The sequence below is a fragment of the Helianthus annuus genome, chromosome 12, assembly GCF_002127325.2.
Source record: "Helianthus annuus cultivar XRQ/B chromosome 12, HanXRQr2.0-SUNRISE, whole genome shotgun sequence".
NCBI lineage: Eukaryota > Viridiplantae > Streptophyta > Magnoliopsida > Asterales > Asteraceae > Helianthus > Helianthus annuus.
The window spans coordinates 146764592-146836680 of NC_035444.2; the positions used below are offsets into that span (position 1 = coordinate 146764592).

At 38.5% G+C, this 72089-nt stretch overlaps 2 protein-coding genes and 1 non-coding gene across 5 annotated transcripts; all 3 read right to left on the reverse strand.

The window, feature by feature from the left end:
- Nucleotides 1–28257: 28257 nt before the first annotated feature.
- LOC110884194 (protein trichome birefringence-like 19) lies at nucleotides 28258–31050 on the reverse strand. The gene is made up of 2 exons (XM_022131878.2): nucleotides 30399–31050; nucleotides 28258–29400 (listed from the first exon to the last, which is right to left on the reverse strand). The coding sequence occupies exons 1-2, from the start codon at nucleotides 31008–31010 to the stop codon at nucleotides 28630–28632; spliced, it is 1383 nt and encodes a 460-aa protein (XP_021987570.1). The 5' UTR covers nucleotides 31011–31050; the 3' UTR covers nucleotides 28258–28629.
- Nucleotides 31051–37053: 6003 nt separating this feature from the next.
- On the reverse strand, nucleotides 37054–37125 carry TRNAH-GUG. The gene has a single exon. It is a non-coding gene; the product is annotated as a tRNA-His (tRNA).
- A 1213-nt stretch (nucleotides 37126–38338) lies between these two features.
- LOC110884193 (valine--tRNA ligase, chloroplastic/mitochondrial 2) lies at nucleotides 38339–51696 on the reverse strand. Of its 3 annotated transcripts, none has more exons than XM_022131874.2 (27): nucleotides 51438–51696; nucleotides 51090–51177; nucleotides 50898–51024; nucleotides 50711–50794; nucleotides 50485–50579; nucleotides 50282–50373; nucleotides 49994–50047; nucleotides 49859–49911; nucleotides 49701–49768; nucleotides 49529–49604; nucleotides 49332–49415; nucleotides 48334–48482; nucleotides 48133–48250; nucleotides 47367–47483; nucleotides 47057–47277; nucleotides 41378–41467; nucleotides 41197–41308; nucleotides 41005–41115; nucleotides 40794–40931; nucleotides 40303–40353; nucleotides 40110–40222; nucleotides 39886–40033; nucleotides 39689–39793; nucleotides 39151–39252; nucleotides 38975–39047; nucleotides 38709–38875; nucleotides 38339–38621 (listed from the first exon to the last, which is right to left on the reverse strand). In XM_022131874.2, the coding sequence occupies exons 1-27, from the start codon at nucleotides 51571–51573 to the stop codon at nucleotides 38493–38495; spliced, it is 2901 nt and encodes a 966-aa protein (XP_021987566.1). In that variant the 5' UTR covers nucleotides 51574–51696; the 3' UTR covers nucleotides 38339–38492. The 3 variants fall into 3 exon arrangements, with proteins under 3 accessions (XP_021987566.1, XP_021987567.1, XP_021987568.1); XM_022131875.2 differs by having other exon boundaries at nucleotides 50711–50820; nucleotides 51438–51635; XM_022131876.2 differs by lacking the exons at nucleotides 38339–38621; nucleotides 38709–38875; nucleotides 38975–39047 and having other exon boundaries at nucleotides 39658–39793.
- Between the last annotated feature and the right edge of the window lie 20393 nt (nucleotides 51697–72089).

The following is a 72089-nucleotide window of genomic DNA, read 5'->3' on the forward strand; positions in this document are numbered from 1 at the left end:
ATTAGGTGTGAAAGCCGCAAACTCTTGACTGAATTGTTTGATCGATGCTGATTTTATCGATTTATCGATGATTTTCTCTTTATTTTCGATAACAAATGAGGAGAATCATACCAAATCAGGAGTGAAATCCATATTTTGATGAATAATCTCCTCATATTTTACTAAAACAAGGAAGAAGTTGCTAAGCTAGAGGTGAAACCTTAACCTTGACAACTTGTTCCGGATTTTATTTATCTCACCAAAGCCTCGACGGACTCCAACGACCTGAACTCACAAGTATGACCTAGGGAATACGTGCTGAATGCCCAAGAATCAAGGCAGAAACGCGGTCCCGAAGGTCGAAACGTGACGACAAGTCTATTATGAATAGTCGAATCGCTTTGGGTAGTCGACGTCTATTAGCCGCAGACAATCTATTTCTCGATTTTACGTGTTTCAATTCTAAGCCCGCAACCGCAGACTCTGATGATTCGTCGATTTTATATGTTTTAAGTGTGTTTACCTGTTTTATGTGATTAATCTTGATGTTCACTCGATTTTTGCTATCACTTCGATCAACACACACGACCCACATTACTTTCCTATCTCAAGACGCTAACAAGTCGCTGCAAATCTAGACGACATTATGCTATACTATTCGACACACTATACGACTATATGATGCTACTCGATATGCTATACGCGACAAATATATACGAATGACACGCGAGCTTTGAATGATAGGTTTCTGTATTCTAGTTGCCTCTGTGACTAAATGCATACGTACTTGTGTGTCTACATGCTTATGTGCTTCTGTGTTTCTGTGTCTCTGTGCTCTACGTGTCCTACGTGCTTATGTGCTTTTGTGACTACGTGAATCTGTGAATATGTGCTTATGTGTTTATGCAATACGTGTTTCAACATGTTCCCGAGCTTTAGTAAGTAGTAAGACGTGTGAGGTGAGATTCGATTTGTTGTGTCTGAGACCTACGACGATGTCTGTTGCAGACCATGTCGTCATCTGGACACCGAACCCCTCTTACCCGCCAAGAAAAGAGAGACAAGCATCTCGCTACTATCATCGCCAAGCAAGTGGCAAAAGCTGTGAGCGAGGTGTATGAAAACGTCAGCAAATCGTCTGAAGAGTCGTGAACCGATGCTCCTAAAGATGCCAACAAGACCGTTTTCAGCTTCAAACAGTTTAAGGCATGCGGAACAAAAGAGTTTACCGGAGAAGATGGCCCTACCGACATGTTTCAATGGTTTGATTCAGTTGAAGTCACTCTGCGCCAAAGCGGCTGTCCTGAAAATCTCCGTACCCTAAATGCAACCGGCGTTTTCCAGTCCCGAGCTCTCGACTGGTGGACGGCCGAACGAAACAAACATGGAAATAATGCAGCTTATGAGCTGACTTGGGAAGAGTTGAAGGCCATCATGATGGACGAATTCTACCCTCCCCATGAACGCCAAAAGCTGGAGGACGAGTTTTGGAACATTAAGCAGAAGGACGGAGACAACGCTGCTTTAACTGCTCGCTTCAAGCAGCTTAGCATTATCTGTCCCGATCAAGTCAAGACTCCAAACATGGCCATCAAGAAGTACATCCGAGCTCAACCCGATTGTGTAGCCGACTTTGTTCACGCTGCCAAGACAACATCAATTGAGGAGACCTACTTGCTTGTCACCGAAATCAATGACAAGCGGGTAAAGTCTGGTTTCTGGGATAAGCCATCCAAGTCTCTGCATCAAGCTACTACTGCACCAACTACCGACTCCACTGCTCAACCCTCCAAGTCATCACGCCGAAAGAAGAAGCACAACAACAGCAGCTCCAACAAGAACTGTGCTGTCGCAACAACTGTTGCCCCTCTGCAAGCCGTACAGGCTCAGCAGCAGTCTCATCACCGACCAGCTCCATTGACCAATGCACCGCCAGCAAAGCGTGCATACACAGGTCCCCACCCGCTCTGCCCGACATGCTCGTATCATCATCCGGTGGGAATCGCCTGTCGTTTCTGCGCTCACTGGAATCTCTACGGTCATTTCACTATGAACTGTCGCTATGGTCCCCGTAACACCGCAGCTCCTGCCGCCGCTCATCAAGCTCTACTCCCATCCCCTCAAGGCCAACCCGCAGCTCAAGCACCCGCGATCAATGCTCGTGTCTGCTTTGCATGTGGTGATCCTAACGATTTTGCAAACATGTGCCCGAACAGGGTAGTGAAACAAGAGCCCCAACAGCAACAGCAGCAGCCTCAGCAGCAGCAACAGGCAGCCCGTGCCAGAACCTTCAACATCAACGCCCGTCAAGCCCAGGCTGACAACAACGTGGTTAATGGTACGTTCCTTGTGAATGGTATTTATGCATCATGTTTGTTTGATACTGGAGCCGATAACTGCTTTGTGTCGTTTGAATTCGAGAAGCTCCTTAGTCGTAAGCGCTCTTATCTCCCCTCGTCATTCGAAGTTGAAGTCACTACTGGAAGAACTGTTGCCGTTAACTCTGTTCTCCGTGATTGTACCCTCGAGCTCAACAATGACATCTTCCCAATCGACCTTATTCCTATGCAACTCGGAAGTTTCGACATCATAGTAGGCATGGACTTTCTTCACGAAAACCATGCTGAAGTTGTGTGTTTTGATAAGATGATTCGATTCTCGCTCGCGAATGGTGATCTTTTATGTGTATACGGTGAAACTGCTTCAAAAGGTCTCAAGCTCATGTCATGTATCCAAGCTAGCAGGTATCTCCGCAAGGAATACAGAGTTTTCTTAGCCAACATTGTAGTAGCGGAGAAGGAAAAGAAAAGGAAGATTGAAGTCAAAGACGTTCCAATGGTTCGTGAATTTCCTCAGGTGTTCCCAGATGATCTTCCCGGACTACCGCCAAGTCGTGATATCGACTTTCGTATCGACCTCATTCCTGGAGCTAATCCTGTTGCCAAAGCCCCTTATCGACTCGCGCCATCTGAAATGAGGGAACTCTCGAACTAACTCCAGGAGTTACTTGAAAAAAGCTTTATTCGCCCGAGCACCTCTCCTTTGGGCGCACCAGTCCTTTTCGTTAAAAAGAAGGATGGGTCGTTCAGGATGTGCATCGACTATCGGGAGTTGAATAAACTGACCATCAAGAACCGTTACCCTTTGCCTCGAATCGATGACTTATTTGATCAGCTGCAAGGTGCCAAGTGTTTTTCGAAAATCGATCGAAGATCAGGTTATCATTAATTGCGCATTCAAGAGGAAGACATCCCCAAAACTGCTTTCCGAACTCGATACGACCACTATGAATTCGTTGTTATGCCTTTTGGTTTAACTAACGCACCCGCGGTTTTCATGGATCTGATGAATCGCGTGTGTAAACCATTTCTAGACCGTTTCGTCATCGTGTTCATCGATGATGTCTTGATCTATTCTAAGTCGAAAGCCGAACACGCGCAACATCTACGTTTGGTTCTCGAGCTACTCCAGGGGAATCAACTCTATGCCAAGTTCTCCAAGTGCGAATTCTGGTTGGAGGAGGTTCAGTTTCTGGGTCACATCGTTAATAGTCAAGGTATTCATATCGATCCCGCGATGATTGAAGCAATTAAGAGTTGGATTTCGCCTAAGAACCCGTCTGAAGTTCGCTCTTTTCTCGGACTAGCGGGCTATTATCAACGATTTATCGAAGGATTCTCTAAGATCGTTGTGCCGCTTACCGCCCTTACCCATAAAGACAAGTCTTTTGTTTGGGGAACTGAACAAGAGTCTGCCTTTCAAACCCTCAAACATATGCTTTGCAATGCTCCCATTCTCACATTGCCCGACGGAAACAACGATTTTATTGTCTATTGCGATACTTCCAACCTTGGTCTTGGCTGTGTTCTCATGCAACGGGACAAAGTTATAGCTTACGCATCTCGTCTGCTCAAAATCCACGAGAAGAACTATACAACCCATGATCTCGAGCTAGGCGCAGTTGTTTTTGCATTGAAGATTTGGCGACACTACCTGTATGGTACCAAGTGTACGATCTTCACCGATCACAGGAGTTTACAACACATCTTTAATCAGAAGGAACTTAACATGCGTCAACGCCGATGGGTAGAACTTCTTAACGATTACGACTGTGAGATTCGTTACCACCCAGGCAAGGCAAATGTTGTTGCCAACGCGCTCAGCAGACGGAGTTATTTGCTCAGTATTCGCAATACCCAAGCCCAGCATAATCTCGAAACCCTCATCCACGAAGCCCAGCATGCTTGTTTTAACGAGCGCACTTTGAAGAAGGAGAGGATTTATCACGATGGAGCTCAGCTTGTAAGTAAAGCAGATGGGATTTTCTATTATCTAGACCGAATTTGGATCCCTAAGCAGACCGATTTGCGAAAGACTATAATGAACGAAGCCCACAAATCCCGATACTCTATTCATCCTGGTGCCGATAAAATGTACCAGGATTTTCGTTACAAGTACTGGTGGCCGGGCATGAAACGGGATATCGCCCTCTATGTTGGAAGTTGCCTGACTTGTGCGAGAGTTAAGGCTGAACATCAACGACCTTCCGGCTTACTCGAACAACCTCTAATCCCTATATGGAAGTGGGAGAGTATAGCTATGGATTTCATAACCAAACTTCCGCCCACGCCATCAGGTCACGACAGCATTTGGGTTATAGTTGATCGTCTGACCAAATCAGCCCACTTTTTGCCAATACGGGAAGACTACAAGGGAGAGCGACTAGCCCGAATCTACACCGACGAGATCATTTGTAATCATGGTACGCCTCGTGACATCATTTCAAACCGTGATGCTCGGTTTACCTCGCGTTTGTGGGAAACGTTTCAAGCAGCTCTTGGTACGACGCTTAACCTGAGTACCGCATTTCATCCTCAAACCGACGGACAAAGTGAAAGAATGATCCGTACTCTTGAAGACATGCTCCGTGCGTGTGTCATAGACTTCGGTGGTAGTTGGAACAAATACCTACCATTAGTCGAATTCTCGTATAACAACAGCTATCATGCCAGCATACAAATGGCACCATTCGAGGCCTTATATGGAAGAAGATGTCGTTCGACTATTGTGTGGCACGAGATCGGTCACTCGCAATTAACCGGTCCCGAGTTACTACAAGAAACGACTGACAAAATCCTCCAGATTCGAGACAACTTGTTGAAAGCCAGGGATAGACAGAAAAGTTACGCCGATAGAAGACGCAAGCCCCTTGAATTTGACGTTGGCAACTACGTACTCCTAAAGGTATCACCTTGGAAGGGTGTGGTCAGATTCGACAAGAAAGGGAAACTGGGGCCTCGATATGTTGGACCTTTTAAGATTCTGGAAAGGGTCGGAAAAGTCGCCTACAGACTCGAACTACCGGAGGAACTTAGTAACATCCACCCAACTTTCCATGTGTCAAACCTCTGAAAATGCCTAGGTGATCATGATCTGATTGTACCTCTTGACGACCTTCAAGTCAACGAAACGCTGCATTTCGTGGAAAAGCCTGTCGAAATCATGGATTGCCAAACCAAGCAACTCAGACGCTAACGCATCCCTATCGTGAAAGTCCGATGGGAAGGCAAACGAGGCGCAGAGTTCACTTGGGAACTCGAAAGCGACATGAAGGCTAAGTACCCGCAGTTGTTTAAATGAAGATCTGAAGCGTGAAATTGTTAATGTCATGCACGATGCTGTGCAGCTTCGAGCCTAATTTCGGGACGAAATTCCCTAAACAAGGGGAGGCTGTAACACCCCGTGTTTTCGAATGTCAAAGTCAAAGTCAAAGTCCAAGTCAACTTTGACTTCTTTGACTGTAATTAGTCTATTTTATGTTTTGTACTATGTGAAGTAAGTGTTTTCAATCCAAGGAATCGAAGTAATCGAATGTTTAATCGACGCGAAGCGATTTACGACTGTGAATAGTAGGAAGTAACAATGCGATAAAGTTAACCAATCAATAATCAAACTAATCGAATCATCAATCAAACTCGAAACTCGAATTATGCGAATTTGATATTATATTATGTGCGTGTGTGCCTTATGTGCCTTATGTGTTACCTGTGCGCGTTTACTTTATGTTATGTGTGGTGACCAATCGAATATGGAATGTAGATGCTTGTATGTAGATATAGTGGTTGGGATTAAAAGTAATTTGAATAGGAAACTCTATCGTACTCGTATCGTCTTCAATCGAAAACGAAATATCAGAAATCGTCGCACCAAACACTCGAAACAGGCTGTGGATCGATCAGGCTCTTAGCCGATCGAACAGCCCAGCCGATCGGACAGACTGTCCGATCGAGCAGGCTGTCCGATCGGGATGCCTGGCCGATCGGCCAGCCCTTTCCTCTTTGGGAAGCCTATAAATAGGCCTGTCATTGTCATTCTTTCCACTTTTGGGAACCTCTGACCGACCAGCTCGTGCTCCCCTTCTTTTCTCAGATTTCTTCTGATTTCGGTAAGTTTTCATCCTAAATCTTGTACTTTCTTGATCAATACATGCTCCTACACCTTTCTATCTTCCATATCTTGATTTCTAGCCGTGAAATCATCAAGATCTAAGCATTCTAGGATGATGTCATCATGGTTTTCTTCAAGAACTTCATGTTTTGGCCTCAATCCACCAAGAATCACTTGGGTCTAGCCGATTTCCACATAAACAAACTAAGATCTTTCACAGATCTAAACACTTCCATGATGTGAAGGAATGAAAGAATGAATTTCAACTTTCTTTCAACTCTTTTACACCCAATACTTTCAAACCGGTAGAAACGAAACTTGAGCCAACTCACTAATCATTCTAATGTTTGTGTGGTTCAAGATTCGGATTCTATCTACAAGGTTCACCGACTTCGGGTTAAACGTTAACTACAGTTCCGAACCATTCACCGGCCGGACTTGGGTGATTCCTGTCCGAGCAGGAGAAACAAGTAAGAGCGAAGGTTCCATGTTCAGCTCGTCGTTAAAATACCTCGATATAACGTCAAACAATCAGAACAACCAAGTGTTAGACGAACAGGCCGACCAGGTCAGGATGCTGACCGATCGAACAGGCTGTTCGAACGAACAGCCCAACCGATCGGACATGTCAGCCGATCGACCAGGCCAGCCGATCGGCAAGCACATAGCCCCACACTTTGACAATTTCATGATGTATAGTATTGAACGAAGTGATGTTCGATCGAACGAACTGTTTGATAACATTACTCATCGGATCATAAGATACTATGCTTCAACACTTAATCGATTTTTAATTCGTTCAACGTATTGGAGTGCCACCCGATCAAACATGCTGTCCGATCAGGTGACATTCTGCTGAGGACCATCTTTGAAGTACCTAACCGATCGGTTAAGCCGGCCGATCAAACGAACTGTTCGATCGATCGACCTGAAAGGTAAGGACACTTCAATGTTCTCAAATACTACAACGAAAACTTCAAAAGGACAAGCCATCATACACAAACACATCCTACTCAAAGGAAGAAACAATCCACTCGAACAGACCAACCGATCGAGCCTACCGGCCAATCGAATAGGCTGTCCGAACGGACTGTCTAACCGAACGAACAACCCGTTCGATCAAACCTGCTGTCCGATCGACCAGACTGTTCGACCCACTTACACTTGTTTACATTTAACACGTTACTCATCATTATGCTATCGAACCATTCAGGCTAACCCTACTCTCAAGCGCTCCCTTCAATCCATCAATCAATCGCTGTGAGTATACTCGAACCCTTTTTGCTTTAGCACTTTTGGGTGTTACATACGTTACTTATCTAAAACACAATCGAACACACTACTCAATTTATTTGAACGCTAACCGATTCGCATGTATTACGTGACTAAATGAATTGTTGTTGATTGTGTTTACACGTGGAATGCTGTCTACCTGCCTTAACGACGTAGTACTATAGTTTGGACTCAGCACTCGTTCACACGGGGGTTGTTAAGGACAATTACTTGCATGGATTACGGTGGTAATCATGTATTGCGAACTGTCTCGGACAGTCAACCTGCAGTCATTGGTATCGATAGATCCATGTCGATAATTAACATGCTTCGTTTTCTTCTGTGTACGTGCAGGTTACGCGTAAACAATTTCGAACTCTATATGCTATTATCAAACTTGTATGCTCACCTTTATATTTCATGTATTGACTTTATTTTAACGTATGTGACAGGCAATTAGGATGCTTATCTGCTAGGAAGGCGAGCCAGGAATAAGCGTCTAGAGCATAGTTGTCTGTAGATCTTGCAGATCGAGTCTCTAGAAGCGATTAAACAATATTTATTTTATTTTATTTAAATCTGAGCTGTCGGAACGGAATTACTTGACTAGTTGTTATCTGTAATAATTTATTGTATTATTTGGGATACGGTATGGGACGTATCATTTAACTGAATAGTATTAATAGTTGTTGTGGAAACTTCTGGACAATCTGTTTCACTCAGTGCCATGCCCCGATGATTCCGCCATCGGTTGGGGTGTGACACCAGACATGGCCATCAAGAAGTACATTCGAGCTCTACCTGATTGTGTTGCCGACTTTGTTCACGCCGCCAAGACATCATCAATTGAAGAGACCTACTTGCTTGCCGCCGAGATCAATGACAAGCGGGTAAAGTCTGGTTTCTGGGATAAGCCATCCAAGTCTTTGCATCAAGCTACCACTGCAGCAACCGCCGACTCCACTGCTCAGCCATCCAAGTCATCACGCCGAAAGAAGAAGCACAACAATAGCAGCTCCAGCAACAAGAACTGTGCTGTCACAACAACTGCTGCCCCTCTGCAAGCTGTACCGGCTCAGCAGCAGTCTCATCACCGACCAGCTCCAGTGACCAATGCACCGCCAGCAAAGCGTGCTTACACAGGACCCCACCCGCTCTGCCCAACATGCTCATATCATCATCCAGTGGGAATCGCCTGTCGTTTCTGCGCTCACTGCAATCTCTACCGTCATTTCACTGTGAACTGTCGCTATGGTCCCCGAAACACCGCAGCTCCTGCCGCCGCTCATCAAGCTCTACTCCCAGCCCCTCAAGGCCAACCTGAAGCTCAAGCACCCGCGGTCAATGCTCGAGTCTGCTTTGCATGTGGTGATCCTAACCACTTTGCCAACATGTGCCCGAACAGGGTTGTGAAACAAGAGCCTCAACATCAGCAGCAGCAGCAGCAAGCAGCCCGTGCCAGAACCTTCAACATCAACGCCCGTCAAGCCTAGGCTGACAACAACGTGGTTAATGGTACGTTCCTTGTGAATGGTATTTATGCATCGTGTGTGTTTGATACTGGAGCCGATAACTGCTTTGTGTCGTTTGAATTCGAGAAGCTCCTTAGTCGTAAGCGCTCTTATCTCCCCTCGTCATTCGAAGTTGAAGTTGCTACAGTAAGAACTATTGCCGTTAACTCTGTTCTCCGTGATTGTACTCTCGAGCTCAACAATCACATCTTTCCAATCGACCTTATTCCCATGCAACTCGGAAGTTTCGACATCATAGTAGGCATGGACTTTCTTCGCGAAAATCATGCTGAAGTTGTGTGTTTTGATAAGATGATTCGATTCTCGCTCGCGAATGGTGATCTCTTATGTGTGTACGGTGAAACTGCTTCGAAGGGTCTCAAGCTCATGTCATGCATCCAAGCTAGCAAGTATCTCCGCAAGGAATACAGAGCTTTCTTGGCCAACATTGTAGTAGCGGCGAAGGAAAAGAAAAATAAGGCAGAAGTCAAAGACGTTCCAGTGGTCTGTGAATTTCCTCAAGTATTCCCTGATGATCTTCCCGGACTACCGCCAAGTCGTGATATCGACTTTCGTATCGACCTTATTCCTGGAGCTAACCCTGTAGCCAAAGCCCCTTATCGACTCGCGCCATCCGAAATGCGGGAACTCTCGAACCAACTTCAGGAATTGCTTGAAAAAAGGCTTTATTCGCCCGAGCACCTCTCCTTGGGGCGCGCCAGTCCTCTTCGTTAAAAAGAAGGATGGGTCGTACAGGATGTACATCGACTATCGGGAGTTGAATAAGTTAACCATCAAGAACCGTTACCCTTTGCCTCGAATCGATGACTTATTTGATCAACTGCAAGGTGCCAAGTGTTTTTCGAAGATCGACCTATGTTCAGGCTATCATCAATTGCGCATTCAAGAGGAAGACATCCCCAAAACCGCTTTTTGAACTCGATACGGCCATTATGAATTCGTTGTTATGCCTTTTGGTTTAACCAACGCACCCGCGGTTTTCATGGATCTGATGAATCGCGTGTGTAAGCCATTTCTAGAACGTTTCGTCATCATGTTCATCGACGATGTCTTGATCTATTCCAAATCGAAAGCCGAACACGCGCAACATCTACGTTTGGTTCTCGAGCTACTTCAGGGGAATCAACTCTAAGCCAAGTTCTCCAAGTGTGAATTCTGGCTAGAGGAGGTTCAGTTTCTGGGTCACATCGTTAATAGTCAAGGTATTCATGTCGATCCCGCGAAGATTGAAGCAGTTAAGAGCTGGATTACGCCTAAGAACCCGTCCGAAGTTCATTCTTTTCTCGGACTAGCTGGCTATTATCGACGATTTATCGAAGGATTCTCTAAGATCGTTGTGCCGCTTACCGCCCTTACCCATAAAGACAAGTCTTTTGTTTGGGGAACAGAACAAGAGTCTGCTTTTCAAACCCTCAAGCATATGCTTTGCAATGCTCCTGTTCTCACGTTTCCCGACGAAAACGACGATTTCATTGTCTATTGTGATGCTTCCAACCTTGGTCTTGGCTGTGTCCTCATGCAACGAGACAATGTTATAGCTTACGCATCTCGTCAGCTCAAAATCCACGAGAAGAACTATACAACCCATGATCTCGAGCTAGGCGCAGTTGTTTTTGCATTGAAGATTTGGCGACACTACCTGTATGGTACCAAGTGTACGATCTTCACCGATCATAGGAGTTTACAACACATCTTTAATCAGAAAGAACTTAACATGTGTCAACGCCGATGGGTAGAACTCCTTAACGATTACGACTGTGAGATTCGTTATCACCCAGGCAAGGCAAATGTTGTTGCCGACGCGCTCAGCAGACGGAGTTATTTGCTCAGCATTCGCAATACCCAAGCCCAGCATGATCTCGAAACCCTCATCTGGGAAGCCCAGCTTGCTTGTTTTAACGAACGCACTTTGAAGAAAGAGAGGATCTATCACGATGGAGCTCAGCTTGTAAGCAAAGCAAATGGGATTTTCTATTATCTGGACCGAATTTGGATCCCTAAGCGGACCGATTTGCGAAAGATTATAATGAACGAAGCCCACAAATCCCGATATTCCATTCATCCCGGTGTCGACAAAATGTACCAGCACCTTCGATACAAGTACTGGTGGCCGGGAATGAAAAGAGATATCGCCCTCTATGTTGGAAGTTGCCTGACTTGTGCGAGACTTAAGGCTGAACATCAACGACCTTCTGGCTTACTCGAACAACCTCCAATCCCCATATGGAAGTGGGAGAGTATAGCTATGGACTTCATAACCAAACTTCCGCCCACGCCATCAGGTCACGACAACATTTGGGTTATAGTTGATCGTTTGACCAAATCAGCCCACTTTTTGCCAATACGGGAAGACTACAAGGTAGAACGACTAGCCCGAATTTACACCAACGAGATCATTTGTAATCATGGTACGCCTCGTGACATCATTTCAAATCGGGACGCTCGGTTTACTTCGCGATTGTGGGAAACGTTTCAAGCAGCTCTTGGTACGACGCTTAACCTGAGTACCACATTCCACCCTCAAACCGACGGACAGACTGAAAGAACGATCCGTACTCTTGAAGACATGCTCCGCGCGTGTGTCATAGACTTCGGTGGTAGTTGGAACAAATACCTACCGTTAGTCGAATTCTCGTACAACAACAGCTATCATGCCAGCATACAAATGGCACCTTTCGAGGCCTTATATGGAAGAAGATGTCGTTCACCTATTGTGTGGCACGAGATCGGTCACTCGCAATTAACCGGTCCCGAGTTACTACAAGAGACGACTGACAAAATCCTCCAGATTCGTGACAACTTGTCAAAAGCCAGGGATAGACAGAAAAGTTACGCCGATAGAAGATGCAAGCCCCTTGAATTTGACGTTGGCGACTACGTACTCCTAAAGGTGTCACCTTGGAAGGATGTGGTCAGATTCGGCAAGAAAAGGGAAACTAGCGCTTCGATATGTTGGACCTTTTAAGATTCTGGAAAGGATCGGCAAAGTCGCCTACAGACTCGAACTACCGGAGGAACTTAGTAATGTCCACCCGACTTTCGACGTGTCAAACCTCCGAAAATGCCTAGCTGATCATGATCAGATTGTACCTCTCGACGACCTTCAAGTCAATGAAACGCTGCATTTCGTAGAAAAGCCTGTCGAAATCATGGATCGCCAAACCAAGCAACTCAGAAGCTCGCGCATCCCTATCGTGAAAGTCCGATGGGAAGGCAAATGAGGCGCGGAGTTTACTTGGGAACTCGAAAGCGACATAAAGGCTAAGTACCCGCAATTGTTTAAATGAAGATCTGAAGCGAGAAATTGGTAAATCATTCACGGTGCTGTACAGCTTTCAGCCTAATTTCGAGACGAAATTCCCTAAACAAGGGGGGGCTGTAACACCCCGTGTTTTTGAATGTCAAAGTCAAAGTCCAAGTCAAGTTTGACTTCTTTGACTGTAAAAAGTCTATTTTATGTTTTGTATTATGTGGAGTAAGTGTTGTCAATCCAAGGAATCGAAGTAACCGAATGTTTGATCGACGCGAACGCTTTACGACTGTGAATAGTAGGAAGTAACAATGCGATAAAGTTAATCAATCAATAATCAAGCTAATCGAACCATCAATCAAACTCAAAACTCGAATTATGCGAATTTGGTGTTATATTATGTGTGTGTACCTTATGTGTTACCTGTGCGTGCTTTCTTTATGCTATGTGTGGTGATCAATCGAATCGAAACTCGAAACTCAATCGAACTCAATCGAAATCGAATATGGAATGTAGATGCCTGTATGTAGATATAGTGGTTGGGATTAAAAGTAATTTGAATAGGAAACTCTATCATATTCGTATTGTCTTCAATCGAAATCGAAATATCAGAAATCGTCGCACCGAACGCTCAAAACAGGCTGTGGATCGATCAGGCTCCTAGCCGATCGTACAGCCCAGCCGATCGGACGGACTGTCCGATTGAGCAGGCTGTCCGATCGGGATGCCTGGCCGATCGGCCAGCCCTTTCCCCTTTTGGAAGCCTATAAATAGGCCTGTCATTGTCATTCTTTCCACTTTTGGAAACCCTCTGACCGACCAGCTCGTGTTCTTCACTATTTCTCAGATTTCTCTCAATCCCGGTAAGATTTTATCCTAGATCTTGTACTTTCTTGAACAATACATGCTCCTACACCTTTCTATCTTTCAAATCTTGATTTCTAACCATGAAATCATCAAGATCTAAGCATTCTAGGATGATGTCATCATGGTGTTCTTCAAGAACTTCATGTTTTGGCCTCAATCCACCAAGAATCACTTGGATCTAGCCGATTTCCACATAAACAAACTAAGATCTATCACAGATCTGAACATTTACATGATGTGAAGGATTGAAAGAAAGATTTCCAACTTTCTTTCAACTCTTTTACACTCAATGCCTTCAAACCGGTAGAAACGGAGCTTGAGCCAACTCACTAATCATTCTAATGGTTGTGTGGTTCAAGATTCGGATTCTATCTACGAGGTTCACCGATTTCGGGTTAAACGTTAAACTACTGTCCCGTAGCGTTCACTAGCCGGACTTGGGTGATTCCTGTCCGAGCAGGGGAAACAAGTAAGAACGAAGGCGCCATGGTTCAGCTCATTGCCAAAATACCTCGATATAACGTCAAACAATCAGAACAGCCAAGTGTTAGACTAACAGGTCGACAGGTCAGAATACTGACCGATCGAACAGGCTGTTCGAACGAACAGCCCAACCGATCGGACATGTCAGCCGATCGGCTAGCACATGGCCCCACACTTTGATAATTTCATGATGTATAGTATGGAACGAAGTGATGTTCGATCGAACGAGCTGTTCGATAACATTACTCATCGGATCATGAGATACTATGCTTCAACCCTTAATCGATTTTGCAACTCGTTCGACGTATTGAAGTGCTGCCTGATCGAACATGTTGTTCGATCAGGTGACATCCTGCTAAGGACTACTACTACTGAAGTGTCTAACCGATCGGTTAAGCCGGCCGATCGAACGGCCCGTTCGATCGATCAACCTGAAAGGTAAGAACACTTCAATGTTCTCAAATACTACAACGAAAACTTCAAAAGGACAAGCCATCATACACAAACACATCCTACTCAAAGGAAGAAACAATCCACTCGAACAGTCCAACTGACCGAGCCTACCGGCCGATCTAACAGGCTGTCCGAACGGACTGTCTAACCGAACGAACAACCCATTCGATCGAACCTACAGTTCGATCGACCAGGCTGTTCGACCCATCATCACTTGTTGCCATTTCACGCGTTACTCATCATTATGCTATCGGACTATTCAGGCTTACCCTACTCTCAAGCGCTCCCTTCAATCCATCAATCAATAGCTGTGAGTATACTCGAACCCTTTTTGCTTTAGCACTTTTGGGTGTTACATACGTTACTTATCTAAAATCACATTCGAACACACTACTCAATTATTTAAACGCTAACCGTTCTGCATGTATTACGTGACTAAATGAATGTTTGTTGTTATGTTTACACGTAGAATGCTGTCTACCTGCCTTAACGACGTAGTACTATAGTTTAGACTCAGTACCCGTTCACACGGGGGTTGTTAAGGACAATTACTTGCATGGATTACGGTGGTAATCATGTGTTGCGAACTGTCTCGGACAGTCAACCCGTAGTCATTGGTATCGGTAGATCCATGTCGATAATTAACATGCTTCGTTTTCCTCTGTGTACGTGCTGGTTATGCGTAAACTATTTTGAACTCTATATGCTATATCAAACTTGTATGTTCACCTTTACATTTTATGTATTGACTTTATTTTAACGTATGTGACAGGCAATTAGGATGCTTATCTGCTAGGAAGGCGAGCTAGGAATAAGCGTCTAGAGCATAGTTGTCTGTAGATCTTGCAGATCGAGTCTCTAGAGCATTTGAACAATATTTATATTTTTATTTAAATCTGAGTTGTCGGAACAGTATATTTGACTAGATGCTTATCTGTAATAACTTGTTTTATTATTTGGGATACGGTATGGGACGTATTATTTAAACTAAATAGTAATGATAGTTGTTGTGGAAACTTCTGGACAATCTGTTTCGCTCAGTGCCATGCCCCGATGATTCCGCCATCGGTTGGGGTGTGACATGACATGCGACTGTCATTGGTGCCACTTGCCCTGTGGTGTCAGTCCCACTTGCCTCGTAGGTAGGATGCGGTGTCGCGCCGCATCGCTGCCTGCGGTAACTGCTGTTGTTTCCGCGTTCTCACTCTGGCGAAGATTGCGGGATGCGGTGCCAGGCCGCATCGCCACTTGTGGTGACTGTTGCTGTTATCCAGCTCCCTTGTCGTTACGAAAATGTTCATAGGATGCGGTGCCAGGCCGCATCGCTATGTGTACACCCATTTTCACACACAAGGTAGGTCTTCTCATCACTTGACCGACTGGATTCGACCGCTGTATTCGCGCGTGTCCGCACGGAATGGTCACTCGCAGCCATGCTGACGCGAGATCTGGGACCATACCCCTTTAGTGAGGTTTATAATTTATGGCCAAACTATGCACCGTAGGGGCATTTTGGTCATTTCACATATGCTTTTAAGGTCAAATTTGGAATTCTGAGTTCAAGACTTATACTTACTATTAAAGTATAAAAATTTATTTAAAATCAGTAGGTAACAAGTCTTAGGTGTTAAATATGGTTTTAAACCATACTATGCGCCTAATTAGCGTAAAAGTCGGTAATTGACGGTATTCAAGATGTTTACAAAATTCTGAAGTTTTGATTAGTCTCTACTGCTTAAAATATTTTATTTAACATATGATATCATTAGGAAAAGGTTTGGTATGCAAATCATATGTTAAACTCATTTTATTAACAAAAAGGGCATTATCGTCAATTACCGAATTTATGCTAGAACTCTATGTTATGGTCAGTATAAAATTTGACAAAAATTTCCAAAAATCCCTAAATATTATATCATAACAGTGGGTAGCGAGTTTGGTGCCAAAAATTGGGTTTAAATATGATTTATGCCAAAAATGCAATTTAATTAACGAAAAGTTTTGTTTTACGATATCTTGCATAACTCTTATTTTAGACCAGAAACGGATGTCAAATTTTTAGGACATACTTATATATCAGTAATAAAGCTTTTTGTCCTCTCACATTTTCAAAAATCTCGTTTTTATAACATAAGGGCATAATGGTCAATTTTTAAGCATTTAACGGAAACATGCAAATGATCTCTGATTTCTAAGGACCATGTAGTATGACCTCAGAGGGTTATACTAACATATAATATGGTCACAAAGGAACCCTAGGGCATAACTAAACTAAGCTAATTCGGGTCAGAACTGAAAGTCAAAGCAAAAGTCTACTTTTGCGACTTTCGGTTGCGAACCGAGCCTAATACTCAGAATTGTCGGGTTGAACATGCCTAAACATGTTCTTATATTATTTACCAAGTTATTTAAATGATAAAAGGTATTTTATAGCTTCTACATTATCTGTTATGAATTATTTTATAAAAACTGACTCATTTGACTTTTCTGTTCATTACTTTGACCCGACAATTGACTGAGTAAACGTGATAATTAGTAGGTGCCCTTTTGAGGGATTATCACCTACTTAATTACCAACACATAGCCACTTTCAATTCGAATAATGGCTCGACCGTTAGTGATTAATCACAAAGTCAAAGTATCATTACGATATCTTTGACTTTCGGTCATTAAGCTAATAAAAACTTAACTACAGGAGCTAAGAACGCTTACAAGAGACCTTAGCACGAAGATTAGACTTAAGAGAGCTTCCTTAATGCTTAGGATGCTCCAGAGAACGCTCCAAAGCTTTATAAGTTGAGAGAGTATGAAAATTTGAATTTGTGCAATGAATAAAGCAACACTAAGCCCCTATTTATACTACAAGAGGCCATCACCAGATCTTCCCAGGTGTTCTATGTTGTTTCCAGATGTTAACATGTGTCCCAAGTGGTTTTAGATACCATCAAACAGTCCCTAGTTTCCAAATATTGTGAGTGTAAAGCTGAATTGAAGAGGAGATGTGCAGAACCTGCACCTGTGCATGTTGGCTGTGAAAAACAAGCCGTCGCGTAGCGCGACGGCGTATGTGGTCAGGGGTCGCGCGGCGCGACGCTGCAAGTGTCCAGCCAACAAGTTTGAAACTTGTCAAGTTTGGCCCCTAAACCTTCTAATTCCTTGAAACTTTCATTTTAAGCACAATTAACCCATAAAGTTTATATTTGGATGATCTTTAGGATATAACCAAACACCGATAGGTCCGGTTTCGTTAAATGATAACCGAAAACACAAGTTTCATCAAGTTGACGCTTTTAACCCTTTATTTACGAAAGTTAACGTATTTAATATCAAATGATATCGAAACCTCGTGAATTTTTTGTCACTTATTCTTGAGAGTATAATCAATCGTTACAAAGCCCCGGGTTCGTTAAAAGGTCACTCAGAGGTAGTAATTTAACATGTTGACACGTTTAACCCCCGCGTCTTGTAAACTTTCACTTTCTTTCTCAAACGGCTTTATACGTTTCACAATTCATTCGTTTAAGAGTATAAACATCATGTAGGGTTGTTGAAAGGCATGGTTTTCATATGTTGACACTTTGGATCCTTTCACACATATCTTTTCCTTGTTTATCAACTTTAGTCCCTCGAAATCAATTCATTACACGTTTAAAGTTCATGGCACATGTCTTTATAATATTGGACATGATTTTGCGAGGTGTTACAACAACTGACGTGGCTTAACAAGTTTTCAACTTTTTTATATATTCTGACAAGAAATAAATGCAACTAGGTAGTTTGCAACATAATCTATTTATATGATAAAAGCTATCAAATCATGCGATGGACATTTAAAACTGAACCACTTCAGGAAGCCGACCAATTACATTTGTCGTGTATCCTTAACTTGACTAAGATGGTTTAGTTATTTATGCCAAACCCATTTGAATTTAACAACTTAAGTATGTGTCGAGTGCTTTAGGTTTTTGTTAGAGATGTATTGAATTGTTCTTCACTGTAGCATCAATTAATACATAATATATACTAAACATTATATTTGCATCTATTCTTTGTCTGAGTGTGTAATGGGTTTGATCTCTCATTTGCACAAATTGTTTGTCATTTATTGAGATCATTAGCCGTCAAATCCATCACCCGTGAAAAACAACTAGTATTCATGGAAGTTAGATAAATTATTATCTAGATCTTCTCAGTTACCCTATTTCATGAAACAAATCTCTTTGTTTTCCACAAATCGATTTTACGTTTGATTTTGCATGTGAACTTTTCATCAAAAGACTTTGTTTCAAAATGGCGAACTATCAACCATGGAACATATCAATGAACATTATCTTAAAGACCAAGCCTCTAGCATAATTCGGAGAAGTATATCCATGAAAATTTTGTATAGTCAACTTTTTTAATGGAATTGAATAAGCAATGTACAAATCTATCCAGAACGAACTTCTCATCCCCACAATAATTGCGCTAGAAGTTCCAGAAATAGACGACTCTCAAGCCACACATGCTTCAACAAAGGTCAAACCCATAAAATTCCAGGAGCGCCGATGAGCTCAAAGAAGCAGAGGTTTATTAGTATGCCAAATCTCCCCACATTATGGCTGCTACTCTTAATCACATTTATTAGTATATAGGTTCATGTGAATATATATTAAAGAAATCTAGGATGAGTTTGAGAAACTCTTTAAAGGTGGTGTACTAATGAGAAAGAATAGAATAATCAAGAGCTTAAATGATTATGATTCGTTCAAAGAACAAAAGAAGAATCCATGGATCAACTCTACAACCAGTTTTGGTTTCTTGTTAACTCCTTAAAACAGAATAACATAATGAAAAAATGAAGAGAAGAACATCAAGTTTCTTCATAACTTACCAAAGGAATAAAGGTCTCTAATGATGATATTACAAGAAACACAAGATCTCAAAGAAACGCCTCTTCATGACTTGTTTGGCATTTTCCACAAATAAGAAAATGAAATCGTAGGAGAATTATCAGCAAAGCAAATGGGGGACCCATCAAACTTGCTCGGATATTTTTATAGAAAAAGATGGATCATGAAGGCTAAGAAGAAGTTGGTGAATTCAACCACAAAGTCTAATAGGTAATGAAAGCATAGAAAGTGGTTGTGTTATTGAAACAAGGTTGCCATTAGGAATGAGGGAGGGTGAAGAAGAGAGGAAAGTTCATTATTATTTATTGTTTTTTATTTATAAGGGTATATATAATGATTATTATACGTCTACTATACATTTATATTCACAACTTATTTGTGTTAGGGAGAAAACATGTTACAAATGTAGCAAAAGGTTAAGACAAAATCCACGATTGCTTAAAAGTAATAACCAAATCTATAATACAAACAAGTGGCATACACCATCTATATAATGAACTATTGCTTAAATTATTACAAAAAAAAAAACTAAAAAAATATAGTTTTATATTTTCACTGTTTTTTTACATATCAAAATGGTATGATAAACTTAAAAGCATCAACTAATATTTGAAATAACATATAAACTAGTTGTATTATGCAAACATAAAATACACACTGTTGCTACCAAAATATATATTATGAACTAAGATTCTTGATAGCGGTGATTGAGTATTAATATTAGGTTGATATGGTTTATTGTAAATGTTTAGACCTGCACAAGTAGCAACTATTAGCCTCTTCATAAGTAAGATCGGGGTTCTCTTTGTACCGGACTTTGAGTGATAATAATTATTTGTTCTGTTGGTGGGAGCAGATTTCCTAGCAGCCTTGGTGGCGAGTTGTTTTCTGGGAGCTTTATCGCCGGTGGATTTACGAGTGGTTTGCTTTGTACGGGCCATTGCAGATCAGAAACAAACACTGAAAATTAGACAAAAAGATTAGGATTAGAACTGAATTTGTTAAATTCAATCATATAAAAGAATCAACAAGAAGGATAAGAAAAGATTATTACCTAACTATCGGTTGATTGATTGAAGATATTTTGGAGGCTAGGGTTTTAATTCTTTACTCTCCCAACTCAACAAACCAATCTTCATGATCTGATCAATCAAAACCCTTTTTCTAAAATACAAGCCCTACCAAAAAAAAACCCTAAATTCCCAATTGAGGGCTTGGATTTATACATATATGAGTATTTACAAAAATTTTCCTTTATATGTATAAAGACTAAACTACCCTCATGTGACTTGCATGTGACCAGATTTAACAAGAAAATCTAATTAGGTTAGGGCAAAGGACAAAACATGCAACAAAATTCCCTGTAAAGGGCAAAACATGTCAAAATTCGTTAAAAATGACACCGCCTGAAATATGGTATAAAGATAAAGGACAAAACTTGTAATTTTTCCTTTTATTAATACACCTTATATCTTGTGATAATATATGATATTCAATATCTAAGCACCTCAAAAGAAATAAACCGAGCTAGACATCAACACAACAAATAAATAGGAAAGAGTAAATTACAAAAAAAAAAAATGTTCTTTATGTTTACACCAGATTGCAAAGTATGTCATTTACCTTCAAAAATTACAGAAACCCTACTTTATGTTTACAAACTCTAACACGTTATGTCCTTTAGCCCTAACTTAGTTAATTTTCATGGTTAAATTTGACCAAATGGACCCCACATGAGGGTATTTTTGTCATTTTAAGTTATTTACTCAAATAAATAAACATAAAAATTATACATATAAAAATAAACTCTTGACAAATAGTACTTTGAAATTTTTTATTATTTGTTTTTATTTGTGGTAATAAATTTTATTATATAATTTGTTTTTAGTGATAAATAATAGTTGCTAATATTTAAGTATTTGTTTCTTTACCTTTTATTATTCAATTTTTTTAGCAATAACTTGCATTCATTAACTTTTTAAATATATAAATCCGTATCTATGCTTATTTATTTTTTTAACATTCCAACTTATTTGGTTGCGTGTTGTGACGATGCGTTACTGCGGGTATTGTATCGATTGGTCCGTTACAATACCAATATGATACATGTACTCTGTATAGAAATCAACACGTGATTTACATTAGTCGGAAACTTTAAAGAAGAATATGGGTACTGACACTGATGGATCAATCCCTTCAGATTATCACGATACTTGTACCGATATTCATTTATTGTTGCAGACAGAGTTGTATAAATCATATTTTTTTAAATCTGAGAACCATAAAAATGAATACAAGTACTGGCATGCATGTTGTTCAGTACGGTTGCAATACGGTGTCATTTTATTGAAAGAAAAATGATAAAAAAAAGTTTAGTGGTACCTAAACCAATGTTGTTCACTTAGTTCACTACGGTAAAAAGAATACATACAAGTACCAATGTTGTTCAGTTTGGTCCGGTATGGTATGATAGTGATACGGTGTCAGTTTATCGAAAGCAAAAGCAATAAAATAAATACAGATACTGATATAGATGATGTTCAGTCGGTTTCAGTACGGTTTGATACAATAGTGGCACCCGCCGCGAAGCACGTTAGAATCTCGCTAGTTAATATTATTAAAAGCTTAATGAATATCTAAAACACATACAACACCACAACCTGCCATCTCTTTCAACCATCTCTTTCAACCTTCACCATCAACCACCGCCTACCCACCACCACCATAACCTGCCACCGCACCATCCACCACACACAACCCAAAACCCCTAAAAAAAAATTACCGCCTGACAAGGGCATAGAGTTAGGGTTCAAAGTCACAACGAATCCGGTCAAATTAATGTTCCGGCGAGGTTAAACGAAGAAGATAATGGAATATATTCTCTCGGTTCAAGTGAATGAGGGTTCGTTGGGGTGAAGGAAGCCTAGTTTCCGGATCTGCATCTGCATCTTTACCATCGCCGCCAGCGGCGAAATAAAACGAAGAAGATAAGTCGTCACATAGCATCTTCACTCTCGCCAGCAGTGACACTCGTATAGCTCTGATAACAATCTTTAGATTTCGCTCTCTCAATCTATCAAATCCCTCTCTCAAGTAACATTTTTTTTATTTCATTCACTTTTATAGATCTGATAAAAGTTATGTTATGGATCTGATAACAATTATTTGAATGATATTTGGGCAACCCAGTTGTTCAAATGGATATGATAACAATTCAGTTTTGTTGAAGAAATAAGCTAAAAAAGATACAATTTTTATTGTTGGAACCCACATTTTACCCACCAAGATCAGATTCTTTACAACAATTGTATTTTTTTATGAATTTTTGATAAAATGCACCAAAATTCTTTTTGTGTCAAGGAAGATAGGTGATTTTTAATGGACTAGGGCAGGTGGTGGGTTTTGGCCGGACTCGAGTGGTTGTAGTGGTGGTGTTGGTGGTATATGGTTGTGGTGGTGGCAACAACATATGGTGGTGGCACTGGATAGTGGTGGCATATGATGATGGTGAGGAAGATGGGGCTTTAATAAAGGGAAATCAAAAGGGGAAGGGAAAAGACAATAATGCCCTCACGCGGGCCCCATGTGACCAGATTTAACTGTAAAAATAAACTGAGTTTTGGGTAAATGACATAACGTGTTAGAGTTTGTAAACATACAGTAGACTTTCTGTAATTATTGAAGGTAAAGAACATAATTTGTTTTTGATATAAACATAAAAGACGATTTTTGTAATTTACTCAATAGGAAAAGATAAATAGTGATTACTGTTAGGGGAGGATTTTCCAATGATCAGTGATCCTCAATTGTTGTTGGGTTTAAGGATCCTTAATTATGTTTGAGTTTAGGATCCTCAGAGAGTATTGAAGGATCATGATCCAGGATCATCATAGTGATCCTTACACTAACGATTGTCTGATTTGAATATGGAATTGTTTTGCAGGAATACATGCTTGGACTTGGTCATGGCGATATTCCTAGAGCATATTCTCTTTTATTCCGCACGTGCTTGACCATGGTGAACGTTATGGAGATCGTGGGGAGAGTGCACAAATTGCGGATAGTTAGTTATTTTAGATATTTGCTAAATTTAAAAGGGGATAGCGAGCTTGATTAGAACACTTGGCTATTTTCGGCATACACACACATTCTTAACAGCTCTCACTCAGCTCTCAAACACTACTTGGCGATTACACACTTTCTTTTGCGCATTTCACTCTAGTGATCCTTGTAACAAGCTTGCTATCATCCGAAGTTGTAACACATTTTGTTTAATCTAAGTTGGTGATCGGTAGTTTCCATCACCCGAGGTTTTTTATGCCGGAGATCAACTCTTGATCAAGGGCTTTTTCCTCGTATAAATCATTGTGTCACTTGTTCATTACATTTCTGAGTGATCCTTAGTATTGTTCATTAATTCAAGCATCACACCTCACATCTAAAGATTTGGTTGCATTATCTTGGCTTGATTTTTGACCAAAACAATTACAATGAGCACATCAAGGTTGTTTAGGGGTTGTGCTAGCAAGGCACATGCACGGTTTGATCGTGCAAATGTTGCTAGATGTGCAAAATATGTTGAATATAAATAATCGAGCCAAAATAAAATAAAGAAAAGAGTAAATTTCCGTTTTGCTCCCTGTGGTTTGGTCGTTTTAACGGTTTTGCCCCAATCATTTAAAAATAGTCATTTTCCTTCAATAGTTTACTATGTTTTTCCCACTTTGCTCACCGCCTCTAACTCCATCCAAATTGTTTGTTAAGTGAAAGGGTATTTTGGTAACTTCAAGTATAAAACTAAGGGTATTTTAGTAAAACAACAAATAAAGATTATATTATATTATGTTATATAATATTATATATAGCAAAACCCACACCCTCTCCCTCTGCTAATCGTTATCACCCCGACCCTACTTCGTTTTCTCCGACGAGAATTCCGGCTACCACCGCCCACTTCTGCCCAAATCAACTTCATCAATCCAGATATAAGAGACCATTAATTTTGTGTCGACATGATTCTGAGCCGATGGAGCCAAACCGGTCTGGAAACTATCATAAGATGAATTACCAGAATTACCCCTACCAACAAAACGATTGTTGAGGGATGATAACAGGTGGATGATCAGGGATGATTTGCTTGTGGTACCCAAAATGCCCCAAGTTATTATCAATCGTGTCATGACGGGGAAACTCAGGTGTTCGTGGCAGAACGTGTTTCACTTGTTAAGATTCAAAAAATGGATACTCTGGAAGCTCAGGTTGTTCATGAGGAACAACCAGATTCCTCTTCGATTTCTTCGCACTGTGATAATCCAACGCATCTTCAGGCAAATCCCATTCGTCTTCATCATCATATAATCATATAACAGGCCTTCATGGCCGAGAGAGAGAGAGAGGGACGGTTTGGGGGTTTCGGGACGGAAGTTTGGGGGTTTCGAGACGGAGGTTTTGGGCAACGATTTGGAGGATTTGGGACGGAAGTTTGGGGCGGCGTTTTAGGTTAACGTAGGGCGGTGGAGTGGTGGTTTGCTGTATCCGTCAGGTGACAGCGACGGCGTTAGGGTTCCGGCGAAGTTAGCAGAAAGGAGAGGAGATGAGGGTGAGATGAGAGAGAGATTAATAGGTTTTTTAATAAAAAGATATAAAAAGCCTAGTATATATATAATATTACCAAAATACCCTCCAAATTAACATAGACTTTGGATGGAGTTAAACCCGTGGAGCAAATTAGAGAAACACTAGTAATATTAGGTAGTAAAATGGCTATTTTTAAAGTATTTGAGCAAAACCGTTAAAACAACCAAACCACAGGGAGCAAAACAGAAGTTTACTCTAAAGAAAATTCATATGTTACACATGTCAATATAAGTGTTGTAATCGTACGGTGCTAGTATTGGTTCTCAACTGTCCAACGATACCCATACAATGTAAAATACATTATCTAGGCACTGTAGCCTTATCTTGCCATAACCGTGGGTTTATTGTGACTATGTGGGTGTTTGGGATTCCTTTTCAAAAGTCCTTTTAGCCCCAAAAGTCCTTTTGAGAAGGAGAAGGAATCCCAAACATGTACTGAGAAGTCCTTTTGAAGAGAAAAGGAATCTCAAACACCATGAAATAAGTTCTTCTAGCTCCAATTATGCCTTCAATAAGTCAAAATGGAGAAGTAAGAATTTCTTACTTATTGTTTTAAAAAGGACTTTTGAAGAAGGAGAAGTGGAAAAGGAATCCCAAACACAATATTGTGATAAACTTTTGAATATTGTGTTTAACTTTTGAATATTTTCAGAATGTTTTTGGTTACTTCTTTTGGTATAAAACCTCCATATATTTAATGTTAGGTGATTTGAGGTTGTTTGACACTATGTTAGGTGATTTGAAGTTGTTTGACACTTGTTAGTTGATTGAAAATGTATTGAATTGTGTTAGGTAACAAACTAACATAGAGATTTATCAAAAAAAAGTTCACTTTGCTAATAACCTCTAGATCAAGTGGTAGAGGGGTTGCATTTCTTTTGAGAGATGCAGATTTAACTTCCACTTGGTGCAGAATGAGACACTGGTGGGCAATGATAGGAGACCCAGGGAAACCTGGGTTCGATCTTTGAAACAAACAGGTTTTACCAGTAATTTCATCGTCGTGCCTACGGGCGTGTGGGTTACCGGGTTTTCCCCGGAATTGGTTGTGGACTCAGGTTACTCTCGAAGTACTCCGTTTGGTCCAGTAGGTGTCCCGAGAGTGCTCAGGATTGATTATATTTACCGTTAAAAAAAAAAAAAGTTGACCTTGAGTCTTCATCTTTAAAACTTATTTCCGAGAAAATTGAATTGTAATATCTTCCATGAAATCTTCCCCAACAGAAATTAACTAATTCTTATCACCTTGATTAAAAAGATGAAATTAGACGATGATGTTTAATAATATGTCCATCTCAACCAACAACTTTTGCATTTGTTACATGGAAAAAGAACTTGTAAATTTGTTTCGGTCAAAGATGTAATGAACGATTTTCAAAAGATGAAATTCGTAAAAAAGAAAACCATAAAATGTATTTTTTTTTCCATTATCTAGTGACGTTAGAATAAATTACATACCCACTCCAACATATTATACTTTTCATATAGATGATTTGCATCATCACACTGTAAAAAATAATTGTTTATTTGATATTTTGGATTTATCACATATCTTTTAAGGGACGATCATCTTGTAAGTTATAAAATTAATTACTGCATAACGAATAAACCACCACACAAATTTAGCATCAAAAAAGAATATTTTATTCACAAGAAACGTTTTTTACATTATTTTAAAATAATTTTACTTTGATCAATAAATATGAGGAACAAAGACTTTATAAATACAAGGAAAGTTTTCCTTGTCACATTTTGTATGTCATGTATGAATATATTTCGCCTAGGTTGGCCACTATGGTTGACTGAAGATACAATGAATAAATCAATCATGGGCGTGATTTCTGGAGACCCATAGGTCAAGACTCAAGAAACCATGAAGCACTCAAAAATAACAAACCATGTAGATGTTTTAAACTCAAATTAATCATAAACATCTATTAAAAATTATTTTTTATCATATTTAATAAAACATATCACATATCTTAATTTTATTTCTAAAGATATTTTTAGACCTTATATATTATACAACATGATATCCTTATTCACTTACCTGAGAAGTCCTAATACAAATACTTATTGGGGAAAAGTTTTAGATATTAGAAGTATTTGTATAATATTAATCTATTAAAGGTAGCGAATTTTACCATTTTGTATATTTTCCGTATCAATTTGGCTGAAATTGTATAAATAAAATAAGGGTGTTAATGTGATGCAACTTGCGTGTGTGGTTCAACGTTTTTATGTCGACTATTTTTTTTCACGTTTGAAATGTTCATCGCAACACGCGAGTCCTAGATCGACTTGCTTATTATTTTTTAGAGTAAACTGTCATTTTGGTCCCTGTGGTTTGGTCACTTTTGCCACTTTAGTCCAAAACTCAAACTTTTTGCATCTGGGTCCCTGTGGTTTCAGTTTTATTGCCATTTTGGTCTAAAAATGAAATCAAATCATATTTGTCTTATAAAAACCTGTAATTTTGTCATTTTCTTCAGGGGGCAAATCAGGTCATATTTGTCTTATAAAATATGGTATTTATTTATGAAAAAAATGATCATTTTGCCCCTGCGAAAAATGACAAAATAGCAGGATTTTATAAGACAAATATGACATGATTTCATTTTTGGACCAAAATGGCAATAAAACTGAAACCACAGGGATCCAGATGCAAAAAGTTTGAGTTTTGGACTAAAGTGGCAAAAGTGACCAAACCACAGAGACCAAAATGGCAGTTTACTCTATTTTTTATGTTTTACATTTGGTCTAATTTATATGCATTAACACGTCATAACTTCAATATTGATGGTCATTGGCGGTGATGTGGCATTGCTATTTATCACGGTTGGGATGGGGGGTTAATACTAAAATATTTACTTTTTCTACAAACATTAGTTGCAACTTGCAAAGAGTAAAAGACCCAAGTCGATATAGGGAAGAACCCATAGAACAAAGCCCAGACTAAAACCCAATCCATTTAATAATACATGTGAGGCAGCCTGAAACTGAAAGCTTTGTTGAGCCCAATGAGATACTTGAATCAGATAAAACAAATCAAAAACTAAACTAAAAAACTCTATGTCGTCCGGAAGCAATTTGATGCTTGAGATTTGTTATATTTAATTATGTGGCCATTAAAATAATGTATATAATTGGATCAAAATATTAAATTATCTATACTATCATAAAAAGGAGAAGTAATGTACACACATGTAATTTTACATGGCGTTCATCATTTTATGCAATATGTACAACTAATGAATGCTTGATTTGTAAGGATAAAATTGTAAAGAGTACAAAATTTTAAGACACTGCAGGGGTATAATAGTAAATTCAACCTACACCCCATACTCACAACCCCCCAAATCCATTACTTCTCTGCCCTCAGGAAACCTAATAGACGTCCCTCAATCAAACGGAAGAGTGAATGTCAAGCACACAAAACGTCCAATTTCATTCAATACGTGATGGACCGTATTATTGTTATTAACTAATAAAGGGTTTCCCCTTGAGTGTATATAAGATGTTAAATAGAGAGATTAAAGATTACATATTTCCTAACATCACACATCAATTCCGTCCCCCCTTTCTCTCCATTCACGAGTTCATCAATAAGATTAATTCCATCATTAACTGTACATCCTAAACGGGAACTCGACCAATCTAACAATCATGTCGTCTATTTCCCTGTCTGTTGCCGTTGCTAGCTTACTAGGTACACAAATATACTTGTTTTCCATTACTTACATGTAGAACTAATCAATATGATGTTCTAATTTGTAAATGTATATGCATATCGTACAACTTCTCGATACATTCGAGACTATCTACGACACTCTTCCCTGATCATCAACTCCATCAAGAAATCATTCCAAGAGTCAATGGGACCAGGCAAGCACCAATGGACACAGTCATTAGCCATGGTCACATTTTGCAATGGCAAATGACCATATTTGCTAGGGTGACCGTCTGGTCTCAATTGCATAATTTGGGTCATGTCCATAAGAGTAATTTTAACCCCCTTTTTCCTCCCTTCACGCTCCCCATACTTGTACTCTTGCAATTGAGTCTTGTACATTTCTACATTATAATCTTCCATCACACTCTCATTACTCTTGAGAGGCTTTGTTCTTACACAATCCCCACCTTTATCCCATGGCCCACCTTCAAAATGTGAAGGTACAAAAGATCTCAAGAAAACAATACCTTTGAAGTTCTTTAAGCTATAAATTGCCCGGAAAGCAGTCCGCCACGCCCTCCTATAGCTAAAGGTGGAGGAGCGGTGGCGGATGCTGGTTTCCGGGCAATAGAGACAACCAATTACATGGCGGTCTGAGTAGAATATTGTGGGTCGGAAAAACCATTGGCCCGCTGAGATGATGACATAGTTGAAATTTTCGATTTGGGACGTCCAAGATTCGTCGAATTCATCGAGGTAGAGTTTGAATGGTTGTGTTATATCTTGCCCATCGGTTCTTTCGGTGTTCACTAAGTAAGGTGACCAAAAGATTGAAATGGTGAAGTTGTATTCTGGGTACTCGTATCGCTTGAAATTCAGGTCACTTGAGTTTGAAACATCATTTGGATATGCAACCTGATCAATATTGATCTATAAATTATGACATTTTTAATTATAAAGACTCAATAAATCTAAAACCATGAAACCAAGTCAAAGTCAAATAGTTAGCAAGAGTTTTGTTCGGTTCAGTTCTAACTTCTAATCTCAACGGTTTAATTTTGGTTAATGATAAAAAGCGTTAGTACCAGTTTGACCTAAAAACCATCAAACCGGACCATAAACGCCTATGTTACTTTAAAAATCATAATTCCAACGTTTAGCCGACCCCTTACTGACCGTAGATATAATCCAAAAAAGTAGATATACAAGAAGCACCTAATGTAAATTCTTTTCCAAAAGTAAGGTCAGTAACATCTTGAATTCTCAATCTCTATATATCTATTTTCATTTCTCACATTAAATGTACATAAGTTAATTTTCGTTTTGCTCCCTGTGGTTTAGTTATTTTAACTGTTTTGCTTCAATAATTTAAAAATAGTCATTTTCCTCCCTGATCTTTCGAGTTTGTCGTTAGTTTGTTTCCTGTTCCTCCCTGATCTTTCGAGTTTGTCGTCAGTTTGTTTCCTGGCTCTAACTCAGTTAAAACGTTCGATTAAAAGTAGAGGTATTTCGGTAGTTTACTCCCTGGCTCTAACTTAATTAAAACGTTTAGTTAAAAATCGCGGTAGTGGTGGTGGATGGTGGTGACCGGTAGAAAGAGTGGTTGGAAAGATGGGGGACCAGAAAAGAATTACTTATATACATGTAAATAAACAAGTTATAAGTTTATTTAGGTGAAAAGACTTACATTCCCTTGCTTTTATCTATAAAATTACCAAAATACCCTTCTAGTTAATGGATTTTTTGGATGGAGTTAGAGGCGGGGAGCAAAATGACGATAAGTTAGAAAAATCAGGAAGGAAAATGGCTATTTTTAAACTATTGGGACAAAATCGTTAAAATGACCAAATCACAGGGAGCAAAATGGAAGTTAACTCTATAAACATATAGAAGTAGTGAAAAGACGAGCATACCCTTGATAAGAGGCAAACAAGAGATTGCATATGATTTCTTGCTACAGAATCACCTACAAATGCAAGAGACTTCCCCCTCACCATCTCCAAAAACTCCACAGGATCAAACACAGGCAATTCACAACTATAAGGCTTCCATCTCCATTTCAAGAAACCTCGATCCGGCCGCCCAAATTTCAAACAGTTTTGATGCTCTTGTATAGCCCAACATGTCTCATTTGTGTAATAACTCCCTTCCAAGCTCTCCACCCATTCTCCAGAAAACAAGTCACAAGACTTGTTACCACTACCACCCGACCGCCTCAACACCCCCTCCCGCCGCCCCCTCCCTTCATGCATCACCACCTTTTGATCATTCTCCTTTTCAAGGGTGGTGGGTCGGTAGAGAGGGTGGTGGTGGGAGAGAGTTGTGGCGGTCTGAACATGTACGCGATCGGAAGGTGAAGTTATTGAAGTTGTCTTTTCAAGGATGTAATGTATGTAAGGGTAGTAGATAGGGAGAATGGTGATGATGAGTGTTAGGGCTATAAGATGGACTAATATTTTTGAATATGTGGTTGATCTTCTTGTTAAGATTTGAGTTTTACTTTCATTAATGGCATGAAACTTCATGGATGGTTATGGTTATGGTGTTACAAAGGATAACAAGGTAGATGGTTACCTCTTGCTTTGTATTTATAGTAAACTAAATGTGTTTGGTCAATTTCTGTTTTAGCCCTTATGCTTTTGATTTTTTTCCCTACAACAAAAACTTGGTTCTCTAACATAAACACGAATGGTGAAATTATAAGTGGAAACAAAAAGTGCATATCGCTAGGGGTGTCCAGGGGTTCGGCTTGACAGACTTTAATGAAAATTGCGGGTTGAAAGTTATCTACGGTTTTGAAAAATGAAGACCAAACTAGTCGGGTTGGTTGTGCAGCCATACCAGCCAAAACGGTTTGGTCTGGTTTGGTTTGGTTTGGTTTGGCTTACTCAATATTGTTAGTTTGTATAATTACATATTTCTTAAATGAAAACTAAAAAAAGTTAAACACTGAGTTCCAGGCTTCAAACTTTGAAAATAATTGCGCAACTGTTAAAATTGGTTTTTCAACTTGTGTAAATAACAAGCATATCAAACCGACCAATTTGCTTCGGTTTGGAGTATTGATCGATTCTAACGCGATATAAACACTTACATAATATAGTTTACATGTGAATGGATGTTTTAGATAAATTGAAAGGGGCCAAAGTGCTAATAACTAAAAACAGCCACAAGTGTAGGTTTCCTAAAAGGTTCATAAAAGTCCAAAGCCGGCCATCATAGGTTGTTTTTGACATGTGTGTAGACTTTAGTTGCATTGTTTTTGACACATTCTACCCTTAATACTTATTTCTTCATATACCCTCTTTATAAACTATGCGAACTTAGAGTGGTATTGAAAATGTTATCATTAGTTCTGCTAATCGCGCTAGTTTAAAAACCGAATAGCGTTATAAAAAGTTTAAAAATTCAATATAAATAACTAGTTAAAAATAAAATATGAAACTATTTTATATTTTGATTAAATAAACAAAATATGAAGCCTGAAGAAATAATGAACTTTTTTTAAAGAAAAATAATTGAAATCCAGTCCATTTCATCGCTCCGACTCGTAATCATATGTTACAAATAGACTCGATCCAAACGCTTGTGTAGCCGATTCCCGTTCCGCCACTCTAAAAATAGTTATGCCATACCAACAAGTTAAAAAATTGTACATGGTACAAAAAAGAAAAATATGTAAGATTGGGGGTGGAATGCAAATGGAATAGAATTAGTAATAGCTAACTTGTCACGCAAAGCTAACACTTACTTTTTGCTTCTATAAGGAACCTACACACTCCCTTTTTGTTTATTATTTAGTTCTACTTTTAATTTTTATTTTCTACGTTGTATAAGATTTTACTATTTAAAAAACAAAAATAAAAACACAAAAACTATATGATTATGACGTGTTATTTTCTTTTCATTTTAGGCCCAGTAGCCCACGACAATTCGTCAATGCCGTTAAAAAAAAAAGGAGGTCTTTTTCTATTTAATGGAATAATAATTAATAATGAATGGGTCGTGAAAGATAGCCCATTCCGCCATTAGGCCCAGCAAATGTGTATTTGTTATTTTCGTTCCGTTTTTTTTCATTTGTCTCATCCGTTCGATCTATCTAAATACTAGTGGCGGATCTAAAAAATCCGCATAGAGGTAACGTTTCTAAAAAAGGGGTAACGAATTTGTAAAAACATCAATTTTTTTTCCAAAATTTACACTATCGTCGGAGCGTCAAGGGGCAACGGGAGTTACCCCGTTGTAACACTATAGGTCCGCCCCTGCTAAATACGTCAAACAAATCACATCTACTGTCTATCCTTTTAACAAAAATGTTTTGAATCCGGACTGAACCGGTATGTCGGATCTAAAACCGACTATCACAATAGTCGGTTAGAAAGCTATAGGTTATTGCGGATGAATTGGTAGGCGAAGACTCAAAAGTTTCCCGGTAATCCGAGTCCCCTATTAGAACAATGTAGGAGATGATCATAATTCCTTGGGATAAATCACCTGCAAAAGGGCACCGGTTGCCTCGTCATAGAGAGAGGGATCTTTTTGTGAGTACCCTCTAGTGTAAGAATACATAACTTAGATTTTGCATGACGTAAGCTCGTGGTCCTAGTTGGACCAGTGACTCTCTTAGTTAGCTACTAAGTGGTCAACTGAAAATATACCTAGCTAGCTGTGTGATGACTTGGTTTCGCAATATTTTCTTAGTACATCTATGCGTGAAACATATTTGCACCCGAGTGACATAAAAATAATCAAAAACCGAACTACAGTCAACTTTTTTTTGACACCGACCCCCATGAATAATTCTTTTTTTTTTTTTGCCAACAGCAAAAAATATATTAATTATTTTAAAATATACAGAATTTTATTTTTTAAAGTTAAATAAAAAATATATATTCATTTAATTTAAAAAAAAAATTCTTTTAATTGCTAAAACCGCTATCCACATAAACCACCACCCATTTTGTGTTTTATTTACAATTGATGATGTATAGTTTAGACTTTAGATGTCACATATATATTTCCAAATGTTCCAAGAGTTTGATATGCCACTAGCTTCAACATAGTGTTTGATATGCAATTCCAAGAGTTTGAAAATGGTTTTAACGGGATAACATCTAAATTACTTATTTGTATGAGTTCTTTGAGTTCATGTCATAGTTTTGATGAGTTTGTTATATACTAAGGTTACCAGTGATGTATCATATGATTTTGATGATTGTGAAAGAAGACTTAAGATAAAGGACAGCGCCTGAAATTTGAGAATTTGAAAGTAGGTAAAAAATTTCTCAACTTGAATGGTTTATCTCGTCTACTAAGGTAAAGGACAGCGCCTGAAATTTGAGACAAACATAAAGGACAAAACTTGTAATTTTTTACCTGCTTTCAAATTCTCATTGGTTTTACCGGTCGCAACAAAAGTTGATAGACATTTTTCTGCAATGAAGTATATGATGTCCGATTTATGTAATTTGATGGTGATGAATATATAAACGATAACTATATTTCTTATATTGAAAAACAATTGATTAGGAATGCTTGTCCCGAAAATGTAATAGATTATATCTCATTGTGCATCTTCTAATCTTGAATCTTATGATAAATTTGATAATCAATTTTTAAAATGTGATTGACCCAACCTAACCGAACTAGACGGAAAATCTATAATTGAGCGATAGACATCCGACCATTGAAAGTTACCTCATGAAAAAAATTTCTATGTCCACCATTGGACCAGACAAAGGACGCCAGCTACGTCCTTCGAGAAATTTTATGTGTGTGCGTCCCACCCTAGTAAATATAGCTTTTATGTTTGATTCATGTGCTCCTATTTCTAATACGAAAAAAAAAAACTCTTCTAATGCTAAACACAGATTAGGGATGGCAATGGGTTGGTTTTGGGACGTGTTTAGGTATTCTCAACCTCATACCCAATTATTAAAGCCCATCCCAAACCGGTCGGGTATTTGTCGAGTATCGGGTTTACCCACGAGTTTTGGGTATACCCGTTAGTTTATTAAAAATGTTCGCCAGGTATACCCGGCCTAAAACCCGCCGGGCATCATCATTCAAGAACAAACATAAAACATAGCATGAAGCAATGGCGTGGCTAAGTTAACTAAATAGAACATTCATAAGTTTACATTTATTACTTGTTTATTAGTTGATTCTATAGTTATAAATTTGTTTGAAAATTGTAAGATTCATTAAATCATTTAGAAGTGGATTCATTGCAAAACAAAAAATGAAATGATAATTGAAAAATATAAAAACAAGTAAAACTTGACCTGGATGGTTCATGTGCAACTAAGAAATACAAATTCTAACACGCATAAAATTCGACATATCTATAGAATTATTGATGTCAACTAGGGATGGATGAGTTAAATTTTGATTTTCAAATTGAATTTGAAAACTAAAAGTTAGAATGGGATGCATAATACTTTTATATCCTATTTTAACTTATATTTCAAATAAATAAATAAAGAAAAAAATTATGCCTGGTTACTCGGGTATATAATCAGGTAAATGGGGCTATGTTATCGGATAATCGGGCATATTAGAAATCTCAGACCTGTCCCAAACCCACAACAGATTTCAAAAGTCATCCCAAACCCGTCCCATATACCCTAATGCCCCTTCATGATTTCAAGTGGATTGTTTCTAAAATATGTCATTAGCTAGTCTTGGGTCCCACTTGATACGGAATCCAAGACGAAAATGCCAAATCGTTGAGTGAAATAGCGACACTCGTGGACGTCCTTCTCGCTCTAATTAGTCCACAAACAGACCTTCTTTCCATGTCATTACTTGGCCTACGTCCTCCCACTTGTTAATATTATAACCTATCAAACTTAATCAAAACAAAATTTATATGCTTTATATTATATGTTTGTTTTAAACACTTACATGTATTCTTTCTTCAAGATGATCATTTAGGTTTTGTAAAAGAAATAAAAAATATTAAGACGAGTCATACCATACAAATGAGATATTAAAAATAGTACATTACATAATAGAAACAAATAATACCTAACCTTTTTTTTCTTATCAAACTAGTGTTGCGTGTCCAATTTGGAAAGGAAGTTAGATTAGTTGATATAAGAATACTTTTGTTACAATGAATGTATGCTTTTTTGTATCTATCATTTGTTGTTTTTGAAAAAATTAAGGTTCTTTTTTTTATTTTTATTATTATTATTATGTGACTTTATACAATGGAATAATTAACCTTATGGTTGGTTTGGTGTACTAAGACACTTTCTACTGTTTTATATATATAGAAGGGTTCTCATCAAATAATTATATTTTAAAAAGGGATTTGATTATGTATTTTTGTAACAGGGAAACATCTTTAACTTGTAAAACATATAAAATGGCACCATGTGGTTTAATTTTTGTGACGTTACCTAAGATGTTGAGATAAAAGCTTAAAAAACTGAAGTTACACCATTTAGACCAATCTAAAATAGGAAAATATGACATGTTCTTTACCCAAAGGAATGAACTCGCTTTTGTTCTAGATCGCCATACACACAGACAAGTGGATCGTCTACAATGCATTTCTATGCGAAGAAGAAAACGGTATATGATTTGAAGAGTCCAACATTTCCTCAACTGACCGTGGGAGATGGGAATGCATTTGGCTCCAAATGTATGACACAAAATCGCAAGAAATCAGTAAATAGTAAACACTCTAGAGATTGCCAATAGATGTCATATTGTTAGTTTTTTTTTACAACCGTATTTTTCAAATGCAAAACTATATTAATTAGAACACTTGAGATATATAACTATGTAACAAGAATTAGTTATATAAATCATCACACTTGTGAAAGCCATGTGACTAGTAAATGTCACTTTATCATTTAAAGTTAAAATAATCATGTTTCAAAACACAACCACGTAAAATGTTGCTATAATAAAACCTTTTTTCTATATAAATATAAAAACATATACCTAACTAAAAACCATAAATTATCCCGTCTCTTTTCCTCACCATATAAAAACACACCCACACACTCATGATTACCATCTCCAATCCAGGTATTTGCTCTTTCAACCTAATATATTTTTAGTTTTTGTATATATACGTTCATGTTCATATTTTTTGTGTTTACAAAAAGGTAAACTTTGGGATCAATCCGTAAGTGTTGGTAAAATGGTTTTGGGGAAGTTGATGGCAACGCTGAAGACGAAACTAAGGACTTTGAAGATGAAGACGTCGGCTGTTGATGATGGAAATTCTTCGCATAGTTATGACAAGATTGAGAAAAGCGAAAGTATGAGAGTCGAAATAAGAAGCAAGAAAGCACGTAAACTCATTGAAGAAACCCTCAGGGTTGCTGATTCTCCCAAAACCACAAAAAGTTACTCTTTTTGAGACTAGTCATATGTTATCACACTCATGTACTTGTAATTTATTTGCAAAACAGTATAAACTGAACATATTTTTATTTCTAGTTTTTATGCATAACAAAGTGCAGCGTCCTGGGTATGGAAATTAACAAAGAAGGACCCTTGATTATTTTTTGCACCAAAAAAACAAGTGATAAATAAGTAATAAAAATGTGTGGCTGCTGGGATTCGAGCCCAGGTCTCCACGGCCACAACGTGGAATTCTTACCACTAAACTACAGCCACTTTGTGTTATAACACTCAATATAAACCTATGTATCTATAAATCTTTACAAAATTGGGAATCAGTAATCTTCTTATCACATGTATTGTATTTTAATGACCTACTTATATTATATTTATTTTCATTCTTCTTTATAACTAAAAAATACAAAATAAGACGTGTATTACATCTTTATTATTTTGTTTTTAGTATTTAGTATCATTTCTTTAATTCATGTAACTGGGAAAATGGTATAGCGTGGATTTGGTTAGTAACATTTTTTTAATACAATCTAAGAAATTTGATTTGGAAGTATAATTTGCAAAGGGTTTGAATTTGAAGAATTTGGAATCTAATAAGTCATCCGAACTTCATATGCATTGGGTGACAACTAGGGGTGCAAAAGAGCCGAGCAGCTCGCGAGCTACTCGAGATCGGCTCGATAAAAAGCTCGAATGAGCCGAGCCTTATCGAGCCCGAGCCCGAGCTTGAAATTAGGATCGATTAGATATCGAGCCCAAGCTCGAGCCTTGTAAGTGTAGCTCGTTTAGACTCGTCAAGCCTTATCAAGCTTAGTGTACTTTAGAATTTAAACTATGTATTACTTTTTGAGGAACTAGATGTTTTTTTAAATGAGTTCTCAAACTGTCCGAGCCTTGGCTCAATAACAGCCAAAAACGTCCTCGAGTCGAGCTTTAGCTTGTTTTAACTCATGCCATACATATTTAGATCAAGCTTTCGAGCCGAGCTCGAGCCCAAAATCCAAGGCTCAAATCGAGTCGAGCTCGAGCTTCAGGAAGTTGTAACAAGCCTAGCTCGATTAAGGTAAGGCTCGGGCTCGGCTCATTTGCACCCCCTAGTGACAACAATTACGAAGGCTTTAGAACCATCATTGTTCCGACTAACTACAATCACTGCCGCTCCGGCAACCATCGGACTGTTATTGCGATCGCCCACCCCAAGACTGTGTGCGCGCGTGTGCGGGTGGGGGGGGGGGGGGGCTCTAATTGAGCTTTAAGATGAAAAAGTGTTGCCACATAGACCCAAGTAGGCTTTTGGGTTGAGATGGCTAGATATTACTGGTTGTAAATTAAAAAAAACACAAAACCACTCCCTTTGAAACCCTTCAGGCTACCCGAGCGAGTTGCTTAACTGGATCGGTTATGTACCCCGGACCGGTCCAAGCATTGTTAATAAATGTTTATTCTAGATCCTCTTAGATCATAAGCACAAAAAAATAAGAAAACATTTTTAGGTAAATAAATTAATTAATTAAACTTTCATGCTTTAACAGCCTTAATGGGAGGAATGGTTACAGCTAGTACAAAACTGGCCAAGGCATTACCAGGACAGATCTAAACCGGTAACCCTAAGATGCCAAGAATCACATCTACTCCGAGACCAAAATCGTCGATTGAAGAAAAGACAGACGGGTTTTCGTAAGATTCAATTTTTCTTCTGCTTCCGATGCCTTCTCACGGACCCCACGAACAACGTCCTCCGGAGCTTTCTCAACAAACTGTATACAGAAAACAAGATTCATGAGGATAATACATGCAAAGGTGATTGTTGATGGACTGATGATATAGAATAGTGAGATAATTACATTGGGAGAACTCAAACGCGCCACGAGTGCATTGTATTCGTTTTGCATCTTTGTAAGGCGTTTGGATAACCGTTGAACTTCTGCGGAAATGTCTACCATATCTGCAAGAGGAAGATATGCCTCTAGACCTTCCCCGGCCACAAGATGAACACTTTGATTTGCATCCACTAACCCAACGTAAAAAGACGTAATTAAATTCTATAACAATGTATTTGAAAAAAATACTACGCATGCGCGCGCTTATATAGATTAATGTGAGGGTGAACCTGGGGGCGAATCTGTAAAATGGATGCTTTGCAAATCGAGTCTGGACAGAAGAGCCAATACATCCTTTTCTCTCTGTCACACAAAAGAAAAGATTAAAGGTAAATTTTAAAACGAAAGTGCGACACGACATGAAACTAACAAAAAATCTGCATGAACAAGGATTGCAGGTACTTACAGAAATATACTGGATGACTTCAGAATTAGCAACGATAGATGCGGATATTCGTTTTGCAGGCTCAACAAAATATTCAGCCCTCACATTTCTTATTCCTCGCGTCTATATCAAGAAGCAAAACGAATGATAAATATCTAATTTCTATATCATATAAGTTGTCACAAATAAAAACAAGAGTAAAATGTCATTTTTGTCCCTGAGGTTTGGTCACTTTTGAGACTTTTGTCCAAAGGTTTGTTTTTTCGCATCTGGATCCAAAAGGTTTGAATTAACTTCATCCATTTTTAAACGTTAAGTCAAGGGTATTTTCGTCATTTTAGACATTTTATTTGAAATCAACCTTCTTTATTAGGAAGTACATCTAACTAAATGTTAAAAAATGGATAGAGTTAACGAGTCAGATGCAAATGGCAAGATTCCAAACCTTTTGGATCCAGATGCGAAAAACAAACCTTTGGACAAAAGTCGCAAAAGCGGCAAACCTCAGGGACGAAAATGACAATTTACCTTAAAAACGATACCAAATCGATGAGCTCACCAAAGCTTGCAAATTTTCAAATCTTTTTATGGCGGTGAGATTACGTGGAAGTGAAGTAAGAGGCCATGGAGACACTATTAAAGCTTCTTTCCTATTAGGAAGTGCCTTGCAAACAGTAAGTTTAAAAAAAATTATAATTAAGCCAGTACAAATTCTAGTTCATTTCTGAAGTTAATAATTATCAACTAGTTAATTACCTGCCATAATTCTTCGGTAACAAAAGGCATAAATGGATGGAGCATCTTTAATATATTTTCGTAAACATATAAAAGAACAGCTTGGGATATAGAGGCAATTTCTTTATCTTCTGATTGGTAAAGATGTGCTTTACTTGCTTCAATGTACCTACACAGAAGCAATAATCAGTTTCAACGGTTTATGAACACCCATAAAAATACAAATGTAGAAATGAAAATATTACCAATCAGCAAAATCACCCCAAAAGAAGTCATATAATTCCCGTGCAATATCGTTAAAGAAAAACTTGTCATAACTAGTTGTGACTGCATCAACGAGTGTATGCAATTTTGAAACCTACATATAGAATGTTAACAAAAAAAAATAATGATAAAAGTAATAACAAATGTAATAAGTTATCAGAAAATCTGACTTACCACCCAATACTCTGGTAAAGGCAGCCCAATCAGATGCTCCTCCTTATCAAACTTTATGAAAGATGAAGAAAAAAAACAATAACTGTATCAGTCAGTCTATATATATATATAGGGGAAGGTTCAAATGAAAATCACTAGTTATTGTGAAAATTTGAAAACTAATTAAAAAAGCCAAAAAAACATACCAATTTTTTTTTTTTTTTTTGCATACCAATTTTCGCAACTTTATATATATAAAAAAAATCAAAAAAAAAAATTTGTAGTGCACATGTGTATGTGTACTACACATGTGTACTACAAAAAAAAATTGAAAAAAAGTTTTTTTATATATATAAAAACCTGCGATTTTTATAAAAAAATATTGAAAAAAAAAATTGGTGTGTTTTTTAGGCTTTTTTTAGTTAGTTTTCGAGTTTTCACAATAAAAGTGGTTTTCATTTGAACCATCCCCTATATATATATATATGTGTGTGTGTATACATAGAGTAAACCTTATGGGCCAGTAAACTTTCCCAAGCTGATGTGTCATTTGGGCTAGGTAAATTTTGCAGAACGAACTTTCCAGCATTCCATAATTTGTTGGTAAACGCTTTATTAGATGTCAGCCTCTCTGTTGATAAATTTAGATCCTGAAATTAAAGAGAAATTAATATACACTAAAAATTAATATAAAACTAAACAGAAAAGGCACATGTGACAAACCTGACCCACGGTTCCTAAAGCAAGTGTAAAACGCAAAGCATCGGTACCAAACTCTTTGATTGTATCTAAAGGATCTATGACGTTTCCTAATGATTTAGACATTTTTCTTCCCTGAAACAGTTGCATTAATTTAAAATATACAGTTAGAAATGCATTTATACAAATAAATATGTATCACGGTATCATACTCACTTGAGAATCCCGAATAAGTCCATGAAGGTAGACATGTGTAAACGGGACAGTCCCAGTAAACTCAATCCCCATCATCACCATACGTGCCACCCAGAAAAACAATATGTCATGCCTGTTTGGATATGCGTTCAAATGAATAAATCAATATATTATTTTATTCAACGCATCGATAGATACTTACCCTGTTTCAAGTACTGATGTTGGGTAAAACCGCTTATAATCTTCAGCAGACACATCGGGCCAGCCCAAAGTACTAAAGGGCCATAAAGAACTACATAAAAAGCAAATAATCAATTCTTATAAAACATTTCAAAATGCCATTTTCATACCTGAGGTTTGGCCAGTTTTGCGACTTTCGTCCAAAGGTTTGTTTATCCGCATCCGGGTCCAAAAGGTTTGAAATCTTGCCCGTTAACTCCATCCATTTTTCCCGTTAAGTCAGGGGTATTTCTATCTTTTTTTGTTAACTTAAAGGTACAAGCATTTGGCATAATGTACAAGTATTCAAAATACCCTTACTAACTAAAAAATAATATAGGTAAAAAGACGAAAATGCCCCTGATTTAACAGGAAAAAATGGATGGAGTTAACGAGCTGGATGAAAATGGCAAGATTTCAAACATTTTGGATCCAAATGCGGAAAAACAAACCTTTGAACGAAAGTCGCAAAACCGGCCAAACCTCAAGGGAAGAAAATGGCATTTTACTCTTTCAAAATGAACAAAATATTGCATAAAACTGCATATATAGATGATAAAACCCAGAAATCAAATTGACAAATTTAGAAGATAATTGGCCTGATTCGAGATAGGCTAGTCTCCATAAACAAAATACCACTTTTGATTAATAATAACTGAACTGAAATTACAATGAAAAAAACAAAGAAATTAATACTAATCCTAAGGCAGTTACTAGCTAAAACTGATTAAAAACTTCCCCACTACTTTCCCTCCATTAATTTCTCTTGATTTAAATAATTTAAGCGGGAACTTGAATATGTGACTTGACCCGTTTACCCTTACGGATATAGACTCGAACCGGGTTCCTATCAATAGACATTAAATTTACACAATGAATTCAAATCTCTCAACGTATATCATATATCTTAGCCAGCCGATTATCATCAGAAAATTAGGAATAGATTGTATTGTTAGTTAGAGATAATCTTTTGTATTTATTTGTATATATCCTTTCCTTATTTCTTGGTTGTATCATTCCCTATATATAGGGCCCTTTGTTTATCAATAAGATCATTCAGATTTACAGCCTAATTACTTTTATGGTATCAGAGCCATAACCGGCGCCATAACCGGCTTCTGATTACCCTCTTTCTTTCCTCGTTTTTTTTCCGATTAACCCACAACCGGATTCGTTCGGTCCTGCCACCATGCCGCCTAAGGAAGATACCGCTGAACCATCGACCAAACCCAACTCCCTCCACCCCGCATACTCCGTATCCAATATTCAGTCCAAAATCCGTACTTTGGACGAATCGAAGGTTACATATTCAGCCTGGGTCAAGTTGTTTCGTCTTCATGCTATTGCATACAAAGTGTCTAACCACATTGATGATTCAGCCGCCCCAGCCACTACCTCACCCGAGTATGATGAATGGAGAGAACTGGATGCTTTGGTCCTTCAGTGGATCTACAGCACCGTTTCGGATGACCTTCTGAAACGGCTCATGGATACGACTGTAGCCAGAGCGGCATGGACAAAGCTCGAAAAGATTTTTTTGAGCAATAAAAAGGCTCGCGCTGCGGCGCTCGAGACAAGGTTTTGCAACCTCACACTCACAGCTTGTTAGTCGGTTGATGACTACTGTCAACAACTGTCTGATTTAGCCAGCCAACTGGCTGACGTTGATCAGCCCGTTTCTGAGTCACGACTCGTTCTTCAGCTGGTTCGCGGACTCCCAGCCGAATACAACACCACTGCTTCGTTAATCAACCAGCAGGGTGTTGATTGGGATCAAGCTATTGTGATGCTTAACGATGAAGTAATCAGGATTGACGCTCAAAAGGGCTCCCAGAATACCGTTCTTGCTGCCACTACAGCGCCGCCCCCTGGCGGCTCTTCCACCAATCAGAATCAGCAATCGGATCAGCAGTCGTATTCCTCCGCCAATCGACGAGGCAGCCGCGGCAGAGGTTCGAATCGCCGGGGCAGGGGTAGAGGCAGGTCTCAGCAATCGTCCCCTTGGACCTCTTACCAGGGCCAGCCAACACCTTATCCAAACTGGGCATGGTGGACGCCTCCACCTTGCCCTTACCCGACACAGCAACAGTGGACAGCAAACAAGCAATCGGATCAGCAGTCGGCTCCCTCGGTTCAATTCACCGGCTTTCCTCAGCAGCCCGGGTTTTCTCCTGCACAGTATCCCCCACCGGGTTTCACTCAGCCGATGTACAACCCTCTCTGTCCAACCGATTTAAGTGCTGCCATGTCTAACTTACAGGTCAATTCTCCAAATATGGCTTGGAACTCAGATGTTATGGATACGGGAGCCGAGTCACACGTCACTAAAGACCAAGGTAAAATCATAATCCCTGATTCTACTCCTGTGTGTCGTAATATTTTGGTAGGTAATGGCATGTATTTACCAATTAAAGGATCAGGTACGGGGTTTCACCCTTTACCAAACCGAACCTACATACTCCCACACATCCTTTATAGCCCTCAAATAATTAAAAATCTGATTTCCGTTAGACGTTTTACTCGTGATAATCAAGTGTCTGTCGAATTTGACCCGTTTGGTTTTTCTTTGAAGGACCTCAAAACTAAGAAGACACTATCTCGCCACAATAGTACCGGGACTCTTTACACGTTCACGCCGCCTCAACTGCCGCCTCAAGCCACCTTTATTGCTTCCCACCACCTACCTTGGCATGATCGTCTAGGACATCCCGGGGCGCAAGTTCTAGATATTTTGAATCGTAATTTTAATTTTCAATGTAATAAGGACAAAAGTCACAATCTTTGCAATTCTTGTCAACTTTCGAATAGTAAAAGATTACCGTTTTATTCATCTAATACTTTTACTTTTGCTCCTTTTGATATTATTCATTGCGATTTATGGACTTCGCCAATCACGAGTAAAACAGGATATAAGTATTACATGGTGCTAATTGACAACTTCTCACACTTCGTGTGGGTTTACCCCCTAAAATACAAATCTGAAACCTTTCCTACTTTTGCCAAATTCCATCAATTAATCCTTACCCAGTTTCACCGAAAAATAAAAACCTTTCAATGTGACTTAGGGGGTGAATTTGACAATTTAGCATTTAAAAATTTTGCACAACAAAATGGTTTGCTTTTTCGATTTTCGTGCCCTCAAACATCCTCTCAAAACGGACGGGCAGAACGTATGATTCGCCGCCTGAATGACATTATCCGGGCTCTCTTAATTCATGCGAATCTACCTCCTTCGTTTTGGGTTGAAGCCCTACACACGGCCACTTACCTACACAATATCTTACCAACCAAACGCCTAAACTTTTACACCCCTACCTTTGCCCTTTACCTTCGTCACCCTGATTACGAACACTTACGAGTGTTCGGATGTGCGTGTTACCCTAACACATCCGCTACCTAGCCTCACAAACTTCACCATCGGTCCATGCGTTGTATCTTTCTCGGGTATCCACCCGACTTCCGTGGCTACCGTTGCTTGGACCCCACCACAGGTAAGGTTCATATTTCTCGTCATGTGACTTTTGACGAGGCCGTGTTCCCGTACACACGTCCTACTCATCCTATCACCTATGATTTTTTGGACGACCCCACCCCACCGGGCTTCACTTTTCATCGGCCCGTAACCCAGCCCGTTACCCAGCCCGTAACCCAGCCCGTTACCCGGCCTGTTACCCAGCCTGTAACCCCATACCCGTTTACTTACTCACGTCGTCCCCGTACCAATTTGCCCACCCAAACCGGCCCACCTCACACTTCCGCTGCCATCCCAGCCCAGACCCAAACCGGCCCATCTAATCCTACTCCCTCAACAGCCCAAGCCCAGACTCAACCCACCGGTCCGATTACAAACCAACACCCGATGACAACTCGTTCCAAATCCCGGTCCAACCCTTCGGCCATACACCACACCCTTAACCTTTCACCGGTTCCTACCTCCTATTCCAAAGCCCTAACTGATCCTAATTGGTTACATGCTATGCAAACCGAGTTTACGGCATTACAGGATAATGAAACATGGGAGCTTGTTCCCCGCCCACTTGACCGTCCCGTCATTCGTTGCATGTGGTTATTTAGGCATAAATTCAAATCGGACGGATCATTGGAACGTTATAAGGCTAGGTTGGTGGTTAATGGAAATTCCCAAACGGTCGGTATTGATTGTGATGAGACATTTAGTCCTGTGGTCAAACCGGCCACTATTCGCACAGTTTTGTCTCTTGCGGTATCTCGGGCTTGGCCTATTCATCAACTTGATGTTAAAAATGCGTTTTTACACGGGGAACTACATGAGACGGTCTTTATGCATCAGCCACCGGGTTTTTATGATAGACGATTTCCTAATCACGTTTGTCGGTTGAAGAAATCACTTTATGGTCTTAAACAGGCACCAAGGGCTTGGTACACCCGGTTTGCTAATTTTATCACTTCCAAAGGGTTTCGTAGCAGCACTTGCGATCAGTCCTTATTTGTTTATCAACAGGACCCGTCTAACATTGCATATTTATTGTTATATGTGGATGATATAGTTCTCACAGCTTCTAATGATCGTCTCTTGAACAACATCATTAGCACACTCTCTCGGGAGTTTGCCATGACTGATCTGGGCAGGTTACATCATTTTTTGGGGATCAAGGTTACACAGCAAAAGAATGGTCTTTTCTTGTCTCAGGCTCAATATGCAAAGGACATAATCGCCCGTGCTTCGATGTCCTCCTGTAAACCGTGCTCAACACCGGTTGATCTTTCGTCTAAATTGAGTGCTACTGATGGGGCTTTGTTCTCGGATCCGACACTGTATCGGAGTCTGGCAGGTGCATTGCAATATTTAACTTTTACTCGTCCGGATTTGTCTTATGCGGTTCAGCAGGTGTGTCTCTTCATGCATGAGCCTCGCGATCCTCACTTCGCGTTTATGAAACGTATCATCCGTTATCTACAAGGTACAATTGACTATGGCATACGGATCCTGCGATCAGCTTCTTCTGATTTGGTCGCCTATTCTGACGCTGATTGGGGTGGCTGCCCAGATTCGAGACGCTCCACATCGGGTTATTGTGTTTTTCTTGGTGACAACCTCATCTCATGGTCAGCTAAACGTCAGCCTACTGTATCCCGATCCAGTGCGGAAGCTGAGTATAGGGGGGTTGCCAATGCCGTCGCTGAAGCGACGTGGATTCGAAATTTGCTGTTCGAACTTCACAATCCTTTAACGCGCGCATCAGTGGTCTTTTGTGACAATGTCTTCGCGGTGTATTTGTCCAATAATCCAGTTCAACATCAACGGACAAAACACATCGAGATTGACATACATTTTGTACGCGAGAAGGTTCGTCTTGGGCACATTAAAGTTCTTCATGTCCCCTCCTCTATGCAGTACGCGGATATATTTACCAAGGGATTATCTCGTGAGCTATTCCAATCGTTTCGGTCCAGCTTGAGCGTTTGTCCTCCGCCCGCTCAAACTGAGGGGGTGTCTTAGCCAGCCGATTATCATCAGAAAATTAGGAATAGATTGTATTGTTAGTTAGAGATAATCTTTTGTATTTATTTGTATATATCCTTTCCTTATTTCTTGGTTGTATCATTCCCTATATATAGGGCCCTTTGTTTATCAATAAGATCATTCAGATTTACAGCCTAATTACTTTTAATATAAACAAACCTTGAAAACCAAGTGTCGAGAACATCTGGATCTTGATATATCTCCACATCTTTTCCGTACTTCTGTTGCGCTTTTCTAAGAGCGTCATCGTTACTCCTAGCAACTATATAATCTTCTTCGCAGTCTTTACCTACGATATACCAAACGGGAATCCTGTGTCCCCACCATAGTTGTCTGCTTATACACCAATCCTTAATATTCGATAGCCAGTGATTATATATCTGAATTACCCAAAAAATACTCCGATTAAGCTATTAAGAAAAAAACAAATATAACTTTCTTTTGAATATTGATTGGATATTATACATACCTTTTCAAACCTTTCGGGCATGATTGTTAATTCACCTTTTTGCACTGCCTCGAGAGCCTTCTCAGCCAAAGGCTCCATAGTTACGAACCATTGTTTGCTCACTAGAGGCTCTATGATCTGATTGCATAAAAGATTAGTAAAAAAAAAACCCTAGATTATTTTACATTTTTATAAATGGATAAACTGATTTGTCTACCGATTATCTCAAATAATCTTGTTTCATACGGGCTCCACCATAAATTGGTTATCAAAGAGTGATAAGTATAACTTATTAACCCTTTGTTTTAACCTAATTTGAGACTTTATTTATGTTTCATGATACACAAGCAGTCTTTTTTTCAAAAAAAGAGATTTAACTAACATTTTTGTCCCTATGGTTCATCCAATTATGCCAGTCCAGGTCAAATTTCAAATTTGTACCATTTCCATCCCCGACTTGAAACATGCCAGTTCCGTCCAAAAAACTAACGTCTGTTAAAATCTGTTGTTTAATGAAGGGTAAAAACGTCATTTTCCTTTTTTCTATTTCCTTTTTCCTAAAGGGGTGGGCTTTTAATAGGGTTTTAAAAAGGAGGAAATAAAGAAAATGACGTTTTTACCCTTCATTCAACAAGTTTTAATAGACTTTAGTTTTTTTGGACGAAACTAGCATGTGTCAAGAATGTCAGGGACGGAAATAGTACAAATTTGAAATTTGGCCTGGACTGGCATAGTTGGACAAAGCACAGGGACAAAATGACAGTTAACTTAAAAAAATATAACTTACTTCTCCACCCCTTTGAGATCGAGGAACTCGCGACGTGTGTGCTTCTTTCTTGACAGCTAAGCCTGTTTCTTCAAGTTCTGCCCACAATTTCTTTCTTGCCTCAAAACGATCAAGGCCGCTGAATTAACCAACCACCGAAAGAAAAGATGAAATGTTATGGTTCTTTAATTAAGAATCTTGAAAGTACATTTTACAACCCACCTATATAAACCAGCAACCTCGTTAAGTGTCCCATCTTTGTTCATAACATTGAGTATAGGAAGACCAAGTTTTCTAGCAAGAAGGTAATCATTATGATCATGCCCCGGGCTTATCTTTAAAACTCCAGTTCCAAAGTCTTTATCTACGTACTGTCATCAAGACCAAAACCATTTTATCAATAATACTTCAAAAAGGGGGGCAGTCAATAGGGCTGTAACGAACTCAACATTCAGCGAACAGTTCATGAACCGTTCGGTGGGAAGTTCGTTTACGTTCATTCATTTAATAAATGAACGAACACGAACAAGAAATTTCGTTCGTTAAGTTAAACGAATGAACGAACATGAACAGAGGGTGCGTTTGTTCGTTTATGTTCTCATTCATTTAATAAATGAACGAACAAGAAATTTCGTTCGAACGAACGAACATGAACAGAGGTTGCGTTCGTTCGGTTATGTTCATTTGTGTTCATTCGTTTAAAGGTTTTCTTATGTTATATTTCTATTTCATTGGTTTTAGTTTTTAAAAATTTGAAACCACAATTATACTATATGCCTCCGCCAACATCCATCATTTGATCATTTCAATTTCTGTTTTGTGTTAAAGCTTTCACAAACTTCTTAATATTTGTGTTAATATGTTTATGATAATTATGTCAACTATGTTCAGATAGTTAAGTTAAGTACTTATTTATTTTTGGTGGATACTTGGTAATCTTTCTGATGAATATGCAGATTTTATTTATAAATGAATATATAATGTTCATTTGTGTTCATTTATGCTCATGAACATCTGTTTGTGTTCGTTTACGTTCGGTAAGTGTTCATGAACATTCATTTCCTTAATGAATGAACACGAACAAGAAATCTCGTTCGGTAAGCATTCGCGAACCCCTTCATGAACATGTTCATTCCTTAATGAACGAACACAAACAAGGCCTTATTTGTGTTCGTTCGGTTCATTTACAGCCCTACCAATCAGCATGTGAGCATAGGTACCTTGTCAGCAATGATCGGGACATGACGGCCAAATGTCATTGGAACAATGGCTGACTTCCCAATATATTTAGCATATCTTTCATCCTGTAAGGCATCATTAACCAAAGCATAAACATGTTAATTTTGGTGCTTGAAAATACAAAACATATATAATTACTTAATGTCATTGTAAACATTTATGATATAAGCAATCATACCTCGGGATTCACAGCGACAGCAGTATCACCAAATAAGGTCTCGGGCCGTGTGGTAGCTATTGTTAGAAAGTCATCCCTGCAATGTGAAAAAGAGAAACACAAAATAAAAGTTATTTTTAATGAAAATTTTAATTTAATGTGTGGAGGGTGAAAAATAATATGGGGCGATTACCGAGAACCTCCAGCAACACGGTATTTGATATGATATAGAGTACCAGGTTCTTCAGAGTACTCAACTTCCTACAACAGCATAAGCATGTTAATTTTGGTGCTTGAAAATACAAAACATATATAATTATATATAACTGATTATTAAGGATAAAAATATACCAAGTCAGAAACTGCCGTCTGTAAATTTGGGGACCAGTTAACCATGTAGGAGCCTGCAAAAAAACTCGCGTATAATTTTCTTGAAAAAAAAAAACTTATAGCTGGCGAAAGAAATTATGTGAAAATTATCCATACCTTGATAGATAAGCCCTTTCTCATGAAGTTTAACAAACGCCTCAATAACAGCTTCTGCAACAAATAAAAAAATAAATAAAAGTCAAGAAATGTTAGATGATTGAAGTTATGAACTTATGTTGCTATGCAGGATTCAATAAGTCGTTAAATAGTAGCACTTTTAACAACAGGTTCTACATTATTGCAGGATGTAAGAAAGAATAAAATGTAGGCATTTATTTAGCATTATACGTTTGAAAATAGTTATCAAATTACTGGATGTCACTATATGATTCAAAGCTATCTTACGACTTAGCTGCTCATCGAGTGTGAAATGTTCTCTGGTCCAATCACAAGACGCACCGAGCCGCCTTATCTGATTTGAAATGGTTCCACCATACCTTCAGATATATTCAAACTAGATAATTAGAAGTAGTGATAAGTTAACAATTATATAATTCGACTTTCATTTACATGTTATGCACACAATCCTAAAAATAAAATAAACATACTTCTCCTTCCACTCCCAAACTCGCTTCGTAAACTCCTCTCTACCCAAGTCAACCCTCTTTATTCCTTCAGAAGCCAACATTCTTTCCACGACCAACTGAACGTCACATTTATCAACATATAAGTAAAATAAAAATACAACAGACAGACAGAAACAAACCATTATAAACATACAATTTTACATGAACCACGAAACATTCGGGAATATAATAGTTTTTAAAGCGAAACCTGAGTGGCGATGCCAGCATGATCAGTTCCAGGAAGCCAGAGGGTAGGTCTGCCCTTCATCCTGTTGTATCTGATCATAATATCCTGGAGGACAATTGCACATTTGCCAGCTGGTCATATTCACATTGAATTGATGTTTAGCAAAATAACTAACAAATAGCACAAACTGTTATGTCAATAATCCAACCTCAAGTGTGACGAACATAGCATGCCCCATGTGCAAAGAGCCAGTCACGTTCGGAGGCGGCATTGAAACAACAAAAGATTCACCTCCCCCATCGTATTTCGGCTTGAAATACCCTTGAGAATCCCACCTAGAAACAACTAGCAATCATACATTGTGCGTAAACATAAATACGCATCTGAATGAAAGAAATACCAGTTGTATATCCGCTCCTCGGAAGTAAAGTCAAACGATTTCGCTATCTCAGGAGAAGTAAATACTCCTCCATTTTGTGATGCAGCAACTGTTATTGTCAATCAAACAAGAGCAATTACATACAAAATTAGCACTTAAGTCACTGGAATTACTACTACTATAACAAACAGGAACTGAATTAAACAATCAAACAAGAACAATTACATACAAATAAGCCTAAATTTGTACTAGAACAAACAGTTTGTGAATTTGATTGACGAAGTCAAAAGTTTCTAATACAGAACAACTACGTACAAATTCAGTGTCAAAATGAAATTACTAGTAGTTGATTGAGAAAACCTAAATTACCTGCTAGAAACCTTGGTTTGGGAATTCGAAGGTGAAATCGAGATAAAGTGACACTGCGACGGCGAGCGGAGAAGAGAACCGGATTGAGTTTGTATAGAGAAGAAGGAGATAAGAGGTATGTATTGCTGAACGCCATTGAAGCGTTCGAAGAAGGTTGCAGACAACCTATTTGGGGTTTTTGTGCATCCGGGAAGAAGATAAAGCTACGTGGTGCTAGATCACTTATTTACCCTCCACAAATGGTGTTACCTCATTACTACTTCGGAAAATTATCATGATAAAGGTTTTGAGGCTGTTTGGTTAGCATCTGGATGGTCATTAAGTGGCATTAAGAGCTACATTTTAACGGAACATTAAGAATTTTACTAATGAGAAGGTAGAAGAATGTGACATGTGATGATTTACCATTTAGATGTTACCTCTTAACCATTCAGACTTGAGGTTACCTCTTATTCATTCAGAGGTTTTAAACCATCAAGAGGTAGCATCTGAATAATCATTAAGAGGCTACCAAATAGCCCCTTTGTTTAAAATTGAACGGGTCAAATGTAGTTGGTATTTTTTGTTCTTTACGGTGATGAACTAAACCGATGTCGTCCGATCAACATCGATACCGGTACGGATATTCATTTTTATGGTTTTCTCGACGCTCCTACTATAGTACCAAGTCGAATCGAACCAATTCCAACTGAAGAACATCAGTATTATCCAAACCGGTGCCAATATCATCCGAACTAGTACCGGTATTTCGTTCTATGGTTTTCGATCGATATAAAACATGTGTTGGTATCGTATCGCTACTAACGAACTGACTGATACCGAATGAATGTCCGTAGTAAAGCGCTTGGATGCTACTAGTGATTGACAAACCCAAATCACCTCCCCTGAGTTTATTCATGGGTCTTAGACGACCTACAAACACTTTGAGCTATAATGAGGACCTTACTAGCGGTTGAGACCCCACCAAAATCTTGTTAACTAGTGGTTTCAATCATAGGAACGATATACTGGGATCTAGCTTGTTGTAGCACTCATGTTTGGTGTAGTGCTCGCAACTTTAGACCCGTGACATGATTTCTAAACTCAGTCTCTCATAGCAAGAGCTTTGGAAAGAGTTATGAGAATCCTGCCCTCGATTCATGAAACCCACCATTAGCTGAATTAATAATTAGCTTGGGTAGGTGGCTGGTACGCCTTCAAGGTGTGGGAAGTGTGATGGATTAGTTGTGGTACACTCTATATATAAACATTAACGGTGTATTGAAAGAGAAACCGGAAACCGATCAAGAATTAGCCTTGGATAATAAACAATAAGCCAATTTTAAGATATGGTCAAATATTAGGTTAGCCAACCCTTAACCCATCTCAAGAGACACTATTCTACGAGACTATCTTTTGGACTAAGTTGTGCACTTCCTTGCCTAGACAGCTTCGACTACCCCTTTTGTAACGCTTCACATTTTGTACTTTCCATATTTAGAAAGTGTAATCGTATTTCTATTTATGTAAACTTATATTCGTATCATGTTCGTATTCCATTTCCAACCTTGTATTCCAAGTTCTTGATCATAATGAAATTCTTATTTTATACATACATGTCATACTTACAATCAATCACTTAAATACATGTTTACTTGCAAAACGACACTTGATATACGTGCAGTTATTCATACATACTGATGCAATTTCGCGTGCGATCAAATGGCTCAAGAAACTATTGATAATCAAATACGATAAAACGAACCAAAGGGTTCAAGAACAAAGTTCTTATCATTAAAAAAATCAATCCAAAAACTCCCCTAAACAATACCCCTAAAAGTCCTATTTAGAATATATGAATCATAATTTAAAAGGAAACAAAAGAAGATAAAATATTAAATTCAAATAAAGAGATAATTAAAGAGATCTGGTCTATCTGCATCATTCTCCCTGTCTTCAAAAAAACTCGTCCTCGAGTTTTGCCTATGAACCAAAGCCGCTTGGATCAAAAGGAACATCAACCCGATTCATCTTTGTTATTATCAACATGTAACAACTCTCACTAAAATTATTACTTATTATGTTAATTGTTCAATAAGGAAATCCTAATTGAGAAACCCAAGTAATTCTACATAAACCCTAAAATTTTCAGAACAATCAGGATCAGGGCCCCTAAAACTCAGGGGGGTAAACCCTAGCTGACGATTATCTAAACAATTTGCTGTAGAAAATGAATTTAGTCGAACGACCAACTCAGCTGAGCTACCCATGAACGTGGCCACCCTATGCTAGAAGTGAACCCGTCGCGACACGCGACAGGACTAGTGGTCCCTGTCGCGACACGCGGGGGAACCAAATTTTCAGTATATATAGAGGGGGTTGGCACTTGAATTCTGATGTTCGTTCGACGTTCAAATTCCAATTATACGCTGAGATATCGTTTAATTACTACAAACACACACGAATCACTAAACGCTGCTGCGATAAACAAGGTAATAACTCGATCGTTATTACGATTCAACGTCCGATCGATTGAAACTATCCAACGAATGTTTAAGTGCTGCTCAAATTGGGTTTATACTTTGTCATTCGTCGTTAATTCAATGGATGTTTAAGTATCGCACTTTGTCATTTGTTGTGAGGGTTTAATCTCGTGAATTGTCGTAAATGCTGTATTTGTTACTAACCCAGTTCGTGTGCATTGTTATTTAAATTAGGTAAACAGGCTAATCAGTAGACTAAACTCCGCCCGCATAAATCTGCAATGTGAGTCATTCTCTTTTTACCAAACTTGCTTTCAAAATCATGTTTGTTTTCAAAGTTATAATTACAGGGATTAAGTCTTTGTAGTCTTCATTACAGCCGGTATGTGGGGTTTTGTATACATTACTTGTTAATCCATCACCATTGGACAACGAGATAGCCAATGGGTGATATGACCATAGTCACAGACACCACTGGACAACGAGATAGCCAATGGGTGGTCGAGTGACAAATACCGTGGGTATATGGTTGACATGTAGAAACATTGTAATCGCTCTTAATACTGTAAATTATAACAAAAGTATTGTTTTAGACAAAAAGAATGATTCACTCAGTATTTCCCCGCTGACAAAACCTTTTTCAAACATGTTTCAGGTAATCTGTTGTGATCCAGAAAAAGTGCCGTGAAGCACTACAAGCTTAAGGAAGTGGCTCAATATAAATAAATAAACATGTTTTGTAAAATAAAGATTTCCCAGTGAAATCACTTTATTGTAAATTACAGGGTTATATCCCTAAATTATGTAATAAAGAAAACGGGCATTTTAAGTATTAAAAGATCCTGTATTAAAGACTTCCGTTGTCGCCTAAATTAAATACCACGGGGTTCCTGTCCCGCGGCTCTTGACCGGGTCAAACCGGGGCTAGGGCCGTGACAGGAAAAGGTGGTATCAGAGCCACTGATTTAAGCTAATTAAGTATTCAGCAAAATACTTAATTTTACTGATTGCCATTCTGTGATTATGTGTTTATTAACTGACTATTTGTTAGTTACAGTATGGGTAAGCAAAGACTTTCAGCTATCTATCATAAATTAGATACTTCACCTAAAGAAAAAAGGAACTTCCTCAAAATACCCAGCAGATATGGATGAAGGAATATTTGTCCGAAAAGCACAGTTTGAGAAACCAGTTTCTCCCAATAAAAGAAGTTTAATTATTAGGAAAAGTCAGGAGAAAGAAAAGAAATCACAACCAAAGGAAGTGAGATTTAATCCGGAAACCCAAGAAATAGGCTATAATCCGCCATGGGAAGATAAATTAGATGAAAAATGGGCAGATCTTTATATGTTAGCCACGGTAGTAGTAAATACCAACCTTTAAAAACTATCAGTACCCTGAACCAGTATTAGTACATATATTACCTACAAGCCAGAAGCTCCAAAGAAAAGTTTACCCAGTAAATAAATAAGTTACAATAAACCCTAGTATGCTTTGATTTTCAGTTGTCCTTTGTATTAAATTAATCACACGGTATGCAATAATACTTAAATGTTTATTTATAAAATTTTGTTATAAAATTTTAACTTAGCATTTTGTGTGCCTTTTTGCATATATGCTAAACAGCATTAATGAGTTATCTGAAGCCCTTCAGAATCTCAATCTCTATCATGTACCAATAGAAGTTTCCAACGACTTTACTGGTTATATTGCCGATGTGGAGGAACCTATGGAATTTCAAGCTCCACCTCCGGAGAAATCAAAGCCTAAGAAAAGAAGAAGATATGTAGGATGGAGGAAAGTACGCAGGAGGAAACCAGCAACTAGGAAAATTCCCAAAATAGAAAATCCTATGGATAAAGGAAAATGGATCGAGATCGGAGAGAGTTATAGGCCAGCAGGGATAGAAATCCGGGAAAATTCTAGGCAAACGGGAATAGAAATCGGGGAAAGTTCTAAGCAAACTGAAGAATTTCCATTTCAGGAGGAATTAGATCATCTACTGGCAAGCTGCGATATCATTAGACCTATCACCAACAATCTTTACCCTTATCCTGCTGAAACCCAACTTCCAATGAATTTGGAGCCAGCTATTCGAGACCCTCTAATCCACACCCAGCCTTTAGGAGAAATGGACGAATGGTGGACTAACGACTGGCAGTTTCAAAACCTCCTTAATAACCCTTATACCTTTTTTCCCTCAGTTCGACCCAAAACCTATACCAAACCCACCGATGAGTAATGAGAACCTAGCCGAACTCCGCCATTTCGGCAAGGAGTTGATAGGTACAGGGAATAGGATCCGGGAAATGGGAGAACAAATCTCCTGGAAATACGACGAGAGGGAACGTCGCTACTAAAATGCCAGTTGACAAAGGAATAGTGGGGTTGGGAGGCTGTGTTTGTATAATAACCGTAGTAATAAAGAAATATAAACTCTGTAAAATAGCTTAAAAATAAAACTTATGTAAAATAACAGTGTGTACGGATGCCTAATATACTCTATAAAAATGGAAGTCGAGAAATCGACAATTTTGGCTATATGTGTGTTGTAAAAATTTGGGTGATTATGTGCAATTGATTTGTATATTTAATTATCAATTGTTTGACACTAATAATTTACACCTATAATTATTACCATATGGAAATGCTGGAAATAAACCAGTTAATGAAGTGAATCAATCTGAGCAAAATCAGGAAAATCAATTTATGACCAGACAAGATATCGAGAATATTGTTGCTCAAGGGATAGCCAATGCTATTCCAGCAATCCTGGCTGCTGCCCAGAAACCTGTTGAACCTCAACAAATTATTCCTAGTAAACGTACTCAAGAAGATAACTGCAGTAATAGCATAAATGGAGGCGGCAACCATACTAATCACGATAACAATCCACAGCAGGCCCCACTTCCTAAGAAAATGAAAGCTGCAACGCCTGGTTGCACTTACAAAGAATTTCTTGCTTGTAAACCAGCTGAATTTGCAGGCAATGAAGGGGCGACTGCGACACTGCGCTGGTTAGAGAAAGCCGAAGCAGTAATTATGATAAGTAAATGTGCTGAAGAAGACAAGGTTATGTATGCTTCGCATCTTTTTAAAGAAGGGGCGCTATAATGGTGGAATACGGTACTTCAGGCCAAAGGAAGAAATATGGCCTATGCCATGAATTGGGAAGAATTTAAGCAACTAATGGAAAGAAAATTCTATCCCGAGTATGAAAAAGAACAAATGGCAAATAAATTCCTAAGTCATCGTATGCTGGGTGTAGACTGTCGAGGATATACTTCAACATTCTTCGAGTATGCGAGAGTGGTACCAACCCTGGCTTCGCCAGAACCGGTGCTTATTTCCCGTTATATTTGGGGATTGATTGGCGAAATCTGTAATATCATTAAAGCTGCGAGACCTCGCACTATAGACGATGCGGTGGAACTAGCTAACATCTTAACTGACGAACTGGTACGTACAAGAGAAGAAAACCGGAAGAAGGAATTGGCTCAGAAAATTACCCAAGGATTTCGTATGGGTAATAATAACAAGTTCAAGAAGAGGGGAATCGGGCAATCTTCTACTCCTCCTTTCTGTAGGAATTGCAGAAAGAAACATTTTGGAAAATGCAATGAAACCTGTAACTTTTGCAAAGCTATAGGACATCGTGAGGAAGATTGTAGGAAAAAGACCAGGATCTGCTATAACTGTGGAGAAACCGGGCATTTCAGAACCGAATGTCCCAAACTGGTCAAACCAGCAAATAACAAAGCTAAGACAACCGACGAAACTACTAAAAAGAATGCCAGAGCATTCCAGCTGACCACTCAAGAAGCAGAACTCATTCCAGATGTGATAGTTGGTACGTTCTTAGTTCACGACGTGTTTGCAAAAGTATTATTTGACTCTGGTGCAAACCAAAGTTTTATTAATACTTCATTTTGCCAAGCTCTTAATATACCATTGACCAATCTTATGCAGATTTTTACAGTCGAAACGGCAGATGGAAATTCTGTTAAAATAGATAAGGTTTTGCGAGAAGGAAAGATAGAATTATTAGGACATAAATTTTCCGCAAACCTGTTACCTATGAAGTTAGCCGGGTTCGATGTGGTATTAGGAATGGATTGGTTAGTAACCAACCATGCTCGAATTCTCTGTGATAAAAATTCCGTAGAAATCCATACACCTACAGGAGAAGTAATTTCAATCACAGGAGATAAACCTCGAAAGCCACTGAAATTTATTTCAGTAATGAAGTTGGCTAGTTATTCAAGAAAACAAGAAGTAGTGTACATGATTTCAGTAAAATTAACACAAAAAGTAAGGAACTTAAGAAAATCCCAGTAGTCTCAGAATACTCCGATGTATTCCCAGAAGAATTACCAGGATTACCACCCGATAGGGAGGTAGAATTTAGAATTCATCTAATTCCTGGAACTACACCAATAGCCAAAGCACCTTACCGGCTAGCACCCACTGAAATGCTAGAATTGAAAAAGCAATTAGATGAATTACTAAGCAAAGGATTTATACAACCTAGTACATCCCCTTGGGGAGCACCAGTGTTGTTTGTGAAAAAGAAAGATGGATCGATGAGAATGTGTATTGATTATAGGGAATTAAATAAGGTTACAATCAAGAATCTACACCCATTACCTAGGATTGACGATCTTTTTGATCAACTCCAGGGAGCTAGGTATTTTTCTAAGATAGACTTACGCTCCGGATATCATCAGTTGAAAGTACAAGAAGAAGACATACCTAAAACTGCTTTCAGAACTAGGTATGGTCATTATGAGTTTACAGTCATGCCCTTTGGACTAACAAATGCTCCTGCAGCATTCATGGACATGATGAATCGGATTTGTAAACCATACTTGGATAAATTCGTAATTGACTTCATCGACGATATACTTATTTATTCCAAAAGTCAGGAAGAACATTGTGAGCACTTGCATGCACTCTTAACTTTGTTAAGGAAGGAAAAGTTTTACGCCAAATTCTCGAAGTGTGAATTCTGGCTGCAAGAAGTGCAATTTTTAGGGCATATGGTGAATCACGAAGGTATTCACGTAGATCCTTCTAAAATAGAAGCAATCACCAAATGGAAGGTTTCGCAAACAACTATGGAAATTAGAAGCTTTTTAGGCTTAGCTGGATACTATAGACGATTTATTAAGGATTTTTCTAAAAATAGTTGTACCTTTGACTAAGCTAACCTGTAAAGCAGTTAAGTTTGAATGGGGACCTAGGCAAGAAGAAGCTTTTAAGATTTTAAAGCAAAGGTTGACAAATGCTCCAATTCTAGCCTTGCCAGAAGGAACAGAAGATTTTGAAGTCTACTGCGATGCTTCTAAGCTAGGATTATGATGTGTATTAATGCAACGCAAAAAGGTAATTACATATGCCTCAAGACAATTGAAGAAGCACGAGGAGAATTATACGACTCATGATTTAGAATTGGGATCAATGATTTTTGCCCTTAAGATTTGGAGGCATTATCTGTATGGAAGTAAATTTACAGTCTATACGAATCACAAAAGTCTAAGGTATATATTTGGGCAAAAAGAATTGAACATGAGGCAAAGAAGATGGATGGAAATCATAAGTGATTACGACTGTGATATTCAATATCACGAAGGAAAAGCAAACATAGTCGCTCATGCTCTAAGTCGTAAGTATCATGAAAAGCAAAAGCAAGTCCGTGCTTTTAGATTAAATCTGCAATCGAAGACGATGCTGAAGGAATGAAAGGACGAATAAAAGAGTTAGAGCAAGGAAATGATGGAATTTGGAGATTCCACCAGAAAAGAATCTGGGTACCTAAGCAGGGAGAATTAAGAGATAAGATTCTAGAAGAAGCTCATAAATCTAGGTATACCATGCATCCAGGAAACAATAAGATGTACCAAGATTTAAGAAACAATTTTTGGTGGATAGGAATGAAAAAGGATATAGCTGAATATGTATCTAAATGTCTTACTTGTTCGCAAGTAAAAGCAGAACATCAGAAACCTTCGGGACTACTACAACAATTAGAAATGCCTGTATGGAAATGGGAACTCATAACAATGGACTTTGTTACTAAGTTGCCCAAAACCAGAAAAGGTAATGATGCAATTTGGGTAATTGTAGATCGATTAACCAAATCAGCTCATTTTCTACCCATGAAAGAAACCTTTAGCATGGAAAGGTTAGCTAAATTGTATGTAGACGAAGTAGTATCCTTACATGGATTTCCGCTCTCCATTGTATCAGATAGGGATAGTCGTTTCACTTCCCATCTCTAGACTAGTTTCCAGGAAGCAATGGGAACCCGACTAAATTTAAGTACTGCCTATCATCCACAAACAGACGGACAAAGTAAAAGGACAATACAAACTCTGGAAGACATGCTCCGAGCATGTGTAATTGATTTTGGTGGTAACTGGGATAACCACTTACCCTTAATTGAATTCTCCTATAACAATAGTTATCATTCAAGCATTGAAGCTGCCCCATTTGAAGCACAGTATGGACGTAAATGTAGAACTCCAGTTTGTTGGGCAGAAATAGGAGAAAGTCAATTATCAGGTCCTGAAATTGTACAAGAAACCACTGACAAGATAACGCAAATCAATGAAAGACTGAAAACGGCTCGAGATAGTCAGAAAAGCTATGCAGACAATCGCCGCAAGCCGCTAGAGTTTCAAGTCAGAGATAAAGTACTTTTGAAAGTTTCTCCTTGGAAAGGAGTAGTGCGGTTCGGTAAGAAAGGAAAGTTGAGTCCAAGATACATAGTTCCATTCCCAGTAATCAAACGAATAGGACCAGTTGCCTATCGTTTACAACTACCAGAAGAATTAGCTGGAGTACATGATGTGTTTCATGTATCCAACCTCAAGAAATGTCTATCTGATGAATCCCTGGTAGTACCTCTTCAAGATATAGAGGTAAATGAAAAGCTGAAATTTGTAGAGAAACCACTACAGATAGAAGATATAAAGATCAAGTTTCTTAAGCATAAACGACTAGTACTAGTCAAAGTCAACTGGGATTCAAAGAGAGGACCAGAATACACTTGGGAGCTAGAATCAGAGATGAAGCGAAAATATCCTCATCTATTCCAGTAAATCTGGAGGACGAGATTTTTATTAAGGTGGGGAGGATGTAACAACTCTCACTAAAATTATTACTTATTATGTTAATTGTCCAATAAGGAAACCCTAATTGAGAAACCCAAGTAATTCTGCATAAACCGTAAAATTTTCAGAACAATCAGAATCAGGATCAGGGCCCCTAAAACTCAGGGGGGGTAAACCCTAGCTGACGATTATCTAAACAATTTGCTGTAGAAAATGAATTTAGTCGAACGACCAACTCACCTGAGCTACCCATGAACGTGGCCACCCTATGCTAGAAGTGAACCCGTCGCGACACGCGACAGGACTAGTGGTCCCTGTCGCGACACGTGGGGGAACCAAATTTTCAGTATATATAGAGGGGGTTGGCACTTGAATTCTGATGTTCGTTCGACGTTCAAATTCCAATTATACGCTGAGATATCGTTAATTACTACAAACACACACGAATCACTAAACGATGTCGCGATAAACAGGGTAATAACTCGATCGCTATTACGATTCAACGTCCGATCGATTGAAACTATCCAACGAATGTTTAAGTGCTGCTCAAATTGGGTTTATACTTTGTCATTCGTCGTTAATTCGATGGATGTTTAAGTATCGCACTTTGTCATTTATTGTGAGGGTTTAATCTCGTGAATTGTCGTAAATGCTGTATTAGTTACTAACCCAGTTCGTGTGCATTGTTATTTAAATTAGGTAAACAGGCTAATCAGTAGACTAAACTCCGCCCGCATAAATCTGCAATGTGAGTCATTCTCTTTTTACCAAACTTGCTTTCAAAATCATGTTTGTTTTCAAAGTTATAATTACAGGGATTAAGTCTTTGTAGTCTTCATTACAGCCGGTATGTGGGGTTTTGTATACATTACTTGTTAATCTATCACCATTGGACAACGAGATAGCCAATGGGTGATATGACCATAGTCACAGACACCATTGGACAACGAGATAGCCAACGGGTGGTCGAGTGACAAATACCGTGGGTATATGGTTGACATGTAGAAACATTGTAATCGCTCTTAATACTGTAAATTATAACAAAAGTATTGTTTTAGACAAAAAGAATGATTCACTCAGTATTTCCCCGCTGACAAAACCTTTTTCAAACATGTTCAGGTAATCTGTTGTGATCCAGGAAAAAGTGCCGTGAAGCACTACAAGCTTAAGGAAGTGGCTCAATATAAATAAATAAAGAAACATGTTTTATAAAATAAAGATTTCCCAGTGAAATCACTTTATTGTAAATTACAGGGTTTTATCCCTAAATTATGTAATAAAGAAAACGGGCATTTTAAGTATTAAAAGATCCTGTATTAAAGACTTCTGCTGTCGCCTAAATTAAATACCACGGGGTTCCTGTCCCGCGGCTCTTGACCGGGTCAAACCGGGGCTAGGGCCGTGACACAACATGACACACCTAAACAACCCAACTTTATGAGTCGGCTCTTTCGACTTTAGATATGTACCATGTTAGTGCATGCATCTGTCGTCTTCGTCTTGTATCGAGTCTTATGCTAGATAGGTTAAATCAGGGCACATCGATCGAGAAAATAGGGTGTTTAAAGTTGTAAAGTGTCTGATTTCGCTTGAGGAGCTAATTCCGCTTGAAATGACTTTGGTCATTTTCAAGCGGAATCACATTCTTGCTATTCCGCTCGAGCTGTTAAGTGCATGTTTCAAGCGGAATCATGAAGCCTATATATAGCTTGTTGGAGCGAAATCATAGTAACAGCCCTTGTATTCCATACCGAGGTGCTGCCGGTGTGAAGACTGATTGTAATTGCTGTTATTTCAATCTAATCAGTGTTTAAAGTGAAGATTAAGTGATGTGCGTGAAGTGTGTTATATTTTAGGTATATATTTTAAGCCCTTTTTACACTTTTTAGCCAAGTTTTAAATTTATAAAACACGATATTTACTAACAGTAAACACACATATGGGCAAGTGCACCCATCATGGACGTAGTATAGTGTTGGTAAGATACCGAGGTCGTCCAAGGACACAAGAGCTTTTAGTACCGGTTTATCCTCAACGTCTAACCAAATCAAAATGTTAGAAAAAGGTTTTAAACTAAGAAAATGAAACTAACTAAAATGCTGAAAAATAAAATAAAAATAAAAACAGATAGACAAGATGAATCACTTGGATCCGACTCTTGTGTAGTGTAACCTTTGATTATTTTCGCACTTTTGCACTTGTTTAAGAGATTATCTTAGTTATTGTAGTAGGCCCCTCTTTTGAAGGCGATGTTACCCTCAACCCAGTAGTTTGAGTCAGCAAGGATACAATCCTAAAGGGTCTGTTGGTGCACTACATCTGTCGACTTCATCTTGTATCGAGTCTTACATTGTATTGTAGAGATTAGGGCACGTTTTACGAGAAAATAGGAGAGTGTATGTTGTTAGTGAGATGATTTCGCTCATATGGTCTTAGTCATGGGGTTTCGCCCATGTGGACAAGATGGTTTCGCTTATGTGAACATATGAGGTTTCGCTCATATGGATACATGTCCCTTGGAGCGATATCTCAGGCTTATATATAGGCACCTATGAGCGAAATCACATAAGACTGCCTTGTATTCCATACCGAAGTGCTGCCGGTGTGAAGAACTGCGTGTAATCGAGTGTTAATCAATACAATTAGCAGTTTTAGTGAAGAATCAGCTGTTTCTATCTCCGTTTCTTGTTATTCCGCACCTGAAACGAAGTTGAACACCTCTGAACGACTCGTTTGGGTCAGAACTCGATCCTACAAGTGGTATCAGAGCTCAGGAGGAGGAGTTCTGCAGAAGATTAGCTGGAATTCATCAAGTTTTCTTACTTCTACACCTTCTTTCATCATTTCAGAAAGTTTTACCGGTCAAAATTCGTTCAAAATTTTACAGATCATAGACAATTGGATATAGACAAACCTTGGAAAGTTTGACACTGAAATACAGACTAAAAATGAACCAAATTACCTTCGGACTAGATTTCGCTCATACGGACATTAGAAAGCTGTTTCGCTTATTTGTCATCCTGATTTCGCTCTTGTGACCATTCAAAACCCTGATTTCGCTCAAAGTTACATCAGATTTCGCTCTTTTGTCACAATATTAGGGTTTCGCTCATTTGAACTTAGGGGTTTCACTTTTAGGATCTCTAGGGTTTCGCTCTTGTGTGCAACATCTGATTTCGCTGATAAGGTCTTCTGGGATTTCGCTCTTTGTGCACAAACTTCTGATTTCGCTTATTTGTCACTGTTTTTGAAAAACGTGCTAAGTCATCATGGATACCGAGTTCTATAATGCGTTTGCAACACCGTCTGGTCCATCTGCCATTGTTCAAGCTATGAGTTTGGAAAATGAGACGGGAACCGCCCAAAAGCCCCCGAAATTGATGAGTATTGAAGAATACTACGGGTGGAAAGTTAGATTCGAGAACTGGGTTCAGGCTAACCATCTTAGATCGTGGGAATGTATCTTGAAGAAATACGTGTTACCTCGAACAGATTTGCAAGTTCTCAAAGAGTTATCTGAGTTCACAGATCAAGAACGGGTTATGTATAAAGCCGAAAAAATGATGATAAGTCTACTGCAACAAGCAATCAAAGAAGACATATTCATATTGCTTCAGCACGACAAAACTGCAAAATCAATCTGGGATGCACTTAAAGTCAAGTTTGAGGGTAGCGAGAATATGATTAAAAGCAAGAAGGCGTTGCTTAAGAAAGAGTTTGATCTGTTTAGCAGTTTACCGGGAGAGGACACAAAGAAGCTGATAGAACGTTACTGCCACCTTGTACGATCAATGTCGATGTTGAGTATTACCAAAGATCGTGAAGAGTGGGTAGATAAGCTTGCAGATGCGTTACCGCAGAAAGAGTGGGGAACATATTTGATGATTCTGAAAAATACGGGTGTTTATGATCGGTTAACTATTTCTCAGTTTATCGAAAAGATCGAGAGTCAGGATCTGGAACAACAGAAGATCGCTAGGATAAACAGTCCGAGTGGTCAACAGGATGTAAAGATGTATTATAAGGGTAGTATTCCAGTTCCAGAATCTGAGAGAAGTCCGAAAATCCAAACTGCATTCAGTGCTGGGGTTTCATCAGAAAAGGCTGATCAGAGTTCTAACAAAATCAGCAGTGGATTTTCATCATTTCCGAGTGTTAATCCTAAAGAGTCAAATACAAGCTTTCAGTCTCAAGGCACAAAGACAGGAAATGGTTATGTGATTCAGTGCAACATCGCTCTAAATCTTCCAGAAGGTCAAAGTTTTTCGGAAGAAACTGCTAAAGACCACATGGCTCTACTTGGATCTGTATTGTTATCATATGAAGGTCTGGTAGTTGGTCGGATCGGGAATCCTATGCTCACCAAAGAGGATTACGATCAAATAGACGCCGAAGAGATGGAATTGATGGATATCAAATGGTGTCTAGCGAGTGTTCTTAGGCATGCTGAAAAGTTCAAGACAATTACTGGGAGAAATGACTTTCTTGATGCTCATGTATCTACTTTAGGTTTTGATAAATCTAAAGTTACTTGTTTTCGATGCAGGGAGAAAGGCTATTTCAAACGAGAGTGCAAGAACAGGGAAGCTAGTGGTGCTCAGAATCTGTTCGGAAAAGACGACTACTACCGGAAAGCCATTTATCAGCAGGTTGGTCAATCACAAGATTCACAGACGGCTCATGGTAGGAAGATTGAGGATTCAAAGAGAGCGTGTTTGGTGGATTTCAATTGGAGCAACTACATATCTCCTGATAGCAAAGCATGTATAGTCAATCAAGATGATGAAAGACTACCTGAAGGCTTCAGCTGGGACATGTTTGTTGATGAAAAGTGTGATTTCAAAGCTTTCATCGCTAAGATTGTGAGAGAACCAGACATGTTTGCCACCTGGATGAAATCTATTGGTGAGACAGTGAAAAGTGTGGAAGAACAGTCTGTTACATCTGATGAAAGCTCAGAAAGTGCTGATGAAGGTTCACAGAGTGCTGATGAGAGTGTGCAGAATGATGTTACTTCAGAAAAAGAAGTTGTATTTGATCAAACACCATCAGATTCTGGTTTATCAGATGCTGATTCTGAAAAATCTGTACAGTTTGATCAGTCACCAGTTGATAGCAGTAGTGATGATGAGGAAGAGAAACATATTAATATTGCTAAAACTCATCTTTCTCCTGAAAGTTTTCATTTCTATTTTGCAGATCGCATGGAAAAGCTGAAGGCAAAAAGAGCTACAAAAGAGCAAATGGAAATGAAGACTGAAAGTGTTGCTGAGGAGAATGATAAGACTGAGCAAGTGAAGGTAGAAGAAAAAGTGAAAGAAGAAGAAAAGGTGGTTGAAGTGGTGAAAACAATCGAAGTTGAGAAGATTGTTGAAGTTGTCAAGCCTTGCACAAAGTGTCTTGAAACTTGCAAGGAATGTGCAGCAAAGAATGATATAATTGCTGAGTATGAGAAGAAGAAGGAGCAGTTACTGTTCAATCTCAATTATGTAAAAGAATCTTACGATGTCTTGAACAAAACAGTAACTGGTCTCCAAAAGACAAACTCAGAAAGAGAACAAGCACTAACGATGATGAATGCAGTCATGATGACAAAGCAAAAAGCTATCAACTTTTACATCGAAGAGAGTGCTAAGTGGAAGCAAGAGTTGGAGACAGAAAAGATTGAGAATGAGAGAATTAGACGTTTACTACAAAGTTATTCTAGTTCTGATTTCTCATTGATCGTATTTACCCAACTGTTGCAGGTATGGAAGCTTTTCAAGATGAGAAGCCAAAGAAGAAAGATAGTGGTAAGAAACCGACTGTTAGCTATAACAAGTGTCCGCCTCCGATTTGGGAAGGATATTCACCTAGAAAACCAAACGAGGAGCAACTTGAAAAAGCAGTCAATATTAAGCTAAAAACCGATACAACTGATGAATTACCGGAAAACATTGACGTCACGTTTACCTCGTCTGACACTGATCATGAGTCTGAGTTAATCAAAAAGATGGTCGATCAGGTGTTGGATACTGATGAGGAGTTCGAGTCAAAGTCTGAGTCTGTAGGGTCAAATTCGTCAGTCAACAGTCAAAAGTCGTCGGTTAAACGGTCTTATAGTAAAGAATTTTTATTATCAAAAGCAAATTTGGATGATGAAACATTTGAAGTTGCATACACTTTAAATGATTCGAACAGATTATACTATGACAAAGAATTTCCAATAAGAAGTGTTCGTTTTGACATGATCAAAAAGGTTTTCAAAATGACAGAAATTAATATTTCTGAAATAAAAGATTTAAATCTTACTGAAAAACCTAAACACTTCAAGAGTTCAACAACGTCTAAACAAGAAAAAGGGTTACAATTCTAGTTCTAGTTTTCAAAAGAAACCTAACCAAAATCGTAGCTACAAAAAGAAAGGTTTAGGATTTGTTCCACCAGAAAATCATAAAAATATGAAAAATTCTAAAACAAAAACAGAATTTGTGTCAGGTGGAAGTGCTGAGGAGGAACAGAAGAAACCATTCTGGAGACAGTCAAACCAGGAGTTTCTTGCTGAAAAGAAGAAGAATGGAACTGAAGTGTCATATCCAAGAGAAACTCGAATCTGTTACAGATGCAATGAAGTTGGTCACATTGCATGGAACTGTCAGAAAACCGCTAAAACAAAACAGGGAGTTTCTCAGAAATTGAAAGAAAAGATTGTTGATGTTGAACCACCAACCGAAAAATTTAAAATTTTTGAAAACTCAACTTATGAGGTTGGTGAATGTTCGAAAAAGAATTTTTATAAAAAGAAAGAGAAAGACAATCAAGTGTGGGTTGTTAAGAAAGTTGATAAGAAAGTCGGTGATGAATCTGGTTCCACAAAGCCAGAAGAGCCACATGTTAAGGTGAAAATTTCAGTGAATGATGAAGAATTTCCATCACTGAAATTTGAAGAAGTTAAAAAGAAAGTTGGTAAAATTGAAATCTCGAATCAGTTTTACAAAGAGAAAAATGAATTTGATGTCGAGAAAACATTCAACGGGAGTGTTAAAAAGATTTTTGGAAAAATGCTAAATGGGAAAGCAAAGGGGGTTAAATATTTCTATGCAACTAAAAAGGCAACTTATAACCCTACTGCACAAGAATTGAAAGCCATCAAGTCTGAAAAGACTTGGATGGAAGTTTGTTTCCCTTGAAGTCTTAGGACTATGCCGGAGATCCCAAGTTTATATCGTGGATCAGGAATCGGCATCATTCATGTTTTATGTGTTTGTATGAAAATTTTTTGAAAGTTGTTAAAATTTTACAGGTGAAGGACTACGCCGAAGCTTCCTGGTTGGTAAGTGCGAAGCAGGAATCGGCACTTTGATGGGTAAAATGTAGATGACTCATTCCTACAATTAGTATTGATTGGTTATATCTACAAGTGGTTATTCTTACAAGTGATTTAGAGGTTGCTTGATTGCAAACAGTGAATCAAGGACATTAAGTTGTACTTGATTTACTACATTTGATAAAACTGACAAGATGATGAACCATATCCCCGTACTTAAACAAGTGGTAAACTTACAAGTGGCAAAAACAAACTCATTTTTCGGAAAAATCATTTTGATTAAAACAAACTTAAGTGTTTTGAAATCTAAATGAGAAAATGGTTTGTGAAAGGGGAATTCAGATTGTTTCTGCCTAGTGAATGGAGAATTGATGCGATTCGATGTCAGTTGTCGTGTTTTTGTACAGTTTGTTTTGAATTTTCTTCAAGTGGGTCAAGAGCTTAGATAGTTTTCAAATTTCTTTAATGTGTTTGCATTTTAGGAGGAGTAGAAAATTTCAGAAAATCCAAAAACATTAGAAAATTTGAAAAATACAAAAACATGATAAAATCAAAAATGAGTTCATTGTTGTGAAAAGAGGGAATGATAGTACATCAGTAGACTGTCACAACATGCTAAAGAAATGTAAAGATAAAAGGTGATAAACAATCTTACCGTGGATGTGGGACTAGCCTTGGTGACTCAAGAATTTAACCAATCAGGACTGTGCAACGTTTTAATTTAGATAATTATCAGCTAGGGTTTGCCCCCCTTGAGTTTTAGGGGCCCTGATCCTGATTCCGATCATTCTGAAAATTTTAGGGCTAGTGCAGAATTAATTGGGTGTCTCAATTAGGGTTTTCTTATTGACTAATTATCGTCCTAATTATTGATTTTAGTGACAGTTGTTACATCCTCCCCACCTTGAGAAAAATCTCGTCCTCGAGATTTACTGAAATAGATGAGGGTACTTTCGCTTCATCTCTGATTCCAGTTCCCAAGTGTACTCTGGTCCTCTCTTGGATTCCCATTTGACTTTTACTAGCACTAGTTGTTTGTGTTTGAGAAACTTGATCTTCCGGTCTTCTATTTGTAAGGGTTTCTCTACGAATTTCAGCTTTTCGTTTACCTTTATATCTTGAAGAGGTACTACCAGGGATTCGTCTGATAAACATTTCTTGAGATTGGATACATGAAATACATCATGTACTCCTGCTAATTCTTCTGGTAGTTGTAAACGATAAGCTACTGGTCCTATTCGTTGGATCACCGGGAATGGTCCAACATATCTGGGACTCAGTTTTCCTTTTTTACCGAATCGTACTACTCCTTTCCAAGGAGATACTTTTAATAGTACTTTGTCTCCGACTTGGAATTCTAACGGCTTGCGGCGATTGTCTGCATAGCTCTTCTGACGATCTCTAGCAGTCTTCAGTCTTTCTTTGATTTGCGATATCTTGTCAGTAGTTTCTTGCACAATCTCTGGACCTGATAACTGACTTTCTCCTATCTCTGCCCAACAAACGGGAGTTCTGCACTTGCGTCCATACAGTGCTTCGAATGGAGCAGCTTCGATGCTCGAATGATAACTATTGTTATAGGAGAATTCAATTAATGGTAAATGGCTATCCCAATTACCACCAAAGTCAATTACACATGCTCGGAGCATGTCTTCCAGGGTTTGTATCGTCCTTTCACTTTGTCCGTCCGTTTGAGGATGATATGCAATACTCAAATTAAGTCGAGTTCCCATTGCTTCTTGGAAACTTGTCCAGAAACGGGAAGTAAAACGACTATCTCTATCCGATACAATGGAGAGTGGGACTCCATGTAAGGATACTACTTCATCTACATACAACTTGGCTAACCTTTCCATGCTAAAGGTTTCCTTTATTGGTAGAAAATGAGCTGATTTGGTTAATCGATCCACAATTACCCAAATAGCATCATTGCCTTTTCTAGTTTTGGGTAACTTAGTAACAAAATCCATTGTTATGAGTTCCCATTTCCATACAGGCATTTCTAACTGTTGTAGTAGTCCTGAAGGTTTCTGATGTTCGGCTTTAACTTGTGAACAGGTTAGACACTTAGATACGTATTCGGCTATATCCTTTTTCATTCTTATCCACCAAAAATTATTTCTTAAATCTTGGTACATCTTATTATTTCCTGGATGTACAGTATACCTAGATTTATGAGATTCTTCTAAAATCTTATTTCTTAATTCTCCTTGCTTAGGTACCCAAATTTGTTTCTTGTGGAATCTCCAAATTCCATCTTTTCCTTGTTCTAATTCCTTTAGGTAACCTTTCATTCCTTCGGCATCATCCTTGATTGCCGTTCCCTGAATTTTCTTCAATTGTTCCATTAAATCTAATTGTAGATTTAATCTAAGAGCACGGACTCGCTTTTGCTTTTCATGATACTTACGACTTAAGGCGTCTGCGACTACGTTCGCTTTTCCTTCATGATATTGAATATCACAGTCGTAATCACTTAGGATTTCCATCCACCTTCTTTGCCTCATGTTTAACTCTTTTTGCCCAAATATATACCTTAAACTCTTATGGTCCGTATAGATAGTAAACTTACTTCCATACAGATAATGTCTCCAAATTTTAAGGGTGAAAATTATGGCTCCTAATTCTAGGTCAAGAGTCGTGTAATTTTCTTCGTGCTTTTTCAATTGCCTAGAGGCATACGCAATTACCTTTTTGCGTTGCATCAACACACATCCATATCCTAATTTTGAAGCATCACAGTATACTTCAAAATCCTCGGTTCCTTCGAGTAAAGCTAAAATTGGAGCATTCGTTAATTTGTGCTTTAGAATCCTAAAGGCTTCTTCTTGTTTAGTTCCCCATTCGAACTTAACTGCCTTACAGGTTAGCTTAGTCAAAGGTACAGCTATCTTAGAGAAATCTTTAATAAATCGTCTATAGTATCCAGCTAAGCCTAGAAAACTTCTAATTTCCATAACTGTTTGCGGAACCTTCCAATTTGTGATGGCTTCTATTTTAGAAGGATCTACGTGAATTCCTTCGTGATTCACCATATGACCAAAAAATTGCACTTCTTGTAGCCAGAATTCACACTTCGAGAATTTGGCATAAAGTTTTTCCTTTCTTAACAATGTTAAGAGTGTATGCAAGTGCTCACAATGTTCCTCCTGATTTTTGGAATAAATAAGTATATCGTCAATGAAAACGATCACAAATTTATCCAAGTAGGGTTTACAGATCCTATTCATCATGTCCATAAATGCAGCTGGAGCATTTGTTAATCCAAAGGGCATGACTGTAAACTCATAATGACCATACCTAGTTCTGAAAGCAGTTTTAGGTATGTCCTCCTCTTGCACTTTCAGCTGGTGATATCCTGATCTTAAGTCTATCTTAGAGAAATACCTAGCTCCTTGCAATTGATCAAAAAGATCATCAATCCTAGGTAATGGGTATCGGTTCTTAATTGTAACTTTATTCAATTCCCTATAATCGATACACATTCTCATTGATTCATCTTTCTTTTTCACAAACAACACTGGTGCACCCCAAGGGGATGAACTAGGTTGTATAAATCCTTTGCTTAGTAATTCATCTAACTGCTTTTTCAATTCTAGCATTTCAGTAGGTGCTAATCGATAAGGTGTCTTAGCTATTGGTGTAGTACCTGGAATTAAATGAATTCTAAACTCTAATTCTCTATCAGGTGGTAAACCAGGTAATTCTTCTGGAAAAACATCTGGGTATTCTGAAATTATAGGAATGTCCTGGAGTTCCTTACTTTTAG

Coding starts and splice junctions, on each gene's coding strand:
- LOC110884194 (XM_022131878.2), bottom strand. CDS start 31,010: ATGAAGTTTCATGCCATTAATGAAAGTAAAACTCAAATCTTAACAAGA. Junction 29,401..30,398: donor TTGTTTGCCTCTTATCAAGG/GTATGCTCGTCT, acceptor AATATTGATCAG/GTTGCATATCCAAATGATGT.
- LOC110884193 (XM_022131874.2), bottom strand. CDS start 51,573: ATGGCGTTCAGCAATACATACCTCTTATCTCCTTCTTCTCTATACAAA. Junction 40,932..41,004: donor CTTTAGGAACCGTGGGTCAG/GTTTGTCACATG, acceptor CTTTAATTTCAG/GATCTAAATTTATCAACAGA. Junction 39,253..39,688: donor TTGAAAATTTGCAAGCTTTG/GTGAGCTCATCG, acceptor TTCTTGATATAG/ACGCGAGGAATAAGAAATGT.